This window comes from Lactuca saligna, chromosome 2 (assembly GCF_052625555.1).
Source record: "Lactuca saligna cultivar CGN05327 chromosome 2, ASM5262555v1, whole genome shotgun sequence".
Taxonomy (NCBI): Eukaryota; Viridiplantae; Streptophyta; class Magnoliopsida; order Asterales; family Asteraceae; genus Lactuca; species Lactuca saligna.
In genome coordinates, this window is record NC_136418.1 from 93,028,460 (window position 1) to 93,100,548 (window position 72,089).

Here is a 72,089-nt window from a genome sequence, read left to right on the forward strand (position 1 = left end):
CAAGCATCAAGCAATCTGAACAAGGCATAACTTAATCAGGTCATCCTATGACTGACCGATCAGTACTAGCATGCAGATCTATAATCTCATAAAGCAGGCACCTAAAGGCATCCCTCTTAGATCCTTAGCCCTAGTCTAGATGCGAGTCACATATTCACAATTCAAAATATAACATGTATTGGTAATTTAGGATAACTTACTTGAGCTCAGTTGATTGCATGCACCACACCCTTTTCTTTTCTCTTTTAGAAATTCTTTTTATAAAAATGTTTTTCTTTGGAAAATTTTCTACCAATTCCTTGGTTTAAGTTTAGACAAACCTGGGAGTGTGCCCCAAATCCATCAAACTAAGGCTCTGATACCAGCTTGTAACATCCAAAAATATGGTCCCATAAATCTCATTTTTATAATAGATAAAATAATATCTCCAAAATATAAATCATACATCTCAACAAAACCAAAGTATCAAATGTTATCAAAATGAGAGTGAATATCAAATGCGGAATCCCAATGGTGTGTGCGATGCAGTCAACTCAAGCTCTTCCCCTTGGAACCGAAAGTATCTAAAACATAAACTAAAAATCGTAAGCACAAAGCTTTGTGAGTTCCCCAAACTACCTTACACAATACATATAATAATCATATAATGGGCCCCTCGTAGTCATCGGGCCCCGTCTGGCCATCGAGCTGAGCTCGGAAGTAATTTGGGTCCCTCTCAGCATGCATATACATATATCAAGTAAACAGATTCACATGCAAGATAGATACATAGTATAAAAACAGTCATCGGGCCCCGCCCGACATTGGACCTTAGCTTGGAAAGCATATAAACACATACACATGCAAGAGTTACGAAGACAACTAACATACTATCATAGCATAAAAATGGGCCTAGATTTGTGCCTTCGACCTGCAATACCCAAAGAGGAAAACTCACCTCAAAAAGCTGATCGGAATGAATGATCCCTGACTGTCGGTCTTATGACTCCAGAGCTATCCATTACCAATAAAAGCTGATTAACATTAGTGATCTACCTTATAACTAAAATCCATACTTGGGGTAAAAAGACTATTTTACCCCTATCTTAACTTAGTCCAGAATGAAACCCTAAATCACAATATAATGGCCCAAAAGTCCAACAATACAACATATGGCCCAATTTCCAATTAGGCCCAATCCATTTTCATGGTCCTTAGCCCAAGGTCCAATAATATTTCTCTAACCCTAAAAGGCCAAATCCAGATGGTCCACCATGATCCAAAGTTACCAGTCCACGAAAGTGACCCAACCTGAGGCCTAACAACGCGAAGCCCAAAATCAGTGTGTACGCAGGGGGTACTCGACTGTACGCTTAGCGTACAGGCTGCATGGCTTGTACGTTCTGCATACAAGATTGCTTGCTCAGTATACTCTCCTATTAAGTCATAATCCCAAAAACAACTTAATCCCTTAAGATATGAGGCTCCAAACATAGATCTAAGTCCTATGAAGGGTCTTAACCCATAAAGTCGACCACTTGGTGGCTTGCATGCCCCCTAGTGAATCCAAACTTGGAATATGACAACCTACTACCTTAGAAATGAACAATACTCATGCATGGATACTTCAAGACCTCCAAGATGGCAACTTTTTGATTTAGGGATTCAAATAACACCAAGGGTGGCAACCTTAAGCTTAGGGAATGACCTTGATCAATAAATCTTCATCCATGGGACCAAAGAGGTCCAAAAACCAAACAAAAGAGATCTAAGCATTCATAAGGCAAGTTCAAGAATTTATACCTTGCAAGAGCATGAAATGAAGCAACCAACTCGAATCTACACCATCTCCTTGAACCAACACCTTGCTTCAACCTTTACTTCCTTGGAAAAATGGATCAAAACACGAATAATGCACTCAAGGGACCTTCTAAGAACAAGAACACACAATATATGAATTAGGGTTTCATAGGGATTGCTTAAAGATGAGAAGGAGGGTAGTCCTTAAGGCAGAATGTTCTTTATATAGTGCTCAAACCCTAAATTTAGGGTTTTGGGTTTGGAAACGTACATTGTGTGTATGCTTCAGTACACAACGCATACATGCATGGCATCCGCATCCAGATTCAACTAGTATGCCCAGCGTAAGGCACCCCTTTAAGGCCCAAAATGATGAAAATACAAGAACTCCAAGGTCCAACCAGAAATATTTACGAAATCAATAGATAAAACAAGTACCTTAGAAATTAAACGTTACACAAAGCTTACTGAGTTCCCCAAACTACCCCATACCATGCATAATAAATCACATAATGGGCCCTGACCCTACATTGGGCTCCGCTCAGTATACATATATGTTATTCTCAGGCCCCACCTGACATCCGACCCCACCCACTATACATATACAATATATATCACATAATCATGCTAACATATACATTGATCATTAAACAATAGCATACGTTTCAGTCATCGGGCCTCGCCCAACATCGAGGCCCGCCTGGTATACATAGCAGCACATAAAACACACAAGGGTCATGTAGACTCCTAGCATCCTAACATAATCAATAAGGGTCGACATTGGTTCCTTAGCCCCGCTAAACCCAGTGGGGGAAACTCACCTTGATTACTGAATACTCACCTTGATTACTGAATATCACTTAGAATCCATGGTTACTGGTCTGAAGAATCCCGAGCTATCAATAAAAAATAACACCCAATTAACATTTGGTGTCCAATCCATACTTGGGGTAAAAAGACCATTGTACCCGTCACCTAGTTTGGTCCAAGACTAACGCCCAAACTCACAATCTAAAAGACCCAAAACCAATTAATCATCCACGACCCATTTATGGCCTAATTTTGAAATTTGGACACAAAACCCTATAAAGGTCTTACCTTAAACCAAATAATTTTTCCTAGACCAAAACTCTTGCACTTATATAACCCAATAAGAACTCAAACACCCAAGCCCAAACTCGAAGCCCGAAATGCAAAAACCCATTTGAATGAGTACTGACACTCAGTTGTATGATAAGCTTTCAACTATTTTACGCCCTCACCAATTAAGCCAAAATTCTCCATAAGCACTTAAGGGTTAAGTCCAGAGGTCCAAACCACATATCTAAACCCTAATAAGTGTCTAGAACCATAAGGTTACTAACTTGTTGACTTTGCATGCCCCCAAAGGACCCGACTTAAAGATATAACACTTTACTTTCACTAAATGGACATAATCTCATGCATGGGTGATTTTAAACACTAAAGGTGCCAAATTTATGGACCTTGAACCTTAGAAACAACAAGAGTGGCAACTCATATCTCGTGGAGTGGTATCAAACTACTAGATCTCATTCATGGGACCAAAAAGGGTCCTGATGCGACATAGATCTGAACCACCTCTTCATTTTCTTCTCTTCTCTTGATGGTAGCTAATGTGAAGAGATATGCTAGTCATAATTAGAGAGGTGCGTTAGAACCACCCCAGGAAATATTCCCCATGACTAGTCTTCGATGATTAAGTTAGATTAGCTATTAGATCTAATATGGTTCTACTTACCTACAAATAACCATATTGGTGCTGGGGATAATGTATGGTAGCTGATGGCGGAGGGTGGCGGTTGAGCCACCCCGCTGGAGTATAGTGTGGCAGCTGAGTCATTGGCTAAAGTCCCCTCCTCCCCATGGAGGAGACAATATTCTATTTGTAGTGGACAATTAGGTCAGTGAGAATTAGGTCAGACTCGGAGGTGTTGGATGTGCACTGGGCTAGCCTAATTCAGGACTAACTAGCAAAGAGTTGGACAAGGCTACCCGGAGGTGTTGGATGTGCACTGGGCGAGATTGCCTGACACGCACGACGAGAGGCTTGCAAGGGAGCGCCAGAAAAGGGCTAGAAAGGGAGCACTAGAAAAAGGTTGGAAAGGGAGTCCCCAACAAGGCTTGTAAGGGAGTCCCCATCAAGGCTGGCAAGGGAGCGTCAGGAAAGGCTAGCGAACCAGAGCTGTCTAGGCCATGCTAATGGACCATATATCATCCAGTCCCCCCAGTCCGATGTTATTGGTACGTGACTAATGACATTGGAGTGGACTCAGTCATATAAACCGTGTGTCATCAAGCCCCCTAGTCTGATGTGATTGGATAGCTGACAATCAGATCGGACTAGACAAAGCACCAATAAATTAAATAATAAAGAGAATGAACGAACCTCGCCCACGAGAGTCGTGGTGTTGTGCGATGAGCCAAACATTGCTTATGCAACTTGAGTTGACTTGATACTCCTTCATTGAGAGAAGTGTGACCCGGTTGGTGATGCAATGTAACTGTTGCTACAATTAGGCAAAGTAAAGCTACTATTAATGTTATTGCCAAGCAGGGATACTATATGGATGTATGACATGGATGTTGTTGTGTTTCTATCGTCTTGGGGGCATGTCATCGATAACTATCTTCATAGTCTATTTTTCATGAGCATTGATAACCATTCTGAAGGTGTTTCTTGCTCAAGCTATACCGAGTTGGATTTCCCCAGTCTGATGTGGGTAGCGTAGGCAGCCGTATCAGACTATGGTGCACATGGCAAGGTTGTTATAAGAATACACAACAAGGTTGTTTCCATGATAATAGACAACCAAACTATTACGACAACTCAGACAACATAGATGTTGATGGATTATAAGTGACAATGTTGTGATAGCATTATTTTTGAAGAGTAACCTTGCTATAGAAAGATGTAATGTAGGAAACACCTTATTGATGATCCGAGCATAGGAAAGCTATGTTGATTATAAGATAAGAGACACCAAATGCGGTGTTAAGCAAGATGTAAACTTATGATGCGTGACAATAAGCTTCCAGTGATCAAGATACATCACGCGAGAGAGCATCGAGTGGAATGGATCGGGTTTAGCTGCCAGCGATCATGATACATCATGCGAGAGAGCATCGTGTGGAATGGATCAGGCTTAGTTGCCAGCGATCGTAGATATATCTCGCAGGAGAGCATCCCATAGAATAGACCAGCCTTAGCTGTCAACTATTGTAGATACATCATGCGAGAGAGCATCACGTGGAATGGATCAAGCTTAGCTTCCAGCGATCATAGATACATCTTGCGGGAGAGCATCTTATGGAATGGATGGGGCTTGGCAACCAGTGATAATGAATACATCACACAAAAGAGCGTTGTGTGGAATAAATCGGGACTAGTTGGCAACGATAGTAGATACAACATGCGGGAGACCATCGCGTGGAAATGATCGGTCTTAGAAGCTAGTGATCATGAATAGATCACGCAGGAGAACGCCGCATGGAATAAATTGGGCTTAGCTGCCGGCGATCGTAGATACAACACACGATAGAGAATCACATGAAATAGATTAGGCTTAAAAGTCGGTGATCATTAATAGATCACATAGGAGAGCGTCGCATGGAATAAATTGGGCTTAGCTGCCAGTGATGGTAGATACAACACTCTGGAGAGCATCGCATGGAATAGATCGGGCTTAGAAGTCAGGCGACTCACAACGAGGGTGCTGAACATTTCATGTAGAGCCTACCGCTATGATGGAGTCTGGATCATAAACCAGGAGAATCAAAGCAAGGGTGATGAACCTTTCATGTAGAGCTTGCCGCTACGATGGAGATGAGCTGAGGAGCTAGGAGACTAAGGCAAGGGTGCTGAACCTTGCATGCAGAGCTTGCCACTATGATGGATTCGGGCTGAGAAACCAGGCGACTCAAGGCAAGGGTGTTGAACCTTGTACGCGAAGCTTGCCGCTATGATGGAGTCGAGATGAGAAACTAGGCGACTCAAGACAAGTGTGTTGAACCTTGCATGTGGAGCTTTCCGCTATGATGGAGTCAGGCTGAGAAGATAGGCGACTCAAGGCAAGGGTGCTGAACCTTGCAGGAGTGGGCGTAGCGGCCGACAATCTATGTGTCCGACTCGGGATATCAAGAGTAGATGAAGTGTAATGGCATCTGATGTTCTGCCGTGTCATTATCTGATGAGAGTTAGGCAGCATAGCTGCTGGGAGTTGGGCCTCATGGATACTAGAAAGAACTACGCATCATAACTTATAAGAGTTAGGCAGCATGGGTGCTGAGAGCTAGGCTGCATGGCTACTAGAAAGAGCTAGGCATCATAGGTAATGAGAATTAGGCAACATGGCTACTAAGAGCTGGGCCACATGGCTACTAGAAAGAGCTAGGAATCATAGCTGATGAGAGTTAGGAAACATGCACGCTCAGAGCCGAGCTGCGAGACTGCCCGGGGCCTGCCAACAAGGTTTTTGATAGCCGAGCATTGTGGTTGATGTTTGGTGTTGGGAGATTAAGCTTCTCCTTCATTCATAACACCGATCTATTCACAGGGATGTACATGCGTATATAAAGTCATCTCGTTTTGTAGTTTTGCTCTTTACTTGAAATAGAAATAACACTTATGCATAGTGTGATGCTAACCCACTACTCCCACCTTTTTAGAAAGGGTGAGGAGTAAGAATTAATGGATATATGATATTGGCTTGTTGTTTGCACTTTCGAGCCTCATTCGTTTGTACAGGTTTGCAAGTCCCCTCCTCATGTCTTACAGACCGAGCTTTTGCTCCGTCGATGTGCTCTAAGTGTCGCAGCGCTGAAGCAGCTATCTGAAAAGACAACACAATATATTTTCTTTAAATCATAAACTACTTGATTTTCTGCCGGGGTATCTTTTGAAATGTTTCACGAGTAACAATAGTACATTACTATTCTCCATCCTTTGTTTTGGAAACACCAAGCGTATTCTGAAACATATTTGCTGAGCAGGGATTGCGACGCGTGAGTATAAAATTTCTGATATTTGCCTGGCAAAAATGGATCATTTTTGTATTATGGAGGTAGCTCATTAAATACCAATTTATATGAAGCCCAAATTGCCACAACCCAAAATCGCTATTATATTTTGTTAGAGCCTACAAATAATCAACTCAAGTTCTTATTCTCTGCTTTTTTTTTTTCTAAAAATTCCTAGTGCTCTTGAATGCAACTCGTCTTCTAAAGTCGGGTTTTGTTGGGCTGAATCGCAACACAAGGAATTGGACGTCTTATTAGTTGGATGTACCTTGCAAAAACAATTTCGTTCTTTTCTTTTAGCCCATCAACATTAAAAATAAATTTAAGGGGAAGCCCACAATGATAAAGGGAGTCCAACGGTATATATGCGAATATTGGGGGAGCCAAAATCAAAGTTGTGGTATTCCATATCAAGCAAGTGGTCAGCCTAATGCTTATTCTTTGAACCATATGTCACTTGTGGGATCATCCCAATTTGTTTTATCTTTAGTTTTAAAAAAAGGATCCCTAGGCTTTTCATTGTCACACTACCAAAATAAAACACGTGGCAGAGATTGTGGCCCCTTCGTCTGAACTCGTTGGATATGCAGGAAAAAATGGGTTACGAGTTCACTGGGAGTGTCAGGTCTGGTGGTGGGGGGCATAACAGGCAACAGAGAATGATGAGAACAGAGGGCTGATATTGACTAGGATGGTCGATGATGCTACATCTTGGGTAGGCGGCTACAGTACCAAAAATGGGGGCCTTAAATTGATACCAACAGTCGTTTGATAGCCGGAGCTGCTGTCATTGGGCGCCAATGAGTGATCGATGGTACCTCGCTCCGGCTACCTGTAGTAGATCGAGAAACTAAACTGATAGGGGTTAGAGATGGCAAAAAACCCGTACCCAACGGGTACCTGAAACCCTAACCCGAGTTGACTGGGTAAATCCCTGAGTTGACCGGGGATGGGTATTAACCGAATATAAAAAGCGGGGATGGGGATGGGGATGGTTTTACCTGTCGATTACCCATACCCGAACCCGAAACCGACCCCGATGGGTACCCGATATATATATATATATATATATATATATATATATATATATATATATATATATCTATATCTATATATATATATATCTATATATATATATATATATATATATATATATAATATTTATGTTTTTATTTTTAATAATGCATAAGCAAATGTTCATTAGAATAAATAAGGTTTTCTAACAATCAAACGTATAGTTTTCGGAAGACTTTTTATGTCTTTTTTTGCAAAGAATGATTTAATTTGTAACCTTGAATGTTATTGTTCGTGTTTGAAGACATTCAGTGATTATAGTGTTTTATATTAGTTCTGTTAGTTTTTGTTTGTTGGTTAATATATAATTATGAGTTATTTTTCATAAAAGTTCAAAACTTTGTAACAGGGAAAAATCCCCGATTACCCATTGGGGATCCCCGATACCCATTGAGGATGGGGATGGGGATAGATTTTTAATCCCCGATGGCGATGGGGTCGGGTATGGCGATGGGGATGGGGATTCAAGTATGGGGATGGGGAACACGAAACCCGGTTACCCATACCCATTGCCATCCCTAATAGGGGTGCCTTGTCGGGTGCAACTACAAGTCATCTGAGTTGGTAGCGACTGGTGGCATCAATGTTGGATATGATGCTTACTCTCCAAACATTGTCATTTACATGGATTCAACTGGAGTTCCTCAACAAAGACAGTTGATATATAAGCCTTTATTAGAGATCAGGGAAAGGTCTGTGGGTCACAATTATCATCACCGGTGGCATGGGTTAGAGGTCGCTGGTAATGCTCATGTTTTGTCGATCTACTGGTCGACGGTGGTAACGAGTTCCTAGAGCAGCAGGCGACAATGGTGTTGGAGTTGTCGGATGGCCGATGGTGCTGAGGCTGCTATGGTCGATTTGTCGTGTCTTGTTGGGTCGCTGGTGATGAAAGCGACCAGCAGCTGGAGATGGTCTGTCAATAATTTATGGGTGGTGTTGACTGATCGAGAAATCACAGTCCCAACAATGGTTTGCTTTCAGGTCTCTGGCGGACGCTGCTGGGGATATGTTGGCGGAGCTGGGAGCAGTGATGTTGTGGCTCCGGCTGATGGAGACTATGAAAGGTATACTATGGTCAGTGAATACTGGCTTCTCAACGAGGTCAGAAGCGATCGACGATGCTGATTTGGTTTGTTTACCAATGGTTGATGAGTAGGATTAGGTGGGGCCGACTGCTTTTGACTTTTGTGTATATCGAGAATTGGACCATGTGGGTCCCATCCAAATATGTTTTTTTCTTTTTGTTTATTATGTACATTGTATACACGTATACCCCCTCTTTTTTTTTCCTTCGAGAAACTCAGAGCACACTTTTCTTGTGTGTATTTTTTATATTTTTCTGTCAACTTTTGAATAGCGTAGGTTCCACACATTTTTTGAAATTTACTGCTGTATACTAGATTGTACATGGATGTGATGTTGATATACTAGATAATTTTTACTCTTTTGTCATTTATTTAGCTGATGAGCCATGTATATTCGTATTCACTAACAACTCTTGTATCCTTCTTCTTCTTCTTCTTCTTCTTCTTCTTCTTCTTCTTCTTCATCATCATCTTCTTCTCCTTCTTCTTCTTCTTCTTCTTCTTCTTCTTCTTCTTCTTCTTCTTTTTTTTTCTGATTGGCTCAAAAGATGCATATACGCCACTTTCCTATCCCTCTTTTTAGTTTGATACATCTCATTTTACAAATCATTTCCTATAGAGCTCTCTTTTTTTTTTTTTTTTATCTTTTTTACTAAGTAGTAAATTTTAGGAAGGATATGGTAAATCTTTGAGGTAAAAATGCTATCTGTTGTGTTTTGGAACATACGGAAATCCTTAGCTAAAAAGGGGATTTTTGTGTCAATTTGAACAAAAAGAATAGTGTATGAACTGTAAAAACTTCTTTTCTTCTCAATTTTCTGAAGAAACCATGAAAATGCAAATGACCATAGACCTGAAGTTGTGGAATGGAGTTGTATATAGAAAAAACCCAACTAAAAAAGGATTGTATGATCTCATGAACCGAAAAATATTGGTAAAAACTCATAAAACTACTTTTCTTCTGAAATTTCTCAACAAACCCCCAAAATATAAAAAAAAAACGGATCTAAGAAGGTTTATACAAGTATGGGGGTGTAACACCCATAAAAATTTGAGCCAATTTAAACTTTTAAAACATTCCTAATCCATTAAACATTACAAACTTGTTTTCAAAAAGAATCATATAAGAGTATCCCAGAAACAAATTCATAAAAAGTGAGGAGCTGTACGATCATGCCATAGACTTGCCCAGATCTCCTGAAGTACCTGAAACAATAAACTGAAACTTTAAGCCCGAAAGCTTAGTGATTTCCCCAAATATACCGATACCCATACGATCCACATAATCATGTCATCAACATCATAACATAACAAACTGAAACAACATAAAATGAGTCCACAACTTTACAAACTGGATTAGCCCCTGGGCCCACAGAGTGAGTCTGGATCGCTTCTGGCCCACAGCTCACATCTGGCTTGCCATCGATCCCACAATACGAGTCTCCCTTAGCCCTTAACTGGAATGATCCCAGGTTTGTTGGATTAACGCGAAAAGCAGTCTCACCTCAACTTATCCCACAAAACATATCAACATGTATCATAACTAATGCACATACAAATAATCATACAATATCATAGGTAGTCCTACAGATCTACCCGACTAGCATATTAACTGGCATACATCACTAACTCAACTCAACATATCAATAACTGCTAGGATATCAAATCCAATGGGCCGGCCTTGGTGCCTTAGACCCCTTAGTATAGTGAGGATAACTCACCTTGCAAATGTCACCTCGGTAACTAAACTCCAACTCTCAGATCACGACTGCAACTCCACCACCTATTATCATAATAGAACCATACTCGTAAGTTCTCAATCTTCCAAGGTACTTCGTAAGTCAAATAGTCAATCCCATGGTCAAAGTCAAAGTCAACAATCAAGGTCAACAGTCCATGTTGACCCTTACTTGTCGAGTACCCTCGGTTACTCGTCGAGTTCCTCGAGATACTCATCCACTCGCCGAGTCCCCGGAGTGACTCGTCGAGTTCCTATGGTTCGCGATCGATACCCTAAGGACACTCGTCGGGGTTTCCTTCTTGCAACTCAACAGGTTCACACACATTCATCAATTTGGGGAACCATTAACCGACTTGCCGAGTAGTTCATCCAACCTGTCGAGTCTATGGAAATCTTCTTTGGACTCGTCGAATTGTTCATCCAACTCATCGAGTTCAATCCCTATCTTCATATGGCTTGCCAAGTCGAGTATGCGACTCGCCGAGTCCCTTCAATCCTTTAACCATGCAGACACTTTTTAAGCCATGCCATGGCCCCAAATTGCAGATCCAACTTCATTCGGCATGCTTATCACGTAAAGTTGCAAACTTTATGTGCATGTAAGGGTTTAAGACCCTAAAATGGCACAACTAAGCTTGCAATGAAGTCACATCCTTGAGAGAAAGCTCATGCTAGGCAAAGCTGATGACTTTATGAATCTAGAAGCCAAGGAGAGTCCAGATCTAAAGTTACAACTTCAGATCTTGGCTTAAACACAAGAACTCGTTCCTAAACTCATGCACAAAAGGGGTTTAGGAGAAAATGAGACAAGGGAAAAATGATCTAATACCTTCAAGAGAGCCCTTTTTGATGCACAACTTGAAACCCACAAATTCTTTCTTCAACTAGCTTGCTTCCCAAGTGATTTCTTCACCAAAAACTTCCATCCAAGCTTAAATCTCCAAAGAACACACACACACACACACCTATACCTATAAAGTAACTCAAACGGCGGGGCGCCAATACTGGAATGGTAGCTATTGTTACGCAAACTCTGCAAGAGGTAGGTGGGAATCCTAACTTCCACCGAAATCAATGACACACGCACTCAACATATCCTCAAGGGTCTGAATGGTCCACTTATTATGACCGTCTGTCTGCGGATGAAACGTTGTGCTAAAGTGCAAGCGTGTGCCCAGTTCCTCATGGAACTTCTGCCAGAAACGGGAGGTAAATTTGACATCTTGGTCTGAGACAATGGAGACCGGAATCCCATGGTGAGCAATGATCTCGTGCACATATATGTCGACCAACCTCTCGGGCGAAGAACTCTCCCGTATCGCCAAGAAATGAGCACTCTTGGTCAATCGATCCACGATGACCCATTTAGTGTCGAACCCTTTTGCCGTCCTTGCCAGTTTCGTGGTGAAATCCGTCGTGATCTATTCCCACTTCCACATGGGAATCTCTAGAGGCTGCAGCTTACCATGCAGCCTCTGATGCTCGACCTTGACCATCCTACAGGTCAAGCACCTCTCGAGGATGGATTTCTCGCTTGATACATGGCCATTAGTAACTCAAAATCAGGTCTCAGTACATCTTGGTGGCCCCGGGTGTATGGAAAATGAGACTTATGAGCCTCCTCCATCAATGTCTGTTTGACCCAACCAGTCATCGGAACCCAAACTCGACCACATCGGGTCAATAACCCCCGACTATCCTGAACAAACCGAATGCTTTCGCCCTTGATCCTTTCCACTTTCCAGTTCTCTGGTCGTATGCCCTCGACCTAGGCATCTGTAATCAAACTCACCAGCAGGGAATCCACCGCTATCCTAATACACTTTGCTGTGGTGGAAAACCCAGCCGACTTGCGGCTCAATGTATCCGCAACCACATTCGCTTTATCAGGGTGGTAAAGGATCTCACAATCGTAGTCCTTGACTACATCTAACCACCTCCACTGTCTCATATTCAGGTTTGGCTGATCCATGATGTGTCTCAAACTCTTGTGATATGTGTATATGGTATAGCGGACACCATATAGGTAATGTCTCCAAATCATGAGAGCGAAAACCACCGCTCCCAGCTCCATATCATGTGTAGGATATCTCGTCTCATGCGGCTTCAACTACCGCGTTGCCTAAGCTATTACCCATCCCCTCTGCAGAAGGATTGCCCCTAAACCTGTGATGGAGGCATCATAAAACACCACGAAATCCTCAACTCCCTCCGGGAGTGTCAACAATGGAGCCTCACACAACCGATGACGGAGGGTCTCAAATGCCCTCTGCTGCTTGGGGCCCCACCGAAAATCCACCCCTTCCTCGTTAGATGAGTGAGGGGTACTGCAATCTTGGAGAAGTCTTGAATAAATCTCCGGTAATACCCCACCAGTCCTAGAAAACTACTGATTTCTGAAAGAGACCTCGTCACCTCCCACTGCATAATTGCCTCGATCTTGGCCGGAGCGACAAAAATCCCATCCTGGTTAACGAGGTGCCCAAGGAACTGGACCTGTCGTAACCAAAAATCGCACTTCGAGAACTTGGCATATAGCCATTCCTGTCTCAGAACCTCCAATAGTTCCCTGAGGTGATCCTCGTGCTGCTCTCGGGTCTTGGAATACACCAAGATATCATCTATGAACACGATGAACGAGCGATCAAGCATCGATCTGCAAACCCGATTCATCAGGTCCATGAATACTGCCGGCACGTTGGTGAGCCCAAACGGCATCACCACGAACTCATAGTGCCCATAACGCATAAGAAACGCGCTCTTCTCCACAACCTCCTCTCTAACCTGGACCTGATGATTCCCCGATCTCAAGTCAATCTTGGAGAACCAAGACGCACCCTGTAACTGGTCGAATAGACCGTCTATCCTCAGGAGTGGATAATGGTTCTTCGCCGTCAACTTGTTCAACTCCCTAGAGTCAATGCACATCCGATGCGATCCATCCTTCTTCCTGACGAAGAGGATCGGTGCTCCCGGGGGGGACTGCTAGGTCGAATGAACTTCTTGCCCAACAGTTCCTACAGCTGTGAAGATAGCTCCTGCATCTCGGGTGGCGCCAAATGGTACAACGCTTGGCAATAGGAGCCGCACCCGGCACCATGTAACATCCCAAAAATACTTTTGAAAGTGGTTTTACTTTTGAAAATTCTCATACCAAACCCTTAGTTTGAGTTCAGACACACCCGAGAGTATGTCCGAATCCCTCAAACCAAGGCTCTGATACCAACTTGTAACATCCCAAAAATACAGGCCAAAAATTTCATTTTTTAATTACATCATTTTAAAACCAACAGTGTAATAAAACATCTGTAATATTATGTCATGTCAAAACCAAAGTAGAAATAATCAAACATGTTATCATAAAACAATATCCGAGTGTAATCCCAAAGATCTCTTGTGCGGAAAACCATAGTGTGATGCGTTGCGATCAATCCGACTCCTTTCCTTTGAACACGAAGTACCTGAAACCAAAACTGAAAACCATAAGCACAAAGCTTAGTGAGTTCCCCCATCATACCACATACCACACAATCACATAACATACATACTGCCAGGCATTTCTGGGGTGCCCGACCTACCCGGTACGACCTTTCTGGGGTGCCGACCTACCCGTGTCAAGCCATTCTGGGGTGCTGACTACGCACGTCAAGCCATTTTGGGGTGCTAACTACCCATGTCGAGCCATTCTGGGGTGTTGACTACCCTTCGATCCTAACAACCAAACCTCGGGGACTATTTCACCCCTACTACTACTATCACATATAACATAACATAAACATATTATCAGACATATCTGGGATGTCTGAACTACCCTTCGGTCCTAACAACCGAACCTCGGGGACTAGTCCCCTCCTACTACCTCTATCGCATAAAACATAACAAGCCAGCATGCAACATATCATCACATTCTGTCAGACGTATCTGGGGTGTCTGACTACCCTTCGGTCCTAACAACCGAACTCTACTACTATCACATACAACATATCATGCTAGCATATAACATATCAGGTACTAGCAAACCTAGATGATATCATAAAGACAATCATCTATCATACATCTCCTACTGGTGGGCTGGCATTGTGGCCTTAGACCCACTGCTACTGGAAGGTAACTCACCTCACATTGCTGAAGTCCTGAAGACACAATCCCATACTTGCTGAAGTCCCGCAGACTCGAGCCCAACTGCTGGCTGACAGATTCCCGAACTGTCAACACCAAAATAACACCCAATTAATAATTGGGTCCCAATACATAACCATAAGTACATTCTTTGGGTAATTAGTACATTACCCCTAGCTTGGCTTATTCAAGCCCAAGGCCCAATCCATAGGCCCAAAGTCGACTAGGAATCAAAGCCCCACTCATGGCCCAATTTTCCAAATTGGGCCTAGGCCTTAACATGGTGTCATTTTAAGGCCCAACATTATACAATCATTAAGGCCTAACTATAGCCCATTTATGGCCCAATTTTCCAAATTGGGCCCAACCCCTTATATGGGACTTACCTTAGGCCCATTAAATTATTCCAGTCCATTTGCTTGACTCTGGATGGTCCATTATTATCTCAATCATTTAGGCCCAACATAAAGGCCCAATAATATAGCCAAGTGAAATTAGGGTTTCACATAAAATGATGATTAGGGTTAAGTTACCTACTTAACCCTTAAGGACTTAATCCATAAAGGACTTAACCCATTAAGTCCAATGATGCTTAGATTAATTTCCACCCATGATTATTATTTAATATTTCATGTTATTAATAATTCCCGTGTGTGTGTCCCGATTAATTCTAAAAATTAAGGTTTCATTGCATTAGGGTTTTCCAAAACCTAATTAAGCTTTCCAACCCACATTAGTCCGTTAGGCCCAATAGCTAAGTCATTAGATCCATTAGGGTTCACTAAGCCCATTAGACACATGCTTGGGCTTTCATGTCCATTAAGCCTCATAGGGCCCATTAGGGTTTCAAGGCCCATTAGGGTTTTAGTCCCTTAACCAAACATCCCCAAACTAGCAATCCCAACACAACTAAGCACACTGCCACCCGACACGGCAGCCGGTGGTGGTTTCGAGTTTCATTCCATTATTCTATTTTTGATACAAATTACAATGATAAAAACTCAAATAAACACACACCCACACACTAAGATAAACACACACATATGGCGGCACATGGTGGCAGCCACCACCTCACGATGGTGGTGGTGGACTCTCCGGCCACACAAACACCCATACAACTCCAACGAAACCGGTAGCAGCAATTTCACACGAACATACACCCATAAACACACCCACATCCACCTTTCACGGTGGTTAAGGGTGGCAGAAAAGGAACTAGCGGCGACATCCACCATGGTTGGCAGCCATGGTGGTTTCCTAGGGTTTTCCGGCCAACCAGCACACACCAATAGTATTGAAACTCGCACAAACCGACGGACAGAACACCCACCATACATATATATATACTTTGAACATGGAGGAGGATGACGGCTACAATGAAAAGACTGGCGAAACGAACCAGCGATTGCGACTGTGGTGCTCCAATTCTCAACTTCTTCTTCTCGTCGGAAAGCCAACAGCGACAGCAGCAAGGCGGCACGGGATGCGGCGGCGGACGAACAATGGAATAAGAGGGTGGTGCGGCGCCGGAAACTGAAGAGACGAGAGTAGCGGTCGCAACATCCCGATGAATGGCATCGACGATCCACAACAGCAACCTCCAACGGCCTTGCTTACTTTCCGATTTAGGGGAATTGGCTCCGGCGGCTGGAAGTTGAAGAGGTGAGGTTGGCTGCTGGAGATCTTCCGATGATGGCGGCTGCCTTCATGACAGGGTTTGGGTTATCATGCGATGGGTTTTATACTCCCGTAGCCCATCAAACGTTTCTCCATAACAACACCTTTGGTCCCTCCCTTTTCTTATTCTTTCAAAATGAGGCCATATTTTACCCTTTCTACCCTAACCTCGGAAATCCTTTTCAAATTCGACCCTTAAATTACCAAATAGCCCCCATAGTCTTAATTACAACATAATCAACCTCTCCACCTCATTTCCTTTTTAAAATTAATTCCAAGTAATTACCACGGAGTCCCTGTCTTCATAAATATTTATAAAATGGTTCCCAAACACACACTATTAACCCCCGACTTATAGAAATGTGGAAATTAACTCCTCCAACCCAACACCCTGCATATAATTATTTATTTTAGGCTACCATTCGTTCATTAATTTATTTATTTAGCTAATAAATAAACGGGGTTTTACAAGTATCCCCCACTTAAATTAGATTTCGTCCTCGAAATCATTTCTTACCAATCCTTACATACCAGGCCACTCTAGTAACATAGTCATCTTCCCGAGCACACCCTAGCCTTCCCAGGGTAGCTGTGACCAATCTTTGCAAAGCCCTAATATCCCCATATGAACGAACTCCTCGCAACGGGAGCACATCCACTTCGTCTGAATCTACTATCTCGAGATGGTCTGATTGCCTGACAGACCACTCATAGTGAATCATTATCGATGAATCTAGCATGTTTATCCCTCAACTAACTACTCGACTTTTGATAGCTTTAGGTCCTCACTATAAAATAGGTGCACAAACCCAGTTATCCCTATAAATCACTTACACTTAGCCAAGGCTCAGCTAATCTCGGTGTGAGTGACTTGTCACTCCCCAAATCATCTAGCTATCCGTGTGTACTTGCAACCTAAAACATGAATACGAACACTGCCCAAACGCGGAAATGGCTTGAACACTGATCTGCCCGAGGCAGTATGTGGCTACATAGCTGCTTACCAAAAGCTACAAAGACCTCCATGGTCTTAATTCGCTTTCCAATCCTCTGAAATACTGGGTTTCCACCCAGCTGCGAGCCAAAGGACTCCCTACCTAGTCGCCTCACACGACTTCTGAACGAAACCTTCTCTGGAACTAGTTGCCTTTAATTATCATGCCATTGTGACTCTACTACTTTTTGATCTAACCGATTGGGTCCTTGCATCGAATCATGTCATCATCAAATCCAAGACTAAAAGTGATTGCTACTTGACCAACGGTAGCCTTATCTCACATGACTTCTTATACAGTCCATTTCTTTCCCGATCACATAACTGTAGTGGTGCTCCTACAGTCCTATCACTGGCTCAACCAGATCTAATCCATCTGCGTAATTCTGAAATCCAATCTGTGGATTTCCTTATCCTTACCGCTACACCCGAACTGGTGGGTACTATTGTTCCTTCTGCATCCTAACAATGTTCTCACACTTATCTACCAACCTAGTGAATGATGCGGCTACGCCCGCAGTCTCACAACACTCTATCACTATCTGACCGCTAGTGAATGCTACGGCTACACCCGCAGTCTTACAACACTTCCCATGCTAGCTGACCACTAGTGAACGCTATGACTACCCCAATAGTCTTACAACACTCCCATACTATCTGACTGCTAGTGAATGCTACGGCTACCCTCGTAGTCTTCCAACACTTTCTAAACTATCTGACTGCTAGTGAATGCTACGGCTACCCCCCGTAGTCTTACAACACTTTCCATATCGGTCGAACACGCACTCGACCTAACACACAACTGAACTCAAATCCTGACTGGAACTCTAACCCGGTTCCCAAACCTGCTATCACGTGACCCCACTGTATCAGTACCGTAACCACGCTCATGATCAAAGCGTCATAGTAAACCACAAAATCATCTATACCCTCTGGCAGGGTGAGAATCAGTGCCTCGTACAAATGCTGTCTGAGAGTATTGAAGGTTGCCTGCTATTCAGACCCTCAACGAGAGGCCACCGACTTCTTGTACAATCGGGTCAAAGGAACCGCAATCTCGGTGAATTCCCATGTAAATCTTTGGTAGTAACCTGCTAGACCCAAGAAACTCCGAATCTCAGATGGAGACCTCGGAATTTCCCACTGTATCACGGCCTCTATCTTGGTCGTATCAACTAGAATACCCTTCCGGTTGACAAGGTGCCCAAGAGATTGCACCCCGTGCAACCAGAACTCACATTTGGAGATCTTTATAAAAAGTCTCTCCCTCACTTAGATTCGACTAAGTCTTCATTGCACGCAAGAATTGAAGGATTTCCAACCCTTCTCGGTTCCTAATATCCCCTTGATGTCAACCTGTACTTACGAGTGATAGCGATTCATCACTAATCAACCCATAAGATCGCCCATCCTCTAAAATCTAGAGGAGTACTCTTGAAATCTGGTCCAATCTAACGCCTCACTCCATCTCCCATGCTGTCAAGTGAAGACCTTAATCTTCACTCTGGCTGACGAATCCTTATTCCCACTTCCAATCTCGCAGCACCGCTAAACTCTAACCGAACATAACCCATGCGAGAGTACAATTCTCTTGGTCATGCGACGACCAACCACTTATGCATCTAATACCCGTGACTGACACTACCCTTTTCATGTCACCTGCTCTGTCCTAGCAACGGTAGTGCCTTGAACTCCAAGGTTCATCCACAGACAATTACCGACCATACCTGGACAATGATAGAATCCCCAAACGCTGACTTCATTGGAGAACAATCACTCCAACCCTGATCGACCTTAAAATAATACTCCTGCATAGATCCTGACAAAGATCCGAAATGATAACGGTGTGCACGGAACCCACTCCGCAAGATGTGTCCCTCTTTGGGTTCATTAAGGACCTTTCGGCATGCAGGATGGCATATATGATCCTTGGTAACCCAAACACTAGCAGAAAACCGACCCGAGATCTGACTTATCCAAACTCACTCACAATTCCAAAGCGATATGTGTTCCCAACATCCATCTAGTAGCAATAGAAGATGACATACTCGCAACGTCTGGGGAAATACTGATCACCTTCTGCTGATATGACCAATCCTGCTAAATCTTTGGAGTGATAAACTCCCTTGTGTACCTTCTCGTACACGCTACAATGAATCAGACCCTGTTGTCCTCTCACTTGATGTTCAAAAGTCATGGGTCTCTTCCCGGGACCCTCTACTATACGCACCTGGCACACACCTTTCTTTCCAAGGTGCTCCAAATCAATCTCGCATCTGCAACTCTTGGAAATCATATCCTTCAGGGTCTGACACCCTGTCACATGCACTAGCTCGCTTGCCAATGGCTAAGCTGCAACAACTGGAACATCCTCTATCCCCAAACTGGGTGACAAACTCTTCCCTGAAGCTTCTTAGATTCTGCAAGACTCTCACTGGTTCGAGTATGGATCCTGTGCTTTCAGTAGTACGGGCCCAATACTACCTTCCACACCTATCCATACTTTCCTCAGCAATCGTCCCGGATCCTCCAAGTCACTTCCTCAATTGATACACCCAAGTCTAACTGAGCCTCACTACTAACTCACTGAAATATATCCTAGGCTTCCCTAGGTTCCCGAACTTACCCAATTCTCAGCTACCGAAAGATTCCCAGTAATGTCAACTAGCTACCTCATGAATATAGCCACACGCAACAGAGATCAGATAATCATTCAAGTAACAGACTCATCCCTATAACGGTTAGACTCAAACGAGAGCTGCGCAATAGGGTCAAATCTATCATTCTGAGATTATCCAGTCTGTGCCACATGTGACTTAGCATATGCACTTAATAGCTAACTCACATTACTAAGAGTCCCACAAAGCACAAAGCAAGCAACATTCAGACAATGGAAAATCTAACCATCATATTCCAATCAAATCATTTTATCCTCTAATCAGGAATCTGTACATGTAATTAAAAGGCTCATACAATCAGGCATAACCTAAACAGGCTATCCTATCACTAACTGATCAGTACTAGCATGCAAGTCTACAAGCACATATAATAGGCATATAAGGCATCCTCCTAGATCATTATCCCTAATCTAGCATGAAATTCTCATAATCATATCGTAACATAACATATCATAGCATGTATGGGTATCTTGGGGAAAACTTACTTGAGTTCGGCTGATTGCACGCATCACACACTTTGTTCTTCTCAAAGTTCCTTTCTCTGTTCAAATTCCTTTCAAACTCCTTTTTATAAAGTGGTGTTACTTTTGAAAATTTTCATACCAAACCCTTAGTTTGAGTTCAGACACACCCAAGAGTATCTCTGAATCCCTCAGACCAAGGCTCTGATACCAACTTGTAACATCCCAAAAATACAGGCCAAAAATTTCATTTTTTAATTACGTCATTTTAAAACCAACAGTGCAATAAAACATCTGTAATATTATGTCATGTCAAAACCAAAGTAGAAATAATCAAACATGTTATCATAAAACAATATCAGAGTGTAATCCCAAAGATCTCTTGTGCGGAAAACCATAGTGTGATGTGTTGCGATCAATCCGAATCCTTTCCTTTAAACACGAAGTACCTGAAACCAAAACTGAAAACCATTAGCACAAAGCTTAGTGAGTTCCCCCCATCATACCACATACCACACAATTGTTGGATTAGTGTCTAAGTCCATAATTATTTTGGTATGTACTTGACCCGATGGTGCATGGTCCTTTTGGGTTGCCTTTACCAAAGCAACTTGATTGGAGAAATAAATAAAGAGAGAGAGGTTATTATGATTTATTAATATGTTATAAGAATAATATATTAAAGGAGAAATCATATTTGCTTAATTAATATTGGTCAATAGTTAATTAGGAATTAATTTTGTGATCAAGTGTAATTAATTAAACTAGAGGGGCTGAATTGTAATTATGTAATAGTTACAAAATATGGTAATGGTTATCCTAAATATGGGTTTAACGAATTCAAGGAGATAAGGATCCTTGAAATCGTCCAAAGGATAAAGGATAAGGGTTTTCAAGGCTTATCTTATGGTTGCTTTGTGGATAAGCAACTAGATAACGATAATGACTGAAACCCTATCTCTATACCTATATAAAGACCCTAAGGCCTTAGAATTCGTGTACTTGTTCCCAAGGAGTCCTAAGGACGAATTCTAACCTCTCTCCTCTCTCTTTATACCTTCTCCATTTTCTCTTGGTGTTTGTAAGCCATTAGAGGAGTGACACTTGTGACTCTAAGCCTTCCAAAGTCATTACAAGGAGATTTGGGATTGTTATTGCTACATAACAATCAAGGTATGATCTTAAACCTAATTACATATTAATATGATTACTTGAATGCTAGAATTAGGGTTTATAGTCTTGGATTCAAAGCATGTACAATAGAGAAACCTAGATCCAAGCATTAGGGTTTGTATGATCACATAGGATGTCTTATGACCCAAACCCATCAGTGGTATCAGTGCCATTGGTTTGGTTTCAATTGTATGAACTTGATATATTAGGGTTTATTGCCAATAAACCCTAGGAGGCTAGGGTTTTTTGAGATTAGGGTTTGCAAACCCTAATTTGCAAGAGTTTGAATAAGATCTTCAAATCCTTTCCTTAAACCCTTAAATTTCGAAATCAAGGGTTTGTTATAATTCCTTGATTTTTGAAATTTGCCTCCTCCCAAAGATAAGGTCCTAATTTTTAGGGATTTGGATTATCCCATATCTTGTAATTATCCTTTAATTGTTATATATGGTAATTCAAGATCTTGCATTATCTATCCATATTTTCGAAATCTATATAGATATTTAAGGGATTAGGATAACTTAAATGTATAAATGGTAATTATCCTCATTATTTAGATAATCCCTTATCATTTAATAATTAAATTAATAGTCTAATTCAACATAATTATTAAATCAAGAGTTTTAATATTTAAAATTTTAATTTAAATGTCATAAATTCAAAATTTTAAGATAGATTAAAACTAAATTGTTTCGAAATGTTTCAAAACTTGCCCTCAAGTTTTGGAATTTAAAAGATGATTAAAAGTTTAATTAGGAATGTTAAATTCTAAAACTCTAGTAATATTTTGAAAAGTTCAAATCACACCCTTATGGTTTTATTAATTAATTAAGGAGCATAATTAAAAGAGATTTAATAAATCCATAAAAGTTTAGGTTAACCATTTAATTGAATTAAAAGTGTACTTGTTAAAGTTAACCACATAGTATTTTAAAAGTATAAAATGCACTCTATACTATATATATAACATTAAAAGTCTAACATTATATATATGTATGAATAAAAGTCAATCTTACCGTTAGTAGGCCTCATTCACGAAGCTGGTCTATAAGGGGTGTTTAAGGAAATTGCCTATAAAATGGCGATTGAATGGGTATCCACTCTTACCCACCGCACTCTTAACTAGTGGAGGGTCGTTAGCCGAACGGGCAAGATAGGACGAAACCTTCCATTATAAGTATAATGAAATACAAAGTAACTAAATGTTTTTCTAATTCCCAATCTTAGTTACTTAGGCAAAAGTGAATTGATGCAATTCCATGAAATTACACTTTGTGCCCTTGCGAAGACGTTAGTGGAGCGTGTGTGGTTTACCAGCACACTAAATGGTTCTAAGCAAAGGTAGCAAAGGGTGACTCAATATTTGTCATAGTTTGGTGGAGCGTGTGTGGTTTACCGGCACATCGAAATAGGTGATTGTAACATGTGAGGGCACCGTGTAAGTTTGCATGGTTATTCACACCCGCTTTGTGATCCACGACATCCCAGTCACAAATAAGAGGGGCATATCGAGATTTAAACATGCCATTGAAAGTTCAATGAATCTCAAAGGATCTAGGAATTTTCATAGATTTAAAACTTAAATTTCTTTTTCGTTTTTCGTGGTGGAAATTAGTGAAACGTCATTCACTTACCTTCAAATATTCTTCAATTAGGGTTACGACATCCCTCTCTCGAGTTGTAGAATATTGTGTTGGGTCCTAGCCTTAGTATCTCATTTGGGTGATTTACTAAGGACTCAATCGATCAACTAACTTGAATTTGTTTTCTCTCGTTTTGTAGATGTCAAAGTTTGACAACTATGGTCTTCCCAAATCCCGTGGAACAAGCATTCCACATGAAGATGATATTCCACGATTCGATCGAGGAACAAGAAATCATGCTTCGCTTCCTCCTCCTCCTCCAATTATTCTCCCTAACCCACAAGATTATAAAATTGAAAGGTTCAATGTAACTCAAGCCCTTTTGGCAAGTAAACATAAAGAAGGAAAGTCGGTGTGTGCACACGTCTTAGGGATGAAGTCACACATTGATAGGTTAAGAATGATGGGATCCATTGTTGGTGAAGAGATGGCTCTTGATTGGGTTCGTCAGTCACTTCCTAACTCGTATAGTGAGTTCGTAAGAGAGTACTATATGTTGAACCACGACGTGACCCTTATTGTTCTCACCTATATGCTTATTGCTGCTGAATCAGCAATGGTTTGGCGCAATAGAAAAGCAAAGTTGATTGGTGAATCTGCCTTCAAGACCTCTATGGATATAGACAATGGCAATGAAAGACATGCAATGGTCGAAAAGTTTGATCACAAGCGAAAGGCGATGTCTGAGGTAGTTCCATGTGTTGTTCCAAAAGAGTCAATTTGCTTTTATTGCCAAGAGAAGGGGCATTGGAGACGAAGTTACCCAATTTACCTAAGAGATCTACGAGATGGGAGAGTCAAAAGTATGACTACGCTTCAGGTAAAATCCACTATCTAACTCCGTTAAGTTCCTATTCATTGATTCTTAATACAAGATGTCATAAGATTGCATTTGAATGTTTTGAAGGATCGGTGAAAAGAAAAGAAGCTTGATAAGAGAGCAAGATGAATCTAATCACAAGAGATGGATCTTGATCACATGGAATTGAAGATTGGATTTTGAGCTTAGATAGTTATGATAGAGTTGTTAGAAATTTTCCTTTTACATAGTTTTCAATAGATTTTGCATTGTAAGGACAAATGTTTTTCCGCTGCTTTTATAAATAAAATATATTTTGTTTGAGTTATTTATTTATTTGTTTACTTCCTTGCAATGAAATCGTTATGAAAATTTTTGCATATTTCTACAACGAATGGATATGATTCTTAGTTATGTTATTTATGGAAATGTCGAGAATTTACCAAATAGGGAGAGTTTCTCATCGCCCAAAGTTTCAGTTGGACTGAAATTTGGAATCATGCAACTTGGTTGCATGGTGAATGAGAAATTTCATATTTGGAAATTAGACAAATTCGTTGACAAAGTGTCAAGTGAAGGACTAGGAGATCGTGTACACAAAGTTGTGTGTTGATCAAGTTAACCATAAGAGTAACAAAGATATTCGTCATGATTTACTAAAGGCTTAGTAAATATGATTACACTTACAAGATTAAGTGTAATTCTGAATTGATTAAAGGGTTTAGATCAATAGTAGAACAAATAAGAAGAATCAAGTAGGTAGAAAGATAAGAGTTTCTCCACTCTAAGAATAAGGGAGAGTAGCTTTTATGCTTTATGATTAGTCTTAATGATTAAGAACCATATCTCAATTGATCCTCTAAGTGAGTCTTAGTACAATTGTATGTTTAAGAAGAGGAATCAAGGATTGAAGAAATGGTTAGATCAAGAAGTCTATCATACTTCGTTACAATAACAAGTCTTAAAGTTAAGATTGTGACAATGAGTGAAAAGTATTAAAGGTTTACAACATTCATCAAATGTGGAAAGTTGTGATGTCTTGGATAAGACAAAGGCCAACTATGATCAATTTATGAAGTGTTTTGATACAAGCTACACTAACTCTTGAAAATTTGTTTGTCAAGAAATGTTTATTGACAAAAAGAATCTTATATGTCAAGGAGTAAGTGGGAGTCTTAATGGTCTTGAAAGGTTTCAAGAACAAATCAAATAAACCTTATCAATCATCACTAGCACACGAGTTAAGGTTTACAACCTATCGTAATGACATTCTGTGCCAATCCAATCGAGTTAATTGTGCATGAGAGTTCTATGAGTTCTCATTTTGAACGCATAAAAGGCAAGGCACCTGAATCAATGAAAGGTACATTGATAGGAAAAGGTGAGCTGCTTAACTACTTGGAAGACGTGGTGGGCAGCTGTGCTACCATAAGGCAGGAAATCAAGATTAAGAAAGTTCGGTCCATATGAGTTTGAATTGGTCATAATTTTTTTTTTCAAATTCACATGGATAGGAACATATACACCATTAAAATCTAAGTTTCATAAGATTTCCTCCTTCATGAAAATGATTGTGAGAAAATGCCTTCACTAAGAAAGATTTTAAGAAGATAGTGATTGTAAAGTTGCATTCTCAAATTCAATTATGGTTACGGTATCCCTTTCCATGATTTGAATTGTGAGGTTTGGCAATTAGTCTTAATAGTTTAGATACACATATGAACTATCTAAAGCAAAGGTGTATAAGCTTAAGAGGCTTTGATAAAAGATTATCAATGCATTAAGTATTAGAAACATGGACTTAAGAAATTCAATATGTATTGTTTTCTGAAAGTTAAGATGTTTGTGAATACATGTCGAAGCTAGTGGGAGCGTAAGTGTTATGTTTTATAGTAATCATCATGATAGTGGGAGCATAAAAGTTAGATTGTATGATTATTATGGAAACTATTACAAGTTGGCAATATTAATTATAGAAAAACAAGAGTTATACCTTGCAAAGTCATAAGGGTTGTAAAGTTGTTTTGCTATAATTAAAGGAGAGAATATTATGCTTCATTTCAAATCTAAAGGCTTAGGTTGAGAAATGTTAATAAACTTAGCCAAAGGTACATAGTGTGTTCTTAAAATTTCGATTATGATTACGGAATTCCTTTTCACAATTCGAATTTTGAGAACATAGCAAATAAAACATTGTGCATTGTGTCCCATACGCTTCGGGTATAGGATCGATTGCAAATGCTTTAATGTTTGACCATTCTAAAATTTTCCAAATGTCTAGCGCATTTAGAGGGAAAAAGGGACTAGAATTGGTTTTGACTAAAATAATTAAACAACTATCAAAGGACAATCCAAAGTTCGACGAGGATTGGTCGCTTGTGAGTAGTTGGAAGTATAGTATTGGAAAATATGGAAATGTTTCCATATTGGATGGACCATATCGACATCATTACAAATAGAAAAGATTCTATTAAGAATGAGTTGTCATGAGAAAAATATGGAAGTGTGTTCATATTAGGAAGTAAATATTGAAAATCTATATCTAGATTAAAAACTTTTATGCAAAAGGATGTTCAAAGGAATGTACTTTGAGAGAGAGACATCATATCTAAGGAATTGTCTTGTAACAATCTCCGATAGAGGACTTTGTAATATCATTGGCAATAGTCTTTGTGACTTTGGTGCAGTGACATTACGAAAGGATCGTTGCATAAAGTGTTAGAATCTAGCATATTCTATAAGTAGCAAGAATTTGATATTCTTACACTTATGAAAAAGGATTTGGAGTTGTAAAATGAGAATGATTGGAAATGTGTTCAATTTGTCTATTTCACAAAAGTAAGAACCATAGGTAAACATTGTGTGCATGCTAGGAGCATGGGACAAGTGTTGGAATTCAAGTAAGAAGTTGATTACCCGAAACGACAAATAATGAGTAATCGATATGGTGATAAGTAAAAGGAGTTTTATTTATACTCAAAGGGTTGAGGCCATATGGGATTAGTATTATTCTTGTGTTTCACTTTGCATGTTTTGACTTCCAGAATAATTGAATTTATTAAGAATAATTGAATTATTCGAACGGGCCACAGTCATTCATATGTTGGAAGTAGATATGAATGAAGACTGTCGTGAATTGGTATGTGGATTGTCTAGAAGAGTATTAGACATAAGCAAATGTTTGCTGAAACGTTCATGAGTGCTTATGAATATGATTTGAGCATTGGATTAAACCCACGCTCACTTGGATCACTCCATGAATTGTATCACGAGTAATTAGTGAGACGATAACATCTTATATTCTTGAAACCAAGATGTGTGAGTTGTATCTTGCTAATCGGTTGCACATTGATAATATGAAAATGCACTAGTAACTTAGTGTTATAAAACATATTGTTGTGTGTGATTTGGTTAAAGATTGCAAGCAAGCATTGTATCAAAGTTTATCCGTTCCTTTTATCCAAAGAAGGATAAAAGCGATATCTTTGGGCCCCTCGATGGTTTAGTGATGACAAACGTAAATGCTCGGCCGGGCTATGGCTAATTTGATTTGTTCAATTAGTCAGTCATCATAAATCGGAAATCGAGAAGTAGTACAAAGAGAATGATTTGAAATCATATCTCATACGATATCTAGAATGGAGGAATATATGATCCCTTATATAAGGACACGCGTATCTGATAGGATCAGAGTTGACAACGGCTTTGGAAAGCTACGATTGCAGATCAAGATCTGAAGTCATATGCAGAATAGTTATTAGACTTATCCAAGTGGGAGACTGTTGGATTAGTGTCTAAGTCCATAACTATTTTGGTATGTACTTGACCCGATGGTGCATGGTCCTTTTGGGTTGCCTTCACCAAAGCAACTTGATTGGAGAAATAAATAAAGAGAGAGAGGTTATTATGATTTATTAATATGTTATAAGAATAATATATTAAAGGAGAAATATTTGCTTAATTAATATTGGTCAATAATTAATTAGGAATTAATTTTGTGATCAAGTGTAATTAATTAAACTAGAGGGGCTGAATTGTAATTAAGTAATAGTTACAAAATATGGTAATGGTTATCCTAAATATGGGTTGAACGAATTCAAGGAGATAAGGATCCTTGAAATCATCCAAAGGATAAAGGATAAGGGTTTTCAAGGCTTATCTTATGGTTGCTTTGTGGATAAGCAACTAGATAAGGATAATGACTGAAACCCTATCTCTACACCTATATAAAGACCCTAAGGCCTTAGAATTCGTGTACTTGTTCCCAAGGAGTCCTAAGGACGAATTCTAACCTCTCTCCTCTCTCTTTATACCTTCTCCATTTGCTCTTGGTGTTTGTAAGCCATTAGAGGAGTGACACTTGTGACTCTAAGCCTTCCAAAGTCATTACAAGGAGATTTGGGATTGTTATTGCTACATAACAATCAAGGTATGATCTTAAACCTAATTACATATTAATATGATTACTTGAATGCTAGAATTAGGGTTTATAGTCTTGGATTCAAAGCATGTACAATAGAGAAACCTAGATCCAAGCGTTAGGGTTTGTATGAGCACATAGGATGTCTTATGACCAAAACCCATCAACAATCACGTAACATACATACTGCCAGGCATTTCTGGGGTGCCCGACCTACCCGGTACGGCCTTTTTGGGGTGCCGACCTACCCGTGTGAAGCCATTCTGGGGTGCTGACTACCCACGTCAAGCCATTCTGGGGTGCTGACTACCCACGTCGAGCCATTCTGGGGCGCTGACTACCCTTCGGTCCTAACAACCGAACCTTGGGGACTATTTCACCCCCTACTACTACTATCACATATAACAAAAAATAAACATGTTATCAGACATATCTGGGATGTCTGAACTACCCTTCGGTCCTACCAACCGAACCTCGGGGACTAGTCCCCTCCTACTACCTCTATCACATAAAACATAACAAGCCAGCATACAACATATCATCACATTCTGTCAGACGTATCTGGGGTGTCTGACTACCCTTCGGTCCTAATAACCAAACTCTACTACTATCACATACAACATATCATGCTAGCATATAACATATCAGGTAGTAGCAAACCTAGATGATATCACAAAGACAATCATCTATCATACATCTCCTACTGGTGGTCCGGCATTGTGGCCTTAGACCCACTGCTACTGGAAGGTAACTCACCTCACATTACTAAAGTCCTGAAGACACAATCCCACACTTGCTGAAGTCCCGCAGACTCGACCCCAACTGCTGGCTGACAGATTCCCGAACTGTCAACACCAAAATTACACCCAATTAATAATTGGGTCCCAATACATAACCATAAGTACATTCTTTGGGTAATTAGTATATTACCCCTAGCTTGGCTTATTCAAGCCCAAGGCCCAATCCATAGGCCCAAAGTCGACTAGGAATCAAAGCCCCACTCATGGCCCAATTTTCCAAATTGGGCCTAGGCCTTAACATGGTGTCATTTTAAGGCCCAACATTATACAATCATTAAGGCCTAACTATAGCCCATTTATGGCCCAATTTTCCAAATTGGGCCCAACCCCTTATATGGGACTTACCTTAGGCCCATTAAATTATTCCAATCCATTTGCTTGACTCTGGATGGTCCATTATTATCTCAATCATTTAGGCCCAACATAAAGGCCCAATAATATACCCAAGTGAAATTAGGATTTCACATAAAATGATGATTAGGGTTAACTTACCTACTTAACCCATTAAGGACTTAATCCATAAAGGACTTAACCCATTAAGTCCAATGTTGCTTAGATTAATTTCCGCCCATGATTATTATTTAATATTTCATGTTATTAATAATTCCCGTGTGTGTGTCCCGATTAATTCTCAAAATTAAGGTTTCATGGCATTAGGGTTTTCCAAACCCTAATTAAGGTTTCCAACCCACATTAGTCCATTAGGCCCAATAGCTAAGTCATTAGATCCATTAGGGTTCACTAAGCCCATTAGACACATGCTTGGGCTTTCATGTCCATTAAGCCTCATAGGGCCCATTAGGGTTTCAAGGCCCATTAGGGTTTTAGTCCCTTAACCAAACATCCCCAAACTAGCAATCCTAACACAACTAAGCACACCACCACCCGACACGGGGGCCAGTGGCGGCAGCCACCACCCTATGGTGGTGGTTTTGAGTTTCATTCCATTATTCTATTTTTGATACAAATTACAATGCTGAAAACTCAAATAAACGCACACCCACACACTAAGATAAACACACACATATGGCGGCACATGCTGGCAGCCACCACCTCACGATGGTGGTGGTGGACTCTCCGGCTACACAAACACCCATACAACTCCAACGAAACCGATAGCATCAATTTCACACAAACATACACCCATAAACACACCCACAGCCACCTTTCATGGTGGTTAAGGGTGGCAGAAAAGGAACTAGCGGCGACAGCCACCATGGTTGGCAGCCATGGTAGTTTCCTCGGGTTTTCCGGCCAACCAACACACACCAAAAGTATTGAAACGCGCACAAACCGATGAACAGAACACCCACCATATATATATATATATATATATATATATATATATATATATATATATATATATATATATATATATATATATATATATATATATATATATATATATATATATATATAATTTGAACATGGAGGAGGATGACGGCGGCAATGAAAAGACCAGCGAAACGAACCAGCGATTGCGACTGTGGTGCTCCGATTCTCGACTTCTTCTTCTCGTCGGAAAGCCAACAGTGACAACAGCAAGGTGGCACGGGATGCGGCGACGGACGAACAATGGAATAAGAGGGTGGTGCGGCGCCGGAAACTGAAGAGACGAGAGTAGCGGTCGCAACATCCCGATGAATGGCAGCGAAGATCCACAACAGAAACCTCCAACGGCCTTGCTTACTTTCCGGCGTAGGGGAATTGGCTCCGGCGGCTGGAAGTTGAAGAGGTGAGGGTGGCTGCTGGAGATCTTCCGATGATGGCGGTTGCCTTCATGACAGGGTTAGGGTTATCATGCGATGGGTTTTATACTCCCGTAGCCCATCAAACGTTTCTCCATAACAACACCTTTGGTACCTCCCTTTTCTTATTCTTTCAAAATGAGGCCATATTTTACCCTTTCTACCCTAACCTCGGAAATCCTTTTCAAATTCGACCCTTAAATTACCAAACAGCCCCCATAGTCTTAATTACAACATAATCAACCTCTCCACCTCATTTCCTTTTTAAAATTAATTCCAAGTAATTACCACGGAGTCCCTGTCTTCATAAATATTTATAAAATGGTTCCCAAACACACACTATTAACCCCCGACTTATAGAAATGTGGAAATTAACTCCTCCAACCCAACACCCTGCATATAATTATTTATTTTAGGCTACCATTCGTTCATTAATTTATTTATTTAGCTAATAAATAAACGGGGTTTTACAAGTATCCCCCACTTAAATTAGATTTCGTCCTCGAAATCATTTCTTACCAATCCTTACATACCAGGCCACTCTAGTAACATAGTCATCTTCCCGAGCACACCCTAGCCTTCCCAGGGTAGCTGTGACCAATCTTTGCAAAGCCCTAATATCCCCATATGAACGAACTCCTCGCAACGGGAGCACATCCACTTCGTCTGAATCTACTATCTCGAGATGGTCTGATTGCCTGACAGACCACTCATAGTGAATCATTATCGATGAATCTAGCATGTTTATCCCTCAACTGACTACTCGACTTTTGATAGCTTTAGGTCCTCACTATAAAATAGGTGCACAAACCTAGTTATCCCTATAAATCACTTAAACTTAGCCAAGGCTCAGCTAATCTCGGTGTGAGTGACTTGTCACTCCCCAAATCATCTAGCTATCCGTGTGTACTTGCAACCTAAAACATGAATACGAACACTGCCCAAACGCGGAAATGGCTTGAACACTGATCTGCCCGAGGCAGTATGTGGCTACATAGCTGCTTACCAAAAGCTACAAAGACCTCCAGGGTCTTAATTCGCTTGCCAATCCTCTGAAATACTGGGTTTCCACCCAGCTGCGAGCCAAAGGACTCCCTACTTAGTCGCCTCACACGACTTCTGAACGAAACCTTCTCTGGAACTAGTTGCCTTTAATTATCATGCCATTGTGACTCTACTACTTTTTGATCTAACCGATTGGGTCCTTGCATCGAATCATGTCATCATCAAATCCAAGACTAAAAGTGATTGTTACTTGACCAACGGTAGCCTTATCTCACATGACTTCTTATACAGTCCATTTCTTTCCCGATCACATAACTGTAGTGGTGCTCCTACAGTCCTATCACTGGCTCAACCAGATCTAATCCATCTGCGTAATTCTGAAATCCAATCTGTGGATTTCCTTATCCTTACCGCTACACCCGAACTGGTGGGTACTATTGTTCCTTCTGCATCCTAACAATGTGCTCAGTTGAACCTCTGAAACTGAATTCTGGTCTGCAACTCATGTATGGACCATGTACGCTAAGTAACCCGTACATCCGTACTAAATATACTGCCGAGCTCTGGTGGCTGAACAGAGCCCTGACCCACTCTAGTGCCCTTGCCATATACAATCAGTTCTCCCCCACTTGGGGTTCGAACTACCACTCTCTGGCCCTCGCAATCTATCATGGCTCCGAAACGACTAAGACAATCCATACCCACAATCACGCATACTTCACCCATGGGAATCAAAATCAAATCTATCGGAAAGACCACTTCGAAGATCTCCAACTAACATCCTTGGTAGACCGAAGAAGCAAAAACGCCGTGTTCGTTGGCGATGGAAACTTGCAACGGACATTCTAGCTTGTCAACTGGTACACCAAACCCCCTAATAAACATCTGAGAAACGAAAGACCAACTCGCCCCTGAGTCAAATAAAACCAAAGTAGGCAAGGAGTTTACTAAAAATGAACCTAAGCACATGTACCACATACAAGCATAACACATATATAATAAACGAGGTAAAGGAAAGAGACATACCAACAACCACATCTGGTGCTGCTCTAGCCTCCTCTGTCGTAAGCTAGAAAGCACGCCCCTGAGCCTTTGGAGGCTTGGCCTTAATAGGCCTCCCATCAGCGATCCTCAAAGTAGATGGCGCTAGAACCTATCGGCTTGGTGGCTAGCAATGGGCATTTGGCCTTCACATGGCCAACCTGATCACAGTGGTAGCATAACCTCATACCCAAAACTAGGGCACCTTGATGACAATCCTTCGCATAATGCCCCTCCTTGCCACACCTGTGGCACCCACTATCCGCTCGACACACTCCAAAGTGGCTCCTACCGCACTTCCCACATGTGCGGCTCTGCTGACCCCCAGCCCTAGAATCAATGGTCTTAGACTGCTTCGGTGTCAGCTGAGACTGTGTCGGGGCCGAAAACTGCTCCCTCAATTGCAGCTCGATCTCCAACTCACACCGCTTAGCGGCCTCCTACAACTCCAACAGAGTATCACATTGATGGGTGGATACAAACTGACGGATGTCAGTCTTGAGCATGCTCAGATAACGAGTCACCTCATCCTGCTCGGAAGCAAACTCTGGGCAGAACAACGCCCTCTCTGTGAACATGGGTGACCTCTATCGTTGACTCTCCATCATGTCTCAAACTCAAAAACTCTTGAGCCAACCTCTCCTGCTCCACCCGTGGAACATAGTGGGTGCGGAACATCTCCCCGAACTGCTCCCAAGTAACAGCAGCTCTCTAATCATCACTGTACAATCCAGTTGTCAGTCTCCACTAATCCTTGGCCCCTAGCCTCAGCAGGTTCAGGGCACATCTGACCTTCTGGTTAGTGGGGCATGAACACGTAAAGAAACAACCATCCACGTTAGACAACCACCTCATAGCTCTAATCGCATCATGTGTATCATCACATGTCAGGGGCTTCGTGTTATCGAAGTTCCAGTACTGGAAACCCCGTCCAACTCCACCTCCTTCTGCCACTGTTACAGCTGATGCAACTACGACAACAACTGTCTTTCCAAGGGATGCGTAACGCTCATCAAATTACTCAATCGTAGCGGTCTTCATAGACCCAAACATCTATGGTAGTTGTGCACGGAAGAAAGTGGCAACCTCATCATGTAGGACCTATCGAATCCTGGCATCTAGCTCATCCGTCCCTATCTGAACCATAGGCTCAGGTGCTACCGGGACCTACTGGCCTTCGTCCCCCGATCCTGATCCCCACCGGATGCAGTCACAAATCGTCTCGTCGTCACAATACTGAAAACACACCAACAGACATCAGATAATCACATAACAATAGGGGACCAACTCCCGACTAAGCCTTAGGGATTTTAACTTCCTTTCTTCGCGTATGGGTCCTTTGCTTTCAGTAGTACAGGCCCATGCTACCTTCCACACCTACCCATATTTGTCCCAAGTATCACCACAACACCCTAAAAATATACATAACATAGCTAAAGCCCAACCCTCATTCTTAGAGGAATGCTAAACCATCTCACGAATTCCCTCACGGCTTCTGACGACCCATCCATCCATGAAATTTCCAACAACCCTGCAGTACTAGTGTTGGCTAGCCATACATAACACTGGACCTATAGACTTTCGAATATCCGATCCTACCTAAGGTTAAATTAAACACTCTCAGGCTATAAGATCTTGATTACATACAGCCGTGATGCATACACAAGTAACTACAGTAATGATTTCAATATCATATAAGGAAAACCTTAGGCTAGCAGGCATCATGTAATCAGGCGATTTTATCATGCAACTCATGAATATCCCTAGCCGAGTACTAGCATGCTGTTCTAACATATCACATAATCAAAAGAGATGTATGGTATTTTGGGGTCTACTTACTGGCTCTGGCTGATCGTACACCTTGCATCCTCCTTCACTTAGTTTGAAAACTGTTTTAGAAATCATTTGAAAACCTTTCCCTGATTTGAGACTGGATTTACGCGAATGTTCATCCAATTCACTCAAACCAAGGCTCTGATACCAACTTGTAACACCCATAAAAATTTGAGCCAATTTAAACTTTTAAAACATTCCAAATCCATTAAACATTACAAACTTGTTTTCAAAAAATATAATATCAGAGTATCCCAGAAACAAATTCATAAAAAGTAAGGTGCTATACGATCACGCCATAGACTTGCCCAGATCTCCTGAAGTACCTAAAACAATAAACTGAAATTTTAAGCCCGAAAGCTTAGTGAGTTCCCCCAAAATACTTATACACATACGATCCACATAATCATGTCAGCAACATCATAACATAACAAACTGAAACAGCATAAAATGGCTCCACAACTTTACAAACTGGATTAGCCCCTGGGCCCACAGAGTGAGTCTGGATCGCTTCCGGCCCACAGCTCACATCTGGCTTGCCATCGAGCCCACAGTACGAGTCTCCCTTAGCCCGTAACTGGAATGCTCCCGGGTTTGTTGGATTACCGCAAAAAGCAGTCTCACCTCAACCTATCCCACAAAGCATATCAACATCTATCATAACTAATGCACATACAAATAATCATATAGTATCATAGGTAGTCCTACAGATCTACCCGACTAGCATATCAACTGGCATACATCACTAAGTCAACTCAACATATCAATAACTGTTAGGATATCAAATCCAATGGGTCGGCCTTGGTGCCTTAGACCCCTTAGTATAGTGAGGATAACTCACCTTGCAAATGTCGGCTCGGTAACTAAACTCCAGCTCTCAGATCACGATCACAACTCCACCACCTATTATCATAATAGAACCATACTCGTAAGTTCTAAATCTTCCAAGGTACTCTATAAGTCAAATAGTCAATCCCATGGTCAAAGTCAAAGTCAACAATCAAGGTCAACAATCCATGTTGACCCTTACTTGTCGAGTACCCTCGGTTACTCGTCGAGTTCCTCGAGATACTCGTCCACTCGCCGAGTCCCCGGAGTGACTCGTCGAGTTCCTATGGTTCGCGATCGATACCCTAAGGACACTCGTCGGGGTTTCCTTCTTGCAACTCAACAGGTTCACACACATTCATCAATTTGGGGAACCATTAACCGACTCGCCGAGTTGTCCATCCAACTTGTCGAGTCTATGGCAATCTTCTTTGGGCTCGTCGAATTGTTCATCCAACTCATTGAGTTCAATGCCTATCTTCATATGGCTTGCCAAGTCGACTATGTGACTCGCCGAGTCCCTTTAGCCCTTTAACCATGCAGACACTTTTTAAGCCATGCCATGAACCCAAATTGCAGATCCAACTTCATTCGGCATGCTTATCACATAAAGTTGCAAACTTTACGTCCATGCAAGGCTTTAAGACCCTAAAATGGCTCAACTATGCTTACAATGAAGTCACATCCTTGAGAGAAAGCTCATACTAGGAAAAGCTGATGACTTTATGAATCTAGAAGCCAAGGGGAGTCCAGATCTGAAGTTACAACTTCAGATCTTGGCTTAAACCCAAGAACCCCTTCCTAAACGCATGCACAAAAGGGTTTAGGAGAAAATGAGCCAATGGAAAAACGATCTAATACCTTCAAGAGAGCTATTTCTGATGCAGAACTTGAAACCCACAAATTCTTGCTTCAACTAGCTTGCTTCCCAAGTGATTTATTCACCAAAAACTTCCATCCAAGCTTAAATCTCCAAAGATAACGCACACGCTTGAGTTAGGGCCTTTCTGGACTCTCAATGGACTGTAGAGAGGCCAAAGGAGGCTTGTGTTTACTTAAATAGGATGCAAAACCCTAGGATTTAGGGTTTCATCTGCCAGCTCCTACTCATCGAGTCTCTTTTTGGACTCGGCGAGTAGGCCACTAAATTCCAAGGTTGCAAAAATCGCTCGACGTTAGCTAGTCGGTGGACTGGGGTCAAGGGATTAATCCGCTAGGCGGAGATTAATCGGGGGATTAATCGGGTACCATTAATTGCTAATTTGTTGAATTTTAGAAAAAAGAATATCACTAATATCATATCAAAGTTCGTAAATACCATTAATTTGATAACAAAATAGGTTAATATGATTAATACAACACGAATTATGCCTCAAATAGTTTCCATTGAGATAAAATTTCTTCAAAATGTTAAAATTTCATCGTTTTATAATGCTTTACTCATTATGTATGCAAGGATTAATCGTTAGGCGCCCTCTAATCGGTCGAGTAGCGCCTAGGGATTAATCGGAGATTAATCGGGACATAGTCGGGATTTTTACAACAGTGCTAAATTCGCGAACCAACCCGCTGCTACTCGACGAGTAGGGCAACCAATTTAGGCCCAACTAGCAAGTTGTTGTACAAGGCCGCCCGGAGGTGCCGTGTGAGGCTGGTGGGCACGCATTAGGAGAGGCTTGCAAGGGAGCACCAGATAAGGGCTGGCAAGGGAGCACCTGATAAGGGCTGGCAAGGGAGTCCCTTGACAAGGCAAGCAAGGGAGTACCCAACAAGGCAAGCAAGGCTGGCGCGGCAGAGTTGTCTAGGCCATGCTAATGGACCATATATCCTTAGGTCCAAAACGCATATAAACTAGATCTAAACTTCTAATGAGCAAGGTCATAGATTTTTACCTTAAACAAGATGGAAATGAAGTACAGAATCAAGATCCACAAGCTCTACCTTGATCAACAATCTTGTACTAAGCTCCTTCTTCTAGATTATGAACTAAAGTACACGAAATTGGACATAATGATCTCAAAACACAAAGGAGAGATTTAGGGTTTCAAATATGAAGCTATAAGGTTAGTGGAGGCTGAGAAATGAGGGTTTCATGAGACATAAATGTGTTTATATAGTATCCAACCCCGAACACTAGGGTTTCAATAATCCATACGTACTCCCCGCATACATGGATGTACGCCCTGTATATGTGTTCGGAACCCCGTAATAGCCTCGCCTGAGTACGCTAAGCATACCATGTGATATGCCATGCATACTCATTTCACATCTTGTACACCAAGCGTACCATGTGGTATGCCCCGCATACTACACAAGGACCAAAATGCAACTTTAAATAACACAAGGGCAATAGTGAAACATACCAGGATATAAGTGTTATAATAAATGTTTGTTATAGCTGAAAGCAAAAAAGATGTCACTAATTATGTTGAGAAGGTCATTGATAGGAGGATCAACAAATTCTCTCCATTTCAGGTATACCATATTTATCAAAGCAGATATGAGGTGATTGACCAAATGAAAAATGGTACGGTAAACTTGGAAAGTCGTTACTGTACGTGTGGAAAATGGAAATTGTAAGGTATAACTTATACTTCTGCTATGATGATATTCAAGTAAGTGAGATATAAACACTGCAGTGCATGGGTGTCATTGTACTTCACAATGGAAACATGTCGTTCAACATATGCAGAGATTGTGTTTCCTGTGCTAGTTCCAACTGAATACGAAGAACCGGATGAATTCATGTTTGTTTTTTCTGCCATTGATAGACAAAAGACAAGTCGAACAACCTAAAAACCAAAACCATATCCCATCCCAAGGTGAAGGTCCTATTCAAAAAATCTGTAGCCGTTGCCAAAGGATCGGTCACACAAGCAGAAACCGTGACACTCCTTTTTGTCACATAGTCAATAAAAAGCGAATCTTCATGTAGGACCCAGTCAGGTGGCAAAAATAATGTCTAGTCTAAGAGTAGACATACTAGTAAAAAAGGTAGCCAACAATATGATAATGTTGATTTAAAAAATCCATAGTGATGTTTGTACGGTATCATAATATTCTACAAAATGTTGTTCGGAAGGATAAACTTGTTTTTGTTACATCGTCAAAAGACAATTGGCTTAAAACATTAACAAGGAAAACCATAACTGAAACATTAGCGTAATATGCAACATCTATCCACTGGACACTCTCAATCCACCACATAGCAACACGCTCCTACGCAGTAGGCTGCAATAACTTGTTGGGGGGACGTTGCAAAAAAAAAAAAGAATATATAAAGGTTAATCGTAAGTTATTTATATAATATCAAATTATAAATTATAAGGTGGACTAAACTACATACATTATTAACATCGAGAATACGTTAACAATCAAGTGCATGCAAACGCCTCATTCTAGGGTATGCAACTGTCTGAGGGATAACACCCGATATAGGGGAACCGGCAATACTACTGTTAGGAAATGTCTCGAAAATCCAAATCTAAAAAATTATGATAAACAACTTACCAAGTTAACAAAGTTACAATACTCTTTGTTTAGAAACTCTTATTAAACATAGTGTACATACCTTAAATGCATAGACAAATCCTTGTAGTGTATATCTGTGTCTATTGTTGATTCTTGTTGCATTTGGATTCAAATGGTCTTCAATCTTATCAAACACAGTACGTAGCTGTTTGTAAGTGAAATCCCATATCAAACATCCCCATGGGTACCTATGTAAAAAAGTTACACTTAATAAGTATATGTATCATTTTGATATAATGTGGGTAAAAAAAGTTTTAAAATGTTAAGCTTCTGTAAATTAGAGACGAGTGCCATACATTCATTAGTAACTAGTTGTCGCGGGCATTTCCCAAAAAATCCTTGCTCTAGCATATACAGTAGGGAGATTCTCACCACATCTTCATTTCTTAATTAATGCAGTGAGTTATTGAACACATTCATAAGGTCATCCATACTCATCGAACGTAAAAGTGGCACAAATGAAAACACACGTTCTCTGAATGCTGCAAATCTAGAACTGGGATGTAAATACTGCCCGAACCCCAACCCAGTTGTCACACCCCCAAACCAGAATGGCTGAAACATTCGGGGGTGGATGACTTCATGTAAATGATTCTTCTTTAAGCTCACATCCATACATTCGGGGGTGGATGACCCCAAGCCAGTTGTCACACCCCCAAGCCAGTATCACGCTCTCCCTACAAGAGATTATGGTATATAATACAAGATTTTAACTGCATACTCGAAAGTACGTTAAGTTGAACGTCTCACAAAACTTAGTATCAAATAGATTTACGTGTGAAAAGTCCATTTGTTATTGTATATTAAAGTATTTCCTTGATGTAGTACTTATAGTATGTAAAATCTCATGATTTCCTTGTAAACTATACCTATTACAGTTTTTTCAAAAGTGTGTTTCGTTTGAATAATAAACCCTACTGTAGTGTCGGCTTTATGTGTAGTATAACATTTGTAATAACATTATCGAACATTTATACTCAAAATATAAATAAAGTGCTTGATATTTATATAAAACATGTTTTACTCCCCAAAAGGACAAGACATTATCGCGACATGTTTTCCATTCTGTTATAGTATTCTCTGTTATTGTATTTGTATATGATAGTATTTCTCCTAAACTATACCTATAATAGTTTATTAGTAATTTGTGTAATTTGAATGAAAGTATACCTTTGCTACCCAAAGGTATTGAACTGATTGAATAGTACTTTTATATTTACATATGTACACATAATACATAAGTTTAAAAGGAAGTTTTGTAAAACATTTAAGTAGTTTGTTTGATAAGACAGTGTAAAGTAAAAGAGACCTTTTCTCTAAACGCAGTTATAAAGTATATGAAATCATTTGCTTGAAACACAGTTATAAATCACATATGATTGATTATATAACAAAAAGTATAACAAAAGATTTATGTCTTTCACACGAGGATAATCATGTGTTTACCTGTATTCCCCCCCCCCCCCCCCCTTAAAAGAGTATAAAAAGCATTTATAAAGCATTTGAAAGTGTAATTTATAGGGGTATGAACTCACTTGATTGAAGTGGTGGCTTGAAGAAGTTAAGACAATAAATCGAGCAGAACTTCGACTAGAAAAGTTGATTTATTTCTCGGGAACTTCGGGGTGTCGGGCCTTGCGTCGTGTACTAGGGGTGCACAGGGACTTTCTGGTGGTTTAGAGGGGATTTAGAGGGGTTCCAAGGTGAAAGAAATGAGTGAGGGAGAAAATAAACCCGGGCAGCCTCGTATGATATTTATAGGGTGCTGAAAGAGGGATTACGTTGGGCGTAATTTCGGAGTACGCTAGGCGTACTCATTACGCTGGGTGTACTTCGGTTATGCTGGGCGTACGTGAGGTCAGCGCTTACCGCATCCTCGGACGGAGCATCAGGAGCGATGTGGACGAACCGAGGCCTAGCACCCGAGTACGCTGGGCGTATGAGGGTACGTTGGATGTAAATCGTCTTGATGTGTGTGCCTCGAACTTTTAAAATCCACAACTTTCACATACGAGCTCTGTTTTTGATGTTCTTTATATGCATGCATAGGGGATAATGTACTCTACAACTTTCATTTACTTCATCGGTTGGTTTTGATCTTATTTTTAATCATTTATTTTTAACCGTCCGGGACAGGAACAGTTCGTTAAAAATCCATAACTTCTTCATCCGACGACCGTTTTCGTCAGACTTTTTACCGTTGTAATCCTAATGATGAGATCTTCGATTATCGTTTAGGTTGTTTCGGCCAAAAGTCTCGCGATCTCTATTTCGAGTTTTTAGCTGTCTACTGATGTATCCGGATCATGGAAAAATCATAACTTCCTCATACGAAGTCTGATTTGGATGTTCTTTTTATGTATGTTTACGGTTTAACGATGTCTACAATTTTCATCTAGATACCTAAGGGTAAAAATTATTGTATTGAAACTTCGCGTTTTACGTCTATCAGTGTTGCCGATTTTTGCTGCGAATCTTAGATTGGTCATAATTTCTTCGTTATAACTCGGATTTTAGTGTTATTTATATATACGAAAACCTTGATATGATTCCTACCACTTTATTTAACCCAAATAAGATTTTAGGAAAGTCAAATTTTGACCTAAATTTTAGTTGTATCAGACCAATGGGTATAAGAACCGAAAAACTCAAACATGAACCTGGTTGTGTCGGTCCAATTGGTACAAGAACTGAAAAACTCGGACCTGGACCTGGACCTCGACCGGCCTCAACTGGTCCAATCCAAGGTCCACAAATTTCTACCAAACTGTTCTGGTCTGATTCGGTCCAAATGCTAACCCTTACTTTAATTTTGTGTGATTGTCAAAGTGTACAAATTTATCAGTCTAGATAAATACAAAAGTTTCTTTATATGGTGTCAACCATTTTGGTTTCAAATAAACAATAACGTCTAAAATATATAAAAACATACATCAAATTTTTAGTAAGTAAATATAACAAAATAAAATATATATTCAATAAATACCTAATAAATGCATCAATAGTCTACTAGAATTTTTTTTTGAGTTGTGAGACAATGACAATGCATGCTACTTTTGTTTCATATTTGACTAGTCCTTTTCGGCCTATAGTGTCGGGAAATATATTTTTGTGTGCTTTCATGCAAACTAAATATCTATCCGTAACAACATATGCAAACATACCTCCATCCATTATTGATTTTAAACATTATAGTGCCATGCGTACTTGGATTCTATTTCCTTATGCGTAGAGACAAATGATGTGCAAAAAGTCATATTAGTTGGAGTGATACCAAATGTTTCATGGAGGGCATCTCAAAATTGTTTGTTTTGTATGTCACATCCATCACCATCACGTGTGGGAATGCACACCACATCTTTAATGATATTCGACGAACAAAAAACAACTCTTGTAGCTCATTTGTTGATGTATATACACGACTGTAATGAATATAGTCATTCTTCTCGAAGAGAGACATAACGACCTCCATTTGAGTTTTGCCATTTTTCTCCTTCCTCTTGTATTTTCGGATTGCATTATATATTCTTGGAGAGTTAATACATTTTCTATAGTTTGTTTTATTAATGTAGATAATATATTTCGTGGTTTCAAATGTTTTCTTATCAAATCATCTAATTCTTCTTGATGTTTTATTTTCTTTTCAAGCTAAGATGCTGACGTGATATGCCACATCAGCTGCCAAATCAACCATATATTTCACTTGGCACTCTGCCTCCTCAGGTTACTTGTTGAAAAGGTCACAAATGTTTAAACTATTTAAATTAACTGGTTTTCTGGGCTTTTTTTATTAAAAAAAAAAGAACTAAATCGCAAATTTTCCCAAAAGTTTGAGACTTTTTTGAGATTTCCATTTTTAAAAAATTATAATTATTTTTTCCGAATATTTTTATACAAATAAAAACTATAATTTCCATCTTTAATCTTTAAGTTACCAGCTAATTTTATCATATATATATATATATATATATATATATATATATATATATATATATATATATATATATATATATATATATATATATATATATATATATATATGTAAAATCTAAGTTAATAATAACCTGACTTTGAAGTTGAACACAATACTCAAGGAGTCTCCCTATAATAATAAAAGATTAGTTTTGATTTTCCATGTATCATGCTCTTAAAGCTCCTAATTAATATTATATCACATGTTACTCTATTGTTTCTTTATTTCAAAATTGCCACATGTACATTAAACACTTTACCATTAACAATAAATAATACAATAATTAACAATAAAGATAAACATGCTAACTTAATGGAGTTTGTTACTTTCTTTCTTATTAAAAGAGACTAATTAAATAATTACATTAAATTAAAACATTACTATAATTAAAATGTATTATTTTATATTATAAACATATATAATTACATCACAGAGAATGCATATAGCAAATTAAATAACATTGTTAATTTCATATTTTTATTTAATTGATGATTATAATTATACATAACTAAAAAAAATCTCTTAATTAATACTTTTTTTAAAATTATTTATTTAAAATAATTTATTAATAATTATCAATTCTAACTTAGAAAATTTAGTTAATTTCTTAATCGTGATCCTCACAAATTATAAAGTGGTTCATAAATATATGTCATAGACATATCCCTCGCTCTTCTTGTTAAAGCCCATGGTAACTAGTGAGTTTATAATGAAACTTACAAGTGAGTTTACATAAAGAGGAATGGAATCATATAAATAAATAAATTATAGAAGCACCATAACAAAATAAAATTTACTTTGTAAAAACCTATTAATAGGGCATTGTCGTAATTTCATGTTATGTTGGTTAAGTTAATTACAATATCAGTTAGTTAGGTATTGAGCTTATGTCGCTTTGTAAGTTACCAAGTTAGTTAGCTTTCCCCTTCATGATGTTGTATTCTCATAATAAAATCAAGTGTTTCATTTCCAAATTCTCAAACTTTAAATTATAACATGGTAGCAAAATGCAAATAGCTTTCGTTTTTAGAATCATAACTATATATTTCATTTTGTCATTTCATCATGAGTTCGTCAGATGCATCTTCTAATCCTATGATTTTTCAAATCAACGACAATGCATCCTTATTTCCTTCATACAGGTTTCGTTCTTGTTTCTAAATTGCTTAATGAAGATAATTACAGTTCATGGGGTCAGACAATGATCATTTCTCTTTATTTAAAAAACAAAATCAGATTTATCCACGATTCTTTGATTAAACCAAATAAGTCTGATTCCAAAATGTACAATGCTTGGATGCGTAACAATAGTGTAGTATTTTCGTGGATTTTGAACTTTGTTTCAAAGAAAATTTCAGGGATTTTGAACTTTGTTTCTGTAACACCCATACTTTTTACTTTCTAAAATTTTCCATGGTTGTACAATTACTACATAAATCAATCACCGTAAAATGGTTTTGCAAAAACTTTCCTTTTATTTACCAAGAATTACAATCGTTTAGTGTTACAACTAATAATATCAACAACCATAGTAAAAGAGACGAGATCATGCAAACTGTAGACTTCTCTAAGTCTTCCATAAATATTCTCTAGCAACATATTTCTAAGCTTTACTCTCATACCTAAATATATATATCACATTTAAAAATAATACGCAAGTCAAAAAGACTTGTGAGCGACATGATTTTTAACCTATCAATACGATCCAATCATGTTTTAAATATCACAATTAAAACATATTGGCAACCTTTTAACATGTCATTATAGACAAATATGAGAAAATTCTACACCCGAACAACATAACCTTATATATAAAACTGTACATATTCTGTTTTTATATCCCATAACATAACCTTGTAGATAAACTACACCCAAAGAGACTTTAAATTCCAAAACACAAACTTTGACCTATGAGGAATCGTTACCTCTTATTAGCCCTTAACCAAATCCTTACTATCCACATGAATATAAATCATTATGAGATCGATGAGGAATCATACTTATTTTCACTATGTCTTGCTATTAGGACCTATAAACTGTGCTACCTAGTAAGAATTTATGACAATAACCTGTCACTAGTCAACTTGTGACCATCACCTATCACTAGGTCATGTGACATGAATACATTTACTGGCAATTACTCTTTACAAAAAATAATATCTCGATAGTTGTCATGTATCCCAAGCCGTGATCTCCAATGCTCACTTTGGAGTATATCACAACACTAACACATATAAAGCATTCTAATGGCCATTAACTTATAGATATTTAATAAGGTCATTCACAAATATAGACATAATAACATCAATTGTCCCAACAATTGATAAACCATATGCCATGCTAAAACTTACTTAATAGAAATAATAGCAATACCATGTAACCAATAAACATAATGTATGTTTAACATCCCAAAATTTTAACCAAAAATTATTATTTTTAGAACGGAAGAATAACATCCATTCTATTAGATTTCAAACCATAAAACCAAAGTTAGCAAGCCACACGTCGATGTAACCAAAAAAAAGAGTTTTAAGCATATTTATGTGGAAATCTCAAAACTGCCAATAATGATGCTAGTGCGATGTTGTCACACCCCCGACTGGCGGCCAAAACGTCGGACTGTGTGACATAATCATGGATCACAGTTATTAAACATACATTGAACAATATTTAAGTGTTTAACTAGTCATAAGAAATAAAACCGAAGTCTAAAGTTTTTAACTAACCAGTTAATTATAGTTTCAAAAAATATTTAAATTTGTAATTTGTTTACCAAATAATTTTAATTTTAATTTAAAAATAAATAAAATAAACAAATGAGTCCTATCCCTACGTCTTCTTCCCTCATACCTTTTTTGCATCAATGTTAGGGGTGTTGATCAGGTAATTTTTCGGATTTCGGGTAATTCAGGTTTTCCATGCTAAAAAAATACCCGTTACCCGACCCAAATTAAATTTGGGTAATTCGGGTATCGGGTCGGGTTTGGGTAACTCGGGTATTACCCGAAATATATAATTTTTTTTGAATTTCACCTGAAAATAAATTTAATAAAATAAATACGTCGTGCTATATTAGTCTTGTTTATATAAACAAACGAAACATAAACGAAATTACTCAAGCTTTGAACATTGGGATTTTTTAGTTAATAATACCTGAGATATCAAGTAATTTTTTAACAACTTAATCTAATTTAATAAGATGTTAAAAAAACAAATACTTAAAGATCTTAATTTAAAAGTTTAAAATATTTAAGATAATTGTAGCCATAAGTTTTGTCATGTTCTGAAGTTTCGTCAAGATAATGAGTTTGTTAGTTGCAATAAAAACTATAATCTAGAAAAGTTTTAAAGAACATGATAATATATAAACAATTACTTTTAATATTGTTAGTGTCATATTGTCATAATAAAAGAGATTCATGTTTTACAATAATGATAGTTAGTTTAAGTGTGATCAAATACATGCTACATAGTACAAGCTCTACAAAAAAAAAATTAAATAATTCGGGTAATTTGGGTAATTTGGGTATACCCGAAACCCAAAAAACATACCCTTTATCCGACTTGAAAAAAATCGGGTTACCGGATTACCCGATACCCGATTTACCCGACCTGATTTACCCGATACCTGAAAAAATCAGACGGGTAATTCGGGTATCGGATATTTTTGACACGGCTAATAAGTATGGTTAATATTATCTTCACCGACCTCTATCATTTGATCTTCTGCCACCTCTCCTATAAATCCATTACCCTTGTTGTTTCTATCTAAACAGGTTAATCTTCACCGTGGTTTCTCTCTCTCTCTCTCTCTCTCTCTCTCTCTCTCTCTTCTCTCTTTCTTTCTCTCTCCACAGAAACTAATAAATCTCTTAATTACCTTATTTCCCAAATCAATTTCATCATCCAACGCATAAAGCTTCAACTCAAACTGATGTCTAACGACGAGAACTTTGCGCTATGCCATACCTGAAATCATTGTTCTCTTCCTTAATGTTAGTAAACTTGCTCCCTTTCACCTCCTCTTCTTTGCCGGAAAATCACTCTGACAACCTTTTCAAGGTTGGCAGTATATTGATCACTACCCATAAATTCCAGGAACCAACAATTACTTTGGTCTGGTGCATCAATATCCTCCGCCACCAATATTAATTTCGAGTAAACAAATAATACCTCGACCATTCAGTTGTGTATTTTCTTGGCAGCCGGCCTTCATGATCCATGATGGAAGGTTTAAGTATGAACTCATTGCATACATTCACTATCGTTGGATATTCCAAGTTCATGATATTTATAGGGGTAGTAACATCATCGTTTAACTAGTTGTAGTCACCGTCGTCACAATTGCATCTGGAGCTTGTTTATCCACCAATGTTGATTTATATGCAATTATAGACACGCTGGGGTCTCTCCTCTCATTGGTTTGGGGAGCAGGGGTTTCACAGCTGGACATGTCACTTTGAAAGTTGATGCGTGCAAAGTGGTAAAGCACGAGAATGCATGTATAGAAAACTAACATGTGCTTGTACCTTTTGCATTTGATACATTTGGTTTTCTCGCAGTAGAGGCGGTGAAACTCATCAATTGAGTCCAACGGGTCATGCATTCTAATGTCATATCTCCTAGATCCATAAATGTTGTTTTCAAAAGAATTGGTTTTGCCATCCAGAAAGGGTTAGGGGCGCAGCTTGTTGCCCGTTTTCCTTCGATCAATACGTATTGAACCTTTATGTCATAAATAATTTTTTTTTAATTGTTTTGGTTAAAAAAAATATACGTTTTTTTCCTCAAAATTTAATACCGAAAGACAAGCTTGTGAAACATCAGTGGAATCCAAATCAGGTTGAAGCAATTTTTCGGTGGTTAATGTGATGTGTATATCACCTTTGGCTTGAATGAAGTTGAAGAAAGCTCTGATCGAAAATAAGAAGTGGAGAAATTGGTGAAGATGGAACTGGAATAGGGGAATCTGATTCTGAGAAACGAGAAGCTATGTCTTGAAATGGGCCTTGATTATTATTGAAGTTCAATTATGAAAAAGTTTCGAATGCATAGTCGGATAAAGGGTCATCGTTGCCGGAGGAAATATCTGGATATGCTTGCTGTGAAGTTGGAGAAATGGTTGTCAATGTGGAAACCCATTTGGTAGGAATCTCCATAGGATCAAATGCATAAATCTCCGATGTATTGGAGAGAGAGAGAGAGAGAGAGAGAGAGAGAGAGAGAGAGAGAGAGAGAGAGAGAGAGAGAGAGAGAGAGAGAGAGAGAGAGAGATTTTATTATTATTATTATTATTCAAAATCTATCTTTAACTGGTGAAACAGAGAAAAATAAAATTTAATACCCATTTAACGAGTTAATTCTAAGTTTAAAGACTTATACTATATTTAAAAAAATGAAATAAATGAAATGTTTTTTAAACAAAACCCAAAAGTTAATTGGGCTATATTGATATTAACCTTAACATTAACATTTAATGATAATGAAAATAAATGAAAGGTGAAAATACCTAATACATTTGGTTGTGAAATGAATATTTCAAAATTCAAATTGTCGCACAACTTTTTCTAAGTGGCATGCATGACAATTCCCATAATTATTTTTCTCAAAAAAATTCCGTACCAAAAGTTTATTGACTAAATAACGTCCACTACATAAGTTCCATGAAATACGAATATTACATAATTGCCAAACATAAAATTAGAAAAGCTTAGCTTATAAGGCTATGGGGATCAACTCCATGGATACAAAGATGTCGATGTCCGAGTCAAAGGCAGTAAAACCAGGGCCAAAAATAGACGTGTAATCATCAGGTCAACCCAATCACACCCTTTATACCTCCTTCTACTTCCACATATCACCACAACAATCGTCGTTTATACCTCTTCTCCTAATCCCAGAATTCTATCACAACATTCACCAACAACATGTCCAACAACATGAGTGCCGGACAAGCCTATGGCCATGCTCAGGTATATGTATATATATGCTAACCTAACTTAACATTAACGATATTGATCATTCTGGTCGTTTATTACTTAACATGTTCGTTTGATGTAGGCTAAAGCCGAAAATGTAGCCGGTGCAGCCAAGGACACCGCCAACAAAGCCCAGGACAAGGCTGCTGATGCCGCCAATGAGGCAGGAGGTCAGGCTCAGCTCCGCAAGGAAGAGGCCTCTAGCATCCTCCAGCAGGTTATATATTAATTAGCAACCATAGATCTCTTTCTGTTTCTTGATTTGATTGTTGAAATGATGAAAAACTTTCGATGGTTGATTACAGACCGGAGAGCAGGTGGCGAACATGGCTCAAGGTGCTTATGATGGTGTCAAGAACACACTTGGCGTCGGTGAAACCCAACAGAAGAAGTGAAGGGTCAAACTTACTTTGTTTGACATTGCTTCACAATAAATGTCTTTTAGCATAATCGAAATGCGTTTCTTTTTGTTTTCTAGGGTTTGAATAACATGTATAGATTCATAGTTTCAATCAAAATAACAATGTATATATTACACAATAAAAGAATGAAATTTACATTCAAAATAAAAAACAATGTGTCTATGCCATCATCTTCTTAAACTCTTGGAAATCAAGAAAACCATCAGAATTGGCATCATATGCTTTGATCATACTTTTCACATCCATAGAACCCCTCTCGTCCCATAATCCCAAGCTTGATAACGCCTCCTGGAGCTCTTCATTACAGATGAGTCCATCACGGTTCCTATCAAACACCTCAAAAGCCTTGAAAAGATCACTCTCTGAATCTTTCTCGGTGTCCTTCCCTTCTATGGTGATTGTATAAAAGTCCAAAAACTCGGGAAAACTAAGACCCATTTTCCCTGTTAAGGATTGTAGCTCGTCGACACTTGAAGAGATTTTCATGGTGTCAAGAAGCCATTGGAGCTCGTTGGGGCTCACAAGGTCATCTCCATTTTGGTCTAATTTCTTGAACAGACGATATAGATCGTTGTAGCTAAGAGAAGACATTGTACAAAGGTAAATATGTAGAGAGAATATATATGATGAGAATCACTTGTGATCGAAAGATATATATATAGAGAGAGAGAGAGAGATTATATTAGTGGTATAAAATATGAGCTAGAACAAGTCAGATATATTGGAGAATAAGGAAGACGGCATTTGGTGCCGTATTTCGTTTTGTTGAAACCTTCTAATTTAGGCATCGTACATCCCACTTGCTGCCAAATTACTTGGACTTTTACTTTGAATGCACAAAGAATATTTAAAGGTTATATATATATATATATATATATATATATATATATATATATATATATATATATATATATATATATATATATATATATATATATATATATATATATACATACACACACACAGAGAGGTTCAATTGAGAAAAAAAGGTTGAGAATGGGACAATTATTCTCAACCAATCATTTATTTTTACCGGAAAAGCCTCTAACGTACTGGCGAAAATGAAAATAACTGCACATGTGTTTTCCAACAAAACTTGTTTCCTTATATTATGCTCATCATTATTTTAATATGTACAAAAATATAGTTTTTTTTTATTTTTTCTATTTTTTAAGGAATTATTTTTATCGAAAAATAATTTTAAATATATCAAAATTCATAATTTTTTATTCTCTATAAATAGACATCTATATTGATATAGTTTTAAGATAAAATAAAAATTTTATTTTTATTATAGTTTCAGCTTTCGCTATTCATAAGTAAATAAAAACGAATCGGTTTTTTACAACAGTACATCGTTATTTACTTATGAATAAAAAGTATGATTTTTTTTTTTTTTTACAGTTTAGTATCATTCATATTTGAATATATCATATAATAAACATAGTATATTCATATTTAAATATTAGACGATGTATTCACTTTTGAATATTACGTAGTATATTCACTTGTGAATGTTAGATGATATATTCACTTATAAATATTAGATGATATTTTCATATGTGAATATTATATAGTATTACATGGTATATCATATGAGAATAGTACATAGTATATTCACTTGTAAATATTGGATCGTATATTCAGTTATGAATAATTGTTGGTATATTCATATGTGAATATTGCACAGTATTTCATATATGAATATTACAAGGTGTTTTCATAAATATATATAATTTTTATATGTTATCCAGATATGAATAACATACAGACTTGTATATTTATTTTGTGTTTTAATAATCACATATTGATTCAGGTGAGAAAACATATTCATATGTAACTATAACGTGGTAATTTAGTTTATTCAATTCATAAAAAAGTTGGAGTGCATACAAGTTAACTTTTTAAAAATGTGATAAATATGATATTTTGACTATTTAAATCTTACAAAATAGTAGATTGGTGGAGAAATATATGAAAATTTTCAAACAAAAAATGATTTGATCTTTTTCTAACCTTAATTTCGATGTTTTATTTGATGATCAATGTTGAATGAATGATACGAATTGAATTTTTTGTTGATTATCGATGATGTTGTTCTAATGATGTTGGGAGTATAATTAATTGTAGATGTTAAAGATATGTTCGTATTCAAGCAGAAATGAAGGTTGGATTGAAAGAGCAAAAAACGAATTTTTATTGTCAACACATGTTATTGACGAATATCGATGATTGATTAACACAGGATGACGTTGATCGATGATTTAATTGAAGAAATTTGAATAATTGTTGAAGGTTGGAAGAGAAATTCAGATAATAAACGATCGATTAGAATGAATTTCAACTATTATCTAATTTTCTACACTTACGTATTTGTGACTGAAGACTATTATATCATATTTACAAGTTTGTCACTGTATCCTTTATGTTTAGAGGCTAATTAAATGAGTGGCTGAGAATGATTCCCCATTCTCAACCTTTGTTATATTCTCAATTGAACTCACCTATATATATATATATATATATATATATATATATATATATATATATATATATATATATATATATATATGAGAAAATTCGGACAATAAGCAAAAAATTATATTGGTTTGAAGAAAATAACAAAGCAAAATCAAATTTTGGAAAATGACAACAGGATCTGCAGAGCACCCTCTGTGGAACCATTAAATGCTTTGCGGATCCTCTACTGCTCTGCGAAATTGCTGTTTTTTTATTTTAAATTTTAATTTTTTTTCGTTTTTTCATTTTTTTTGCGTTCATTTTTGTTTATTAATTTTAATTTTTTTAAATACACTAATACCTTATGTGATTATGTAAATAATTTGATAAAAAAGGGTTAAAAATAATAAACTTATGTTTGATATCAGTCCACATAACTCTTTGGGAATCCACCCTTAACGGATCCAGCAAAGCCTCTGCGGATCCAGCTACAGCTCTGCAGAATATTGGTTTTTTTATTTTTTTTTTAGTTTTTTTTTTTTAGTTTTTTTGCGTTCATTTTCGTTTAGTAATATTATTTTTTTTAAATACACTTATACCTTATGTGATTATTATGTAAAAAATTTGACAAAAAAAATTAAAAATAATGAAATATTTTATGTAATACGTTTGCTACCTATGTATATTTTCATGTATTTGTACTTATAAATAACGTAATACAAACCAGTGCATATAAATATTCCATGTTTTTTATAGGTTACAAAACATACCTTAGAAAACATAAACATACAACCTTCATAATCAACATACAACCTTCATAATAAACATACTTTGAAATAAACTTCACTTATTCAAATAGAACCATGAAAACTTTGATATGTTTTCGTATTCCATCCACGGGTTATCTGTTGCTTGTGTCCCGAGGTTTACTGTCTCTTGCGTCCATTGGTTATCTGGCTCTTGTTGCCATCGGTACTCGGTGCAACCCTGCCATTGGTTATGTGGCTCTTCCTGTGGTTGGTATTCGGTCTCTTGCGCCCATTGGTTATGTGGCTCCTATTGCCATTGATGTTCGGTTTGTTGTGTCCATTGGTTGTCTGGATGCTGTTGCCATTGATGTTCGATATGTTGTGTCCATTGGTTGTCTAGCTGCTATTGCCATTGTTGTTCGATATGTTGCGTCCATTGGTTCTCTGGCTCATGGTGCCGTTGGTTTTCGGTCGCTTGCATCAGTTCCTCTTTTGTCGCTTTTGTCCCATTCCCTGACGCTCTGATACGTTTTTTAGTTTTATTTGGTTCTTTGGAACGATTTCCTTACACGTCCTTGCATTATGAGTTGTGCTATGGCATCTAGTACACCTTTTTATTTTTGGTTCCTCACCTTGAGATTGAATACGATTGGTGTTTTTTGGTCTACCGGAGTGACATATTGATAGGTTTTATGTAAAACAAATAAACTAGAAAACAATTCCTAAGTTCACATGCAACCTACTTTGGATCTATGTTTTAACTATTGAGCATATAACTTTGAATTGAAAAACAATAACCCTAGAGGAGAGAGGCTATTATCAAAAATACCAAACTAGGGTTTAGGAGTTACATAACTTTTAATTGTTATAGCAAACAATTGACAGTCCTCTTGATCTGGATCTTGATCTTCTTGGAAGCTTAGCACCACAAATGTAATGCCTCTAATGGAATCACACCCAAGAACTAGCAAGAAGGAAACTTGAAGGAGAGAGGGTAGAGGGAGTATGCAATTTTTGGCCCTAGGGTTTCTTCCAAGAGGGAGTGGCTGATTTTAGGAGCTGGGAGACTCCTTATATAGCTGAGGGATCTAGGGTTTAGGGAAAACCCTAATGCTCCTTTACTTAGGGCCTAAGCAAACCCAAGGGCCTTATCTAAAACCCCTTAGACGAAATCCTTAGGGTTTCCCCCATAGATTTCATCCACCCCCTTCCAAGGAGGTTCTGGAGCCTTCCACTCAACTATTTGATAATTGCAAACTAATCCCTGCACATTATAATTAATAATTTTAACCCTAAAATTAATTCTGATTAATTTCTGGCTAACTATTAATTTAAACATAATGATTCCTAATTAATATATTAATCTTTTAACATATTAATAAATCATTTATATTGATTTATTAATCTTATAATAAATCAATATCTCTCCTTTCATAATTTCCTTGTCCGGTTGCTAGGTTTGAGGGCAACCCAAAAGGACTGTGCTACTATCAATTCAAGTACACACCAATTATAGTTATAGGCTTAGACACCTACTCCAACTGTCTCCCACTTGGATAAGTCTGTAACTATAATTGCTAGTATGACTTCTAAATTTGACCATCAAATTGTAGCTTCCAAAAGCTACTGCCGAACTCCGACCCAGTAAGTTATGTGTCCTAAGATAAGTGATCACATGACCCTTCGTTCTACTAGATATCACTAGACATAAGACAAGGAATAAAATCAATCTCTTTGTCCAAAACCTATGTTTCCCGATTTCTGATTTGTGATGATATATGACTTCTAATCGAACACATCAACTTAGTCCCAGCTGGGCTGCAACACAAAAGTCAACACCAAATCATCGAGGGGCCCACATATATCGCTTTTCCTGTTAGGGCAAAAGGAACGAATAAACATTGACTCATATGCTTGTATCTTTTACTCATCAAACCATACATAACAATACGTTTTATAACACCAAGTTACTGATGCATTTTCGTATCACCAATGTACAACCGACTTGCAAATTACAACTCATATATCTCTGTTTCAAGATCATAGATATTATCATCTCAGTATTACTCGTGATGAATTCCATGAAGTAATACTCTGAGCGTGGGTTTATCCAATACTCAAATCTCACTCTCTGAGTATTCATGAACATTGTAGCAATTCTATTGCTATGTCTATCCTTAGACAATCTGGAATCTTATTGATGACAGTCTTGATTCACTACTTACTTCCAAAAGTACGAGCGACTGTGGAGTTTGAATAATCTTATTATTCAGGAATTCAAAACATGCTAAGTGAAACGCAATAATAATATTAATCCTATATGGACCCAGAGCTTTTGAGTGTAAATAAAACACTTTTATTTAAACACCATATTGATTACTCATTATTCATTGCTTACTGTTTCAGAAAATCAACTTATTACTCGAATTATAACCACAATTGGCCCATGCTCCAAGCTTGCACACTTTGGTTTCCTATGGTCCATACTTTGTGAAATTGAAAAACATTTTTCATTTCACAATCCCCAATCCTTATTATTAGTATAAGAATAACAAATTCTTACCACTTTTAGAATATGTCAGATTCTAACATTTTATGCAATGATTCTTTCGTATTGTCATAGCACAAAAGTTACCAAGACTCGACTAATGAAATTACAAGGTATTCTATCGGAAATTGTTACAAGACAATTCCATAGACGTGAATTCTCACATTCAAAGTACATTCCTTTGAACATCCTACTCGCATAAAAGTTTCTAATCTAGACATAGATTCTCAATATCCAACTCCCAATATGGAAACATTTCCACATTCGCCATATGGCAACTCATTCTTAATAGAATCTTATTTATAATAATGTCGATATGGTCCATTCAGTACTATACTTCCAAATACTCACAAGCAACAAATCCTCAGTGAACCTCAGATTGTCCTTTGATAGTTGTTTAATTATTTTAGTCAAAATCGATTCTAGTCCCTTTTTCCCTCTTAATTCCCTAGGCATTTGAAAAATTTTAGAATGGTCAAATATTATAGCATTTGCAATCGATCCTATACCCGAAGCGTATGGGACACGATGTATAATGTCTTACATAAAGATATGATACTTTATCAATCTTCTGCTATAATATTTTATGTATTACGTTCTCACAATTCTAGCTATGAAGAGGGATGTCGTAATCATAATCGAAATTTGAGAACACTCTATGTATCCTTTGACTAAATTTATTAAAATTTCTCAATCTAAGCTTTAGATTTTGAAACAAAGTATAATGTTCACTCCCTTAATTATAGCAAAACAACTTTTCAACCATTGCAACTTTGCAAAGCGAATCTTTATTTTCTATAATTAATATTGCTAACTTGCAATACTTACCATAATAATCATGCTCCCACTAACATGATGATTATTTTCTTACCAGCATAACACTTATGCTCCCACGAGCTTTGACATGTATTCAGAAAACAATTTAACTTCCAGAGAACAATGCTTATTGAATTCCTTAAGTTCATATTTCTAATACCTAATGCTTTGATAAGCCTTTATCAAAGCTTCTTAAACTCATATCTTCCAAGTAGTTTAGCAACTTACCCTTACATATCAATGTACTTTCCATCGATCAAGGCGCTTTGTCTTTATGCATTCAAATGAGAACTTATAGAACTCACATACATAATTAACTCAATTGGAATGGCACAGAAACAAAATAATGTCAACACGATAGGTTGTAAACCTCAAGTCGTGTGCTAGTGATGATTGATAAGGTTTATTCTTTATTTGTTCTTGAAACCTTTTTTTCAAGATCATTAAAACTCCTACTGACCTCTTGACATATATGATTCTCTTGTCAGGAAACTTTCCTAGGCAAAACAAATATTCAAGAGTTAGTGTAGTTCTTATCATGACAAAACATTTCACACTAGTTGGTCTTTGTCTTATCCAAGACATCACAACTTACCAATTTCAAATGTGCAAGAATAAGAAAACTTTTCAAAATTCCACATTTGATGAGTGTTATAAACCTTCTCGAGACTTGTCACTCAATTCACAATCTTGGAGTATAACTCTAAGACTTGACGTTGGAACGAAGTATGATTGACTTCTTGATTTTAACCATTTCCACAATTCTTGATTCCTCTTCTTAGACATGCAAATGCATTAAGACTTACTTAGAGGATCAATTGAGATATGGTTCCTAATCATTAAGAGTTATCATAAAACACAATAAAAGTACTCTCCCTTCTTCTTAGAATAGAGAAACTTTTATTTTTCTGCCTACTTGATTCTTCTTTATTCGTTCTGTTATTCATTGAAACTCTTTCAATCAACTCAGATTTACACTTAATCTTATAAATATAATCATATTTACCATACTTTAGTAAATCATGACGAATATCTTATCTATTTTGCGGTGGACTTGATCAACGCACAACCTAGTGCACTCGATCTCCTAGTCCTTCACTTGACACTTTGTCAAAAAATCAGTCTAATTTCTAAATATGAAAGTTTTTCATTCATCACGTAACCAAGTTGCATGATTCCAAGTTTCTATCCAATTGAAACTTGGGCGATGAGAAACTATCCCTATTTGGTAAATTCTCGACATTTCCACAAATAACATAATTAAGAATCAAATCCATTATTGCTAATAATAGAAACTTTCAAACATCAAGTTTTTGTTTTTATACATGCCATTGCAAGGATAAATAAATAAGATAAAAACCAAAACTTTATTTTATTGCGGAAAAATTTGTCCTTACAATGCAATTCAATTGAAAAACTACGTTATTAGCAATCTATTCTAACTCCAAGTAGTAGCTAAAGAATCCAATCTTCAAGCAATGCAATCGAAATCCATTTCTTGAAGATTAGATTCAACTTACTTCTTCCCTTAAGCTTCTGTAACGCCCGCGTTTCCAGACTAAGCATTTTCGTTGATTTAATATTCTAGGTTAACCTTTGTAACCCGTTTTCAAATACTAAGAGCATATTATTTGAGTATTATGTGTTTTGTGCTTAATTGCTTAATTATGTGATTTGATTAATTAAGAATAAAATAAGAGACAAAATTGAAGTGTAAAATAAACTCAATATCTTTACATAAAGTTGTAGTGCTCGAAACAAGGATTCCGGAGATATAAAGAATGCCGAAATCCGAGTTATAACGAAGAAGTTATGACCTGTCGAAGTTTCACGACAGAACCGACAACGTTGAATGACGTAAAAAGTGAAATTTATGTTAGAGAAATATTTAGCCTTAGTGATCTAAACGAAAGTCGTAGAGTTTGTTAAACCGAGAGCGTGCATAAAAAGAACGCCAAAATCTGACTTCGTATGAGGAAGTTATGATTTTTCGAAGTTTCGACTTAGTAGTATGCAGCCCGAAATACTCGATTTGAGATCGAGCGGTTTTTAGCCGAAACAATGTAAACGAGAATCGAAGATCTCGTTGTTGGTATCGAAGCGATGAAAAGTTAGACGAGAACGGACGTCAAACGAAGAAGTTATGAATTTATAACGAAGTTTTCCTGTCCGGACCTATTAAAGATAATTAACAAAAATAAATTCAAAATTAGTCGACGGAGTCTAAAAGAAAGTTGTAGAGCGTAGTCTCACCTACGCATGGATATAAAGAACGTCGAAAACGGAGTTCGTATGAAGAAGATATGAATTTTCAAAGTTTATTAAATAATTAATATTTAAATTTAATTATGCAATCCAGCATTATCCGAAGGGGAGTCACCGAGCCTATCCGATGTACGCCCAGCGTACAGTGAAGCATGATGACCTTCGCACTCGAGTTCTTCGGATGACGCATGCAGTGACGATTTCGGACGCGTACGCCCAGCGTATGTGCAAGGCTCAACCTCCTATAAATAGGATGCGAGGGTAGCCGGCTCATTTGCTCTTTTCTCTCTTCTTTCTCCTGTTTTACCTTGATTTGCGTGCCAGAAGTACTCCAAAGCCCCGGTAATATTCCCAAGCCCCGAAGCAAGTTTCAAAGTCCCGAAGATCTCGAGAAGTGCGATTCCCAAGCCGAAGCACTGTCCGCGAGAAGTTCGATTTTCGTAGAGATCTTCCAGATCTGTTGAGGATTTCTACTTCTGTAAGCCGTAGTGCTATCCGATCATCTTGTGATCAAGTGAGTGTGTAGTTACTTTCTTCTAACGCATAATTATGAAGTATTTTATACGAAATACGTGTTATGTGTATATTTTGTTGTTATGTGTGTGAATGTATATTCACTTTCTTCTATCTTATAGATCTGATTATTTCTCTATGAAATACGTGTTATGTGTGTGTGCTTCATCTGTTATGTGGAAAATGTATTATTGAGCATGCTAGACAGGTTTTGAAACTATGTATAAAAATGTATGTTTTATCTACTAATATGTTGGGTAGAACATGGATAGATAGTTTGTGTGTAATAAACAGATGAGAGGCCTCGATGTTGTTTTGATCCAGTCATCTAGCGGAATTTAGATGACGACCACGGACTTTTCTAGACAGTTCAGTGGAACGCTAGCAGGCTCATAACCTGTAGGTGCTAATGAACTTGGGTGTTCATTCACTGTATTCCATCCCCCTTATGGTTGCCTTATTTAACTTATATTGTTAAGGAACCCCCGAAGCATGTGTTGTCACCCCGATGAAATATTCTTAGACTAGGTCCCTTGTGTTAGTTATTTTAGGAACATAAGGTGAGAATAACGAGAATGGGTAATTGGGTTATTGTTGGTTGATGAAACTTAATTTAATTATTTATTGTGGGTTGAAAACCCTGTATGCTCACCAGGCTACCAAACCTGACCCACTCAGTTTTATTTGTATTACAGGAAGTGGCGCAAGGGCATAAGATGGATGAGCCATCAAGTTGTTTTGTTTACAAGTCTGTATATGTATATATTTGTTGAATGACTTGTAATGTTATCGTTTATGCTTTATTATCTGTATCGGAACATGACATCCCGAGTTTTGATTATATAATGAAAATACATTTCTTTTATGAAATGCTTTGGTAAATATTATTTTATCACGTTTTGTTTTTGGGAATAAATTCCGCAACTCTTTCAAATCAAAAGGATTTACTCTGAAATTATTTTAAAAGCATAAATGAAAATTGGTCTTTTCTAGCCGAGATTTTGGGGATGTCACAGTTGGTATCAGAGCATTAGTTTAAGCGAACTAGGAATTTGTAGGATTTCTAGACTTAAACTTAGAATGCTAAGTGGAATTTTGAGATGTGTGTCTGTTATATTTTAGACACGAGCACTAGTTTATTTTAGGAAAGTTGCCTAAAATGCTTTATGTGTTAAATGTTATATGTTGCCATATATGATATTATTTGTTCGGATCTATGGTCTGTTGCCGACCGGATCTAGAAACTTTATGTGTGTAGGATTCTAAGCGTACGTCTATGATATTAGAACTAGCATGTAAACGTTTCGGAGTGATAAGGATGATTTGAATATCTATCGTGAATGAGGATCTAATTTCACCTTATTCGGTGTGTAGATCAAAAATGGTGAGAACAAGAAGTGGAGTTGGAAATGCTGATGAAAACAGGAATCAACCACCAATGATTGAACAAATACCTGTCGTAGCAGCAACACCTGAGCCAGTAACCATGGCTAGTGTGCAAATGATGATTCAAACAATGTTGGATCGTTAGATGGATGAAACTAGGCGGTTGCTTCAACAGAATCGTGAAGAACTGTCAATTCATGTGGAAGAGCCCGAATTAAATGAAGGGTACTCGGAAGGTGGAAACTTCAATGGGTATGTTGGTCAAGCCAACCTACCGATAGTTAGGCAAAACAACCATGATGGAAGAAATGATGGAATGGGATGCAAGTACAAGGACTTTCGGACTTGCAAACCATCGACCTTCACTGGAAAGTAGGACCCGATCGGTGTGATGGATTGGATCTCCGAAATGGAGTTAGCCTTTATGACTTGTGGCTGTAGAGGCAAGTTGTAGACCACGTTCACCGTACATCAGTTCTGAGGTGGATCCGTTCATTGGTGGCACACTCTAGGGAAGACTTTAAGCCCTAATGAGCCACTGCAATTGACATGGGCAGAATTCTTGGTGCAGTTCAAGCGCAAGTTTTGCTCGGCTCAAAATCTGTTGGAGCTAGAGAACAAGTTTCTGACATTGACGAAAGGCAGCATGTCAGTTGATGAATACACTAATAACTTTACAGATAAGATGGAGTTTTCTTTGTGCATCGTTCTAGATGAGCTGACAAAGGTTGAACGGTATGCAAAGGGACTCTCATGGGAGTACGCAGTGCCAGTTCATCAGGCACCTACTCTAGAGGTAGCTATTTGGGCTGCCAAGTCTGTTGAGAACATGATTAAAAGGAGAACCACCGACAAGGTTGAGGTTGGTGAGAAGAGAATGTTTGAGGGAACATCTGGTTCCAGTAAGAGAAGCAAATTTTCGAAATCGGATTCGAAAAAGTTTGGAGGAGAAGGAGGTGAAGTGAAATGGTGTGATAAGTGTAAGAAAAAGCACTTTGGAAAGTGTAGTGAGGATGTAACCTGCTACAAGTGTGGAAAAATTAGGCATTTTGACAATGAGTTTCCGTCCAACAAAATGATGTGTTTTGGTTGCAATAAAGAGGGGCACATTTTGAAAGACTGTCTGAAGAAGAATGAGGCAGCCAAGCCCAACATTCCGCCAAAGCCGAAGGCGAGAGCATTCCAGATGACACTTGAGGCCGCGAAAGATGAAGCTGATGTCGCTTCAGGTACGTTTCTCGTAAACAAATTACCTGCTCAAATTTTGTTTGATTCTGGAGCCAACTACTCCTTTATTTATCATGAGTTTGGTAGGAAACTAGCTTTGCATGTTAATAGAATAGATAATGCTTTATTAGTCGAAGTTGCTAGTGGCAAGTTTTTACCTGTTAGCCATCGTATGAAAAACATCTTAATCGACCTTAATGGGAATAAGTTTCACTAGGAATTATTGCCTATCGAACTTAATGGTTTCGACATCGTTTTGGGAATGGATTGGCTTAGCGCCAATGATGCCGAAATTTTATGCAATAAGAAGATAGTTAAAGTAAACCCGCCTGGGAAAGATTCGTTTATGGTGTATGGGGACAAACGCCAAGTAAATTTTGGAATCATTTCCCTAATGAAAGCCAGAAAGTGTTTGACCAAGGGATGTACATCATATTTAGCATTCGTGATTGATGCTAAGAAAGAAAAGAAGGTGATGCAGAGTATTCCAGTGGTGTGTGATTATCCGGAAGTATTTCCCGAAGATCTTCCTGGATTACCAACTGATAGACAAGTGGAGTTCAGAATTGACTTGTTACCAAGGACCATGCCAATAGCAAAAGCACCTTATCGATTAGCACCAACGGAGATGAAGGAGCTAAGGATGCAACTTCATGAGTTATTGGACAAAGGTTTCATTAGACCTAGTTCATCACCCTGGGGAGCTCCGGTGTTATTCGTAAAGAAGAAAGACGGAAGTATGAGAATGTGCATCGATTATAGAGAGCTAAACAAGGCACCAATAAAGAATAGATATCCATTGCTGAGGATTGATGACCTGTTTGATCAATTGCAAGGTTCGAGCTATTTCTGGAAGATCGATATAAGGTCAGGATATCATCAGCTAAAAGTGAGAGAGCAAGATATCGAGAAGACTGCATTCAGAACTAGATATGGACACTACAAGTTCTTGGTTATGTCGTTTGGACTAACCAATGCTCCAGCAACATTCATGGATTTAATGAATAGGGTTTGTAATCCTTTCCTTGATAAATCTGTGATAGTGTTCATAGATGAGATTCTGATTTATTCGAAGAGCCAATAGGAGCATGGCAGACACTTGCAAGAAGTGTTAGAAGCCTTGAAGAAGGAGAATTTGTATGCAAAGTTCTCCAAATGTGATTTTTGGATTCGTGAAGTCCAATTCTTGGGTCACGTGGTCAACCAAGAAGGGATAATGGTTGATCCAGCAAAGATTGAAGCTGTAATGAAGTGGGAACAACCGAAAAGTCCCACGGAGATCCGAAGCTTTTTGGGCTTAGCCGGATATTACCGAAGGTTTATCCAAGGCTTTTCTTCGATCGCTACTCCGTTGACAGCTTTGACCCACAAAGGAGCTACTTATGCTTGGAATGATAAGCATAAAGAAGAATTCGAGAAGCTAAAGAAGAAGCTATGCGAAGCACCGATACTTTCTCTACCTGATGGAGTTGAAGACTTCGCTGTCTATAGCGATGCGTCTGGGATTGGATTGGGTTGTGTTTTGACTGAAAGAGAAAAGGTGATAGCTTATGCGTCTCAACAGCTGAAGGAGCATGAAAAGAATTACCCGACTCATGATTTCGAGTTGGCAGCGATAGTTTTCGCTCTGAAAATATGGAGGCATTACCTCTATGGCACAGAGTACAAACTTTTTACGGATCATAAGAGTCTCCAATATCTCTTCAATCAGAAAGAGTTAAATATGAGGCAACGACGCTGTCTAGAGTTACTCAAGGACTACGACTGTGAGATACTTTACCATCCCGGTAAAGCTAATGTTGTTGCTGATGCTCGCAGTCGCAAAGTCAATGTTGAGAGAAAAAGTCGAAGAGCGTTGAGAATAGAAGTTGTCTCGACAATTTTCGAGAGTATAAAGAAAGCTCAAGAGGAAGCTTCTGAGAAAAATAACCGAAAGGAGGAACGTTTGGGTAAAACGTTCGTGTTTGGTACAAACGGTCATGGACTGAAGGTATTCCACGATCGTATTTGGGTACCTAAGTCAGGAGAAATTAGGGATCTTCTGATGGAAGAAGCTCACAAAACAATGTACTCGATTCATCCTGGTAGCACTAAAATGTATATGGACCTGAAACCCTACTACTGATGGCCAACGATGAAGCTCGATGTTGCAAAGTATGTGGCCGAGTGTGTGACTTGTGCGAGAGTCAAGACACAACATCAGAAACTGTATGGGAGTTTAGAACCTTTACCTGTGCCCCTGGGTAAATGGGAAGACATTGCGATGGATTTTATCACTAAACTACCCAGAACAAAGAGTGGTCACGACATGATTTGGGTGGTCGTTGATCGATTCACTAAGAGTGCGCATTTCATAGTAGCCAAAGAGAAATGGTCTATGGAAAAGCTCACGAATTCTTATGTGAAGGAAATTGTGAGGCTTCACGGTGTTTCGTTAACAATTGTATCGGATCGTGATAGCCGTTTCACCTCAAGGTTTTGGAAAAGTCTACAAGAGAAAATGGGTACCAAGTTGTGTTTAAGTACAACTTACCATCCACAAACTGATGGTCAGAGTGAAAGAACAATACAAACACTTGAAGATATGCTGATAGCATGTACCCTGGAATTCCTAGGTAACTGGGATGAACATTGACCTCTGGTAGAATTTTTCTACAATAATAGTTTCCACTCGAGTATAAAGATGGCACCTTATCAAGCCTTGTACGGACAGAAGTGTCGTACGCCATCTTGTTGGCTTGAGGCTGGGGAAAAGCAGTTTATGGGTCCCGAGATGGTCCATCAAACTGCTAAGAAGTTGAAAGTGATCAGGGAAAAAATGTTAGCAGCTCAGGATCGTCAAAAGAGCTATGCTGACAAGAAGCGAAGACCGATGAATTTCGAGGTCAGAAATTCAGTTTTGCTTAAAGTCTCACTGTGGAAAGGAGTTATAAGATTTGGTAAAAGGGCAAAGTTAAGTACAAGGTTTATTGGACCGTTTAAAGTTCTTCAGAGGGTTGGGAACCAAGCTTACAAGCTCGAATTACCCGAAGAACTAAATGGTATTCATAACACTTTTCATATGTGTTATTTGAGGAAGTTCACGGGAGAAGTTCCGGATATAATTCCAATTTATGAATTGCGAATTGATGAAAAAAAGAGGTTAATTAAAGAACCATAGGCAATTGTTGACTGAAAGACTAAGAAGCTTCGATGCAAGATGGTCGAATTAGTGCTTGTTCGTTGGAAACATTCGAATGGGACAAATCTCACCCGGGAAACAGAGAGTGACATGTTGAGTCGCTATCCGCATTTGTTTGTTGATGTGTTATTCCGGGGACGGAATCATCCTAAGAGGGAGAGAATTGTAACGCCCGCGTTTCCAGACTAAGCATTTCCGTTGATGTAATAGTCTAGGTTAACCTTTGTAACCCGTTTTGAAATATTAAGAGCGTATTATTTGAGTATTATGTGTTTTGTGCTTAATTGCTTAATTATGTGATTTGATTAATTAAGAATAAAATAAGAGACAAAATTGAAGTGTAAAATAAACTCAATATCTTTACATAAAGTTGTAGTGCTCGAAACAAGGATTCCGGAGATATAAAGAATGCCGAAATCCGAGTTATAACGAAGAAGTTATGACCTGTCGAAGTTTCACGACAGAACCGACAACGTTGAATGACGTAAAAAGTGAAATTTATGTTAGAGAAATATTTAGCCTTAGTGATCTAAACGAAAGTCGTAGAGTTTGTTAAACTGAGAGCGTGCATAAAAAGAACGCCAAAATCTGACTTCGTATGAGGAAGTTATGATTTTTCGAAGTTTCGACTTAGTAGTATGCAGCCCGAAATACTCGATTTGAGATCGAGCGGTTTTTAGCCGAAACAATGTAAACGAGAATCGAAGATCTCGTTGTTGGTATCGAAGCGATGAAAAGTTAGACGAGAACGGACGTCAAACGAGGAAGTTATGAATTTATAACGAAGTTTTCCTGTACGGGCCTATTAAAAATAATTAACAAAAATAAATTCAAAATTAGTCGACGGAGTCTAAACGAAAGTTGTAGAGCGTAGTCTCACCTACGCATGGATATAAAGAACGTCGAAAACGGAGTTCGTATGAAGAAGATATGAATTTTCAAAGTTTATTAAATAATTAATATTTAAATTTAATTATGCAATCCGGCATTATCCGAAGGGGAGTCACCGAGCCTATCCGATGTACGCCCAGCGTACAGCGAAGCGTGACGACCTTCACACTCGAGTTCTTCAGATGACGCATGCAGTGACGATTTCGGACGCATACGCCCAACGTACGTGCGAGGCTCAGCCTCCTATAAATAGGATGCGAGGGCAGCCAGCTCATTTGCTCTTTTTCTCTCTACTCTCTCCCATTTTACCTCGATTAGGGTGCCAGAAGTACCTCGAAGCCCCGGTAATATTCCCGAGCCCCGAAGCAAGTTTCAAAGTCCCGAAGATCTCGAGAAGTGAGATTCCCAAGCCGAAGCTCTGTTCGCGAGAAGTTCGATTTTCGTAGAAATCTTCCAGATCTGTTGAGGATTTATACTTCTGCAAGCCGTAGTGCTGTGCGATCATCTGGTAATCAAGTGAGTGTGTAATTACTTTCGTCTAACGCATAATTATGAAGTATTTTATACGAAATACGTGTTATGTGTATATTTTGTTGTTATGTGTGTGAATGTATATTCACTTTCTTCTATCTTATAGATCTGATTATTTCTCTATGAAATACGTGTTATGTGTGTGTGCCTCATCTGTTATGTGGAAAATGTATTGATTGAGCATGTTATACAGGTTTTGAAACTATGTATAAAAATGTATGTTTTATCTACTAATATGTTGGGTAGAACATGGGTAAATAGTTGGTGTGTAATAAACAGATGAGAGGCCTCAATGTTGTGTTGATCCAGCCATCTAGCGGAATTTAGATGACGACCACGGACTTTTCTAGACAGTCCAGTGGAACGCTAGCAGGCTCATAACCTGTAGGTGTTAATGAACTTGGGTGTTCATTCGCTGTATTTCATCCCCCTCATGGTTGCCTTATTTGACTTATATTGCTGAGGAACCCACGAAGCATGTGTTGTCACCCCGATGAAATATTCTTAGACTAGGTCCCTTGTGTTAGTTATTTTAGGGACATAAAGTGAGAATAACGGGAATGGGTAATTGGGTTATTGTTAGTTGATGAAAATTAATTTAATTATTTATTGTGGGTTGAAAACCCTATATGCTCACCAGGCTCCCAAGCCTGACCCACTCAGTTTTATTTGTATTACCAGGCTTGAGTGAGCTTGAACTTTTCAAGCCTTTGAACTTGTGGTTCAGGGAGAATAATCGGAGGAGGTGGAGGAAGTGAAGCATGATCTCTTGTTCCTCGATCATATCGTGGAACATCATCTTCATTTGGAAAACTTGTTCCATGGAACTTGGGAAGACCATGATAGTCAGAACTAGACATCTACAAAAACGGGAGAAAATTCAAGTTAGTTGATAAGAATCCTTGATGTAACCCCCAAATGAAACATCGAGGCTCAGATCCAACACAACATTCCACAAATTAGAAGAGGGATGTCGTAATCCAATTTGCAAAATATTTGAAGGTAGGTTAATGACGATTTACCAATTTCCACCATGAAAAACGAAAAAGAAGGTTATGTTTTAAATGTATTGGAGACTCCTAGATCTTTGGAGATACATTGAAACTATTCAATGATATGTTTTAATCTCGGATTATGCTCTTCTATTTGTGACTGGGATGCCGAGGATCACAAACAAGATGTGAATAACCATGCAAATGTGCTTGGTAACCTCATTGTCTTTATCATTAACTATTGATGTGCCGGTAAACCACACACGCTCCATCAAAATGATAATTATGAGATACTCATTACTACTCTTTATTAGTGTCTTTTAGTGTGATGGTTAACCACACACGCTCCACTAATGACCAATAAAGCATAATGTGCAATTTCATGGATTAGCATACTTTTCACATTTTTTTCCTAAAGTAACTAGAGTTGGGGATTGTGTAAAATAATGTTCTAGTACTTTCGTTAATAACATTATACTTTTAATGAGATGTAGTTGTCCTATCAAACTCATTTTGCTAACGACCGTCCACTAATCAAGGAAGCGGTGGGTGAGAGTGGACTCCCATTCAATTACCATTTTATAGGCAGTTTCCTTATACCCCCTTTATAGACTAGCTTCGTGAATGAGGCATACTAGCGATTTGACTGACCATATTCTTATACATATATAATATTTAACTTTTAATATATATATATATATATATATATATATATATATATATATATATATATATATATATATATATATATATATATAAGGTGTGTTTTAAACTTTCAAAACTTTAGAGTTTATATATAAATTTTAAAAATTAAGACATTAATTGTAAATTTAAAATAAACCAAATAACTAGATTTAATCTTTATCTATTAATTAACGTTTAATTAATTAATTAAATCTTGTAAGGATTATCTAATTAAATCAAACAATTAATTTAATCCTAATCCATATCCCTTCTAGATTTTGAAAATATGGGGATAGGATAATTTCCTTATTTTGTCAACAAAATAACTAGATTTAATATTTGTCTATTAATTAACTTTTAATTAATTAATTAAATCTTGTAAGGATTATCTAATTAAATTAAACAATTAATTTAATCTTAATACATATCCCTTCTAGATTTCGAAAATATGGGGATAGGATAATTTCCTTATTTTTCTTAATTATCCAATAAGGATACTATTATCCAAAACAAAGAAACCCTAATTCTTCTAGCATATTTCGAAAATCAAGGGAGGAGGCTAGGGTTCCCAAAACCCTAACCCTAATTTCGATTAGGGTTCTTGGAGGCTAGGGTTTTTCGAAAACCCTTTGATCCAAAACCCTAAAAATTAGGGTTCTTGGAGGCTAGGGTTTTTCGAAAACCCTTTGATCCAAAACCCTAAAATCAAAAAATTTGGCCTTTAGGGTTTAATGGCTATAAACCCTAATTTGCAATTCAACTATTATAGCAATTCAATTTAAAACAACAATGGCTCTGATACCACTGATGGGTTTTATGTAAAACAAATAAACTAGAAAACAATTCCTAAGTTCACATGCAACCTACTTTGGATCTATGTTTTAACTATTGAGCATATAACTTCGAATTGCAAAAAAAGAACCCTAGAGGAGAGAGGCTATTATCAAAAATAACAAACTAGGGTTTAGGAGTTACATACCTTTCAATTGTTATAGCAAACAATTGACAATCATCTTGATCTTCTAGGAAGCTTAGCACCACAAATGTAATGCCTCTAATGGAATCACACCCAAGAACTAGCAATAAGGAAACTTGAAGGAGAGAGGGTAGAGGGAGTATGAAATTTTTAGCCCTAGGGTTTCTTCCAAGAAGGAGTGGCCGATTTTAGGAGCTGGGAGGCTCCTTATATAGCTGAAGGATCTAGGGTTTAGGGAAAACCCTAATGCTCCTTTGCTTAGGGCCTAAGCAAACCCAAGGGCCTTATCTAAAACCCCTTGGACGAAATCCTTAGGGTTTCCCACATAGATTTCGTTGACCCCCTTCCAAGGAGGTTCTAGAGCCATCCACTCAACTATCTGATAATTGCAAACTAGTCCCTGCACTTTATAACTAATACTTTTAACCCCAAAATTAATTCTGATTAATTTCTGGCTAACTATTAATTAAACATAATGATTCCTAATTAATATATTAATCTTTTAACATATTAATAAATCATTTATATTTATTTATTAATCTTATAATAAATCAATATCTCTCCTTTCATAATTTCCTTGTCCGGTTGCTAGGTTTGAGGGCAACCCAAAAGGACTATGCTGCTATCAATTCAAGTACATACCAATTATAGTTATGAGCTTAGACACCTAATCCAATACATATTTCCATCACAGGAGGGTTAACAACCATAACGTCATCCGGAACCTCCAAATCACTAAGTTTTGAAAGAGGGTATACGGTCTGCTCGTACGTTCTTTGATATGTTTCAATTTTATAAGCATATATAGCCATATGCCCGCAGTGATCATTTTTCGAGTGCGTTAAAACCATTATTACATGACTACATAGCAAACCAGTTAGTTGGCAATTTCTACAAGAAGAAGTCTTTTCCCTCAAATTCACTATGTCGCAGCTTTTGAAGTCATGCACTTGATATGTTGTATTGTCAAGACCGGATACTGACCATCCTTGAATCCCCCTCTATATTTTTTTTAACAATATCTTCAGCCCACTGCGTGAGTATTGTTGTACTTTTTTCTGTTAAAACAAACATATATTATTATATATGACATTTATCATATAATTTAAAATTAAACATAATCATACATGCAACCATCCGCCGTTTGTAAAAGCATTTCTGCATAAGTGCGCGAAAGAACTCAAGAAGTGGTAATATAGGCAACCTCCTTGCTTTATTTGATACAACATTCATGGACTTCACACTATTTGAGGCCATATAATCATACCCCGTGGTAGGGCAATATGCTTTGGTCCATTTCTCACGTGGAATTTGATTGAGATATGTCTTTACATCATCTCTTATATTACGAAGTCTCCCCCCATAGATTTCAAACTCAGTGGTTTTTTAAGCTCTTACCAGCTTCTAAAACAAAATTGCTATTTTTTTGTTTTTTCCAAAGGCATGGACTATTTTTCCTATTATATGAAAACCGCAGAAACCATGTTGAGCATTTGGAATAACATTTTGAATACTTACAACAATTGCGGGTGCTCTATCTGTGACCATTGTCAGACCTTCCACATCACCAATGCATTCATGTAGTTTTTCAAGAAACCATATCCAAGAATCTATAGTCTCTTTTGGGCAAATTCCATATCTAATAGGCAAGATTTCATTGTTTCCATCCATGGCTACTGCATGCAAGATTGTGCTTTTGTACTTTCCCTTGAAATGAGCACCATCCATAATAATAACTTTTCTACAACACTATCTGAAAGCGTGTATCTGCAACAACAATATAAAACCATTAATATATCAACAATATAAATTGTTTATCAACATTTAAGATAATAAAAAATATATTTAAAAATATATTACCGCACATCCAATAGAGAAAAAGCAGTACTCAAAACGATCCCCCGAATCAGTTTTTATGTACGCCACAGTACTCGGATTATGTTTCTTTAGATTGTGAAAGTAAATTGGAAGTTTGGACAAACTTTCTTCGGGGGTCCCCATCATCAATCCCAAAACAAATTCTCTAGCATGTCACGCTTGTGAATAACTCATATTTATTTGCAGCAAAGTGTTCATATCTCTAATTATATCATTAGGCTTCTAAACTCTCAAACTTCCTTAACCCATAATGTTATGTATTATCTTTCCCACAACTTCTCTATTTGCTTGCCTATGATTTGGGTGTATAAACAATGAAGAACATGTGTGCTCGTCATTAAACGCCTTAATTTCAAATATTTATGTTCCTTTAATGACACATGCGTATAAACGTCAATGATAGTTTTCTTGCATACAAACAACCTGGTACCGAGATTTTGAAGATTTTTCAACATTTATCTGAAATATTCCTCTAATGGATTTGAATTTAACAGCAAATGCTAGCTCTTTTTTTGTGTTATAGGTTTGATTGACAATTAATTTATCATTCGGACCTAGGTTCAAAAATAGGTCCTGGACAATTAGGGATAGAAGGAAGACATACCATGGATTAAAACATTTCATTATTTTTAACCTTTTTTGTCAAGTTTTTTACATAATAATATAAGATATAAGTGTATTTAAAAAAAATATTAATAAACGAAAGTGAATGCAAAAAAACAAAAATAAGATTAAAAAAATTAAAAAACCAACATTCCGCATAGTTGTAGCTGAATCCGCAGAGGCTTTGATTGATCCGCAGAGGTGGGTTCCCAAAGAGTTTTGTGGACCGAATCAAACATAAGTTAATTATTTTTAACTTTTTTTTGTCAAATTATTTACATAATCACATAAGGTATTAGTGTATTAAAAAAAATTAATATTAATAAACGAAAATGAACTCAAAAAAATAAAACGAAAAAAAATCAAAAAACAGCATTTCCGCAGAGCTGTAGAGGATCCACAGAACATTTAATGGTTCCACAGAGAGTGCTCTACGGATCGTGTGGTCATTTTCAAAAATTTGATTTTCTTTGGTTATTTTCTTCAAATCAATCTCATTTTTTGGTTATTGTCCAAATTTTGTCTATATATATATATATATATATAT

The 72,089-nt window shown here is 38.0% G+C and overlaps 1 protein-coding gene and 1 long non-coding RNA gene across 2 annotated transcripts; one reads left to right on the top strand and one right to left on the bottom strand.

The window, feature by feature from the left end:
* Positions 1-49,211: 49,211 nt before the first annotated feature.
* On the top strand, positions 49,212-49,932 carry LOC145028950 (uncharacterized). Its single transcript, XR_013676272.1, has 3 exons — positions 49,212-49,414; positions 49,503-49,637; positions 49,726-49,932. It is a non-coding gene; the product is annotated as an uncharacterized LOC145028950 (long non-coding RNA).
* Positions 49,914-50,446, bottom strand: LOC145028949 (putative calcium-binding protein CML44). Its single transcript, XM_078977634.1, has one exon. It carries the CDS (start codon positions 50,431-50,433, stop codon positions 50,002-50,004), a length of 432 nt encoding a protein of 143 aa, XP_078833760.1. The 5' UTR covers positions 50,434-50,446; the 3' UTR covers positions 49,914-50,001.
* Between the last annotated feature and the right edge of the window lie 21,643 nt (positions 50,447-72,089).

Bases quoted from the DNA above. Each gene is read 5' to 3' on its own strand.
- LOC145028949 (XM_078977634.1), bottom strand. From the start codon at position 50,433: ATGTCTTCTCTTAGCTACAACGATCTATATCGTCTGTTCAAGAAATTA.